The 68,710-nt window shown below is 31.9% G+C and overlaps 3 pseudogenes; all 3 read left to right on the top strand.

Moving 5' to 3' along the window:
• Window positions 1-12,004: 12,004 nt before the first annotated feature.
• LOC149060570 (uncharacterized) lies at window positions 12,005-50,160 on the top strand (annotated as a pseudogene).
• LOC149060571 (uncharacterized) lies at window positions 18,796-20,431 on the top strand (annotated as a pseudogene).
• Window positions 50,161-54,440: 4,280 nt separating the features above from the next.
• On the top strand, window positions 54,441-56,076 carry LOC149060569 (uncharacterized; annotated as a pseudogene).
• The last annotated feature ends 12,634 nt before the right edge of the window (window positions 56,077-68,710 follow it).

Here is a 68,710-nt window from a genome sequence, read left to right as displayed (position 1 = left end):
CCGTATGTAAATACAACGCCCAACGTGCTTAATTTGCTAAATGTAGAATCGGCTATGGCATATTTCAAAAATAATGTATAACATTCGATTTCCACTGGGTTAAATAAATATATAACAAATGATAACTGATAACAATTTATTTGATAACCGTGGGAGAACTGCGATGTGATAACGGCGGTAAAAGATAATCGTCATATATGATAACAATAATATGTGATAACAAATGATAAAATATTTGTTGATTATAAATCGCGCACGCGCACGATCGGGATTCGTTTGAGGCATCGGCGGCGGCTGACGTGGCGGGCGGTGGCATCAGCGGGTGAGGCGGGGATATACGTCACGTATGTACGCGACCGGCGGTGGTGGCGGCGGCGGAGGTGGCGGTGGGATCAGGTATCAGGAGGTCGGGCGGTAGGGCGGCGGAGTTGGTGGTGGGATCAGGTATCAGGAGGTCGGGCGGTAGGGCGGGGATATACGTCACGTACGTACGCGAGAGGCGGCGGCGGTGGCGGGTGGTGGCAGTGGGATCAGGTATCAGGAGGATCAGGAGGATCAGGGATCAGATATCAGAATCGGCTATTTACACCTACTGTGAAGAAATTTTTGTGTAACCATAATGTACACCCAACTTAACTATGTATAATTTAAACAATAATTATAACTGTTAAAAATGGATACAGATTGTCATACATTTGTCTTAAAGTTGATACAATTAAAGCTACGCTTATAACTTTATCATAGGTGTGTCTACAGTGGCAGTCTAGTGTACCTTTGTTGCTCCTGGAATTTCCAAAAAGCGTAGTCATCCAGGGCAAGACTTAGGCTTGTGAGGCTCGAGTCTAAGGTGACAAATTCTTTAAGGAACTTATTAAATTAAAATTTATTATTAATGCAATTGCATAAATAAATAATATGAAATTTTAAATAATATTAGTTTTAGCTCAATCAATTATTTAAATTATTTAAAATATTTATTTTATATCTCCATCAATCATTGTATTTATAAAATATCTGTGCTACTTCTCAGTTAAATTGTTCATGATCACTTAGGACTTATTTCGTCTTCCGAAATTGTCATTTATTCATATTCTTTTATATTTCTTTCTCTAACGAACACGGAACGTCTTATTCCAAATAAACGCTTATTTATTCGAAATCTAAAACAACAATAATTCAATTCATAAGAAATTATAGTTTTTGTTTGTATATAAAAATATTCACAATTGTTTTTCTATTATTTTCTTCAACATTTAAACTTTATTCGTAATTTAAAACTTTCATATTTTTTTAATTCTTAATAATTATTTAATTTTTTTTGCGTTTCGCTGTAGAATACGAATGCCTTTTAGATAGTGCATATCCTATGGATGCGGCTACAAGTACGGAAAACCTACCGATGTTGAAATACCTAAACAATGCCCGTGGTCCGTAAATACGTGTACTTCTCCGGCCATTAATGGCCAACCGGAATGTTTAAAATTTGCGCGGAACAACCAATGTCCGTGGGACGCATCAAAGGCGCGAGCGGCACTCTCGATGATCTTGAGGTATGCAGTCGATAACGGATGCCCTTTAAATTGAGATATATTAAAAATGGTAGCCTTGAGGGGCCCACTAACATTGTTCCAATATCTCCACGAACACGGTGCCCCATGGTCTGTTGAAACGTGTTCCAATGCGGATCAGAAAGGAAACCTGGATTGTTTAATGTATGACCGAGACCACGGATGTCCTTGGGACATAACGACTTGCACTGCAGCGGTCCGAAGCAGAGCATTTGAATGCCTCAGATATGTTGTAGAGAATGGGTGCCCCGTGACCAGAGCGGACCCTATCAATGAGGCTGTAAAGCTTGGCAACTTGAGGTATTTAAATCTTCATGAACATGGGTGTCCGTGGTCTGAAGGTATGTGTACCTCTTTAGCGATGCAAATGCAATTATATTTACTGATCAAAAACACGGGGTCGTCGATATTAATTTTTGATGAATCTTTTTTTATCCAATTAAGAAAATGTTTATCACATGTTCATGAAGATATTTTAAATACCTCAAGTTGCCAAGCTTTACAGCTTCATTGATAGGGTCCGCTATGGTCACGGAGCACCCATTCTCTACAACATATCTGAGGCATTCAAATGCGTTGCTTCGGACGGCTGCAGTGCAAGTCGTTATGTCCCAAGGACATCCGTGGTTTCGGGACTACATTAAACAATCCAGGTTTCCTTTCTGATCCGCATTGGAACACGTTTCAACAGACCATGGGGCACCGTGTTCGTGGAGATATTGGAACAATGTTAGTGGGCCCCTCAAGGCTACCATTTCTAATATATCTGAATTTAAAGGGCATCCGTTATCGACTGCATACCTCAAGATCATCGAGAGGGCCGCTCGGGCCGTTGATGCGTCCCACGGACATTGGTTGTCCCGCGCATACTTTAAACATTCCAGTTGGCCGTTAATGGCCGTAGAAGTACACGTATTTACGGACCACGGGCATTGTTTAGGTATTTCAACATCGGTAGATTTTCCGTACTTGTAGCCGCATCCATTGGATATGCACTATCTAAAAGGCATTCGTTTTCTACAGCGAAACGCAAAAATAATTAAATAATTATTAAGAATTAAAAAAATATGAAAGTTTTAAATTACGAATAAAGTTTAAAAGTTGAAGAAAATAATAGAAAAACAATTGTGAATATTGTTATATACAAACAAAAACTATAATTTCTTATGAATTGAATTATTGTTGTTTTAGATTTTGAATAAATAAGCGTTTATTTGGAATAAGTCGTTCCATGTTCGTAAAAGATAAAAAATATAAAATAATATGAATAAATGACAATTTCGGAAGACGAAATAAGTCCTAAGTCAGTTCGAGTTTAACCACCGTCCGTGAAACACGTGTGTTATATCGCTAACGTTTTTATAGCTGCCGATAGCACGTCTACCTTATCGTCGTCCAGCAGGTAATATGATTTGATTATTATATTATAACCCCCGCACGCCGTACTATTCGTGTAATGATTAAATCAAAGGGCACAATGCCCAACACCAACACTTATACTAATAAATTTTCAAATTCCAAAAGCTCAAACGCTTCATCTAAATCAAACCTATCATCACCACTCAAACAAACAACTAAAACACCTTCGATTCCTCGATCATCCGCAACCACGGCCGCGGCGGTTACAAATCGCTGTACTCCCCCCACGCGCAACACCACCAGCAACTCGCCGCAACGTACCAACAATAAGAACACCACACCCTCCTCCTCTCCCGCACCGCAAGCCGATATCACACACGCCACAGCCGTTATCGCGACTCACACTAATTACGATAACTCGACCCGTTCACAGACATCATTAGCACATACCTCCAGCACTACATTAATCAATAACACAGATAATAATATAAATTTCACATATGCGGCTGCCACGGATAAAATTCCGAGCAGGGATCACGCTATCGTTTTTAATTCTATAGATGGTGTACCTCAAATACAATACATTTTAGCGATCGGAAAAATAGTACAACCCAATAACATAAAATTCGTCTCAAGAATATCAAATAATCGTTTTTGTATTTTCTTGTCAAATAAGCAAATTTTGGACAACTTAATGCAAACAACAAATCATATTAATATTCACGACCACGTTATTCAAATACGCAGACTTATAAATCCAGCAAAAAGATTTATCATATCTAATGTATGTCCATCTATTCCAAACCAAGCAATTGTAGATGCCCTAAAAAATTCAAATATTGTTCCAATTTCACAAATTACACACCTTAAAGCCGGAATCAAGGTAGAAGGCTATGAACATAAAATGAGTTTTCGCCGCCAAATTTATATAAATTACGATGATGTCCCTAAGCTCCCTAGCTCATTATTAATCAATGTAAACGATAATCAATTCAGAATTTTTTTCACTGACGACAAAATAACTTGTTTTTTATGCAAATCGGTTGGCCACACTACAACAAACTGTAATAAAAATACTGAAGATAAATTTAAAAGTGATCATCCGTCTGTTTCCAATGCAACCAACACTCTTGATATTACCACTGTAGCACAAAGAGAAGACACTCTCCCACCCTCAACACCTGATTCAGAATCTCTTGAAAAAATCACTATGGACTGGTCCAACGAACCAGAGCCATCTCCACCATCAAACATCACTCCGGAGGTATCTCATGACTCATCTTTAAACGAGACCTATAAAAGACCTTTCTCCGAATCGTCATCCTCAAAACCCCCCTCCTCACCAAACAATTTAAACTCCCCCACGACCATTACGACCAAGGAAAACGCCAAAAAAAAACCCAAAATACGTTCGAGATCAAACTCGTCAAACAGACAAGAAAACACCTATGAAGAGGGCATAAAAACAGTGGAAGAATTTTTCACCGCCAACGATTCCTCACCAATTACTTTCCTCCAATTTAGATACATCCTAGATAATTTTACTCTCAAATCAATGAACATTCACACGCTGACCAAAAATGCAAATACCGATTTAATATCTCTAATGGACTTAATAGACTCGATTCGAGAGATAGTAAAGGATCGCAAACTCAAATTACGCCTTTCAAAACTAGCACAACTCCTGTTCCAAGCAATACCCCCTCAAGATTCCCCTGCATAAGCCATACTCAATCAATATAACACACATATAGCTGAACAACCATATCATCACTCATTTCATAACTTATAAAAATATATTATCTATGAATCATATTATTCAATGGAACATAAATGGTTTACAAAAGCACTACACTGACATCCACCGAGCAAAGTTCTCCATCCAACCCATTGCCTTCTGTTTCCAAGAAACAAATCTTAGACCCAACGCTTCCTTCACAATACGAGGATACAATGGATACTTCAAAAATCGTCAAACTAATCTCCGTGCAAGTGGCGGCGTCGCCGTCTTTGTCAGCACCCTCATTGAAAGCACGGAAATTCCCATACAATCAAATCTAGAAGTAATAGCCATCTCTTTACACACCAAAAATCCACTATGTATTTGCAATATTTACTTGCCAGACAGCTCCAATCTACTACTCAACGATCTAAACAACATAATCAGACAACTACCAAAACCATTTTTATTCTTAGGTGACTTCAACAGTCGCAACCCAATTTGGGGATCTAACTACACCGATGCTAGAGGAAAAATCGTAGAAAAATTTCTCGACAACGAACAAATCATTCTTCTCAACACCGGAGAACACACTCGACATAATGTAGCAAATAACTCCTTCTCATCTATCGACTTGTCAATAACCAGCTCCTCTTTGGCACCTAAAACAAAATGGAAAGTTCTCACCGAATATAATTGTAGCGATCACTGGCCGATATCCATAGAGTTACTTGACCAATCTCCCCAAATACCTTTTCCCCCCAAATGGAACACCAAAAAACCAAATTGGGAACTATTCAACGACCTCATAAGTCAATCAATCACGGAGAACCCAATAGAAATTGACTCTCCCATCAATCAAACCATGATCAATTCTTTAACTAATAAATTCACACATACTATCCAAATGGCAGCCACTAAGGCAATAGGTAAAACAAACCATAACACCAAAAAGAACCTAGTTCCTTGGTGGAACCACGAATGCAATGAATCAATAAAACGGTACAAAAGATGTCTCAATAAATTTAAAAAATCAAAATCCCCTCTCGATCATATTGAACTAAAAAAAGCCCGAGCTCAATCCAGATATATCACCAAAAAAAGCAAAACAGAAACATGGCAAAAATATACTAGCTCCATTAATACCAATACTCCCTCAATGGAAGTCTGGAATAAAATCAAAGCAATAAAAGGTATATCGTACCACCGTTTACCCTTGGTTCTACAACATAACAATACTTCACTCTCAACACCATCGGATATAACCAAAGCCTTCGCGGAAGTCTTCCAAAAAAATAGCAGCGACTCAAATTACGACCCAGAATTTGCCACCTTCAAAGAGACTTTTGAAATGTATACCACAAATGAACCAGAGTTAGACCCTCATCCCCACTTATTTTTTTTAAACATGCCTTTCAGCACTTCTGAAATGTTGGACGCTAGATCAAACTGCAACAGCAAAAGCCCAGGACCAGACGATATACCATATTCTTTCATCAAAAATCTCCCTAGCAATGGCCTAAATCAACTACTTCAAATATACAATTTATTCTGGGAAACAGGTCTTTACCCTGACCCATGGCGCAATGCAATAATCATACCGATTCCCAAACCCAACAAAAATAAATTCAACATATCCAATTACAGACCAATCTCCCTCATAAGCACACTAAGTAAACTCTTGGAAAAAATGGTCAACAAACGCCTAACATGGTTTCTTGAAACATCCAAACTTCTACCCATCAACCAATGTGGCTTTAGGCGAAATCATTCAACCTTAGACCACCTCTCATGTCTACACACTGATATCTGCAATGCAATAAATACTAAACAACATCTTATACTTATTTCACTAGATCTCGAGAAAGCCTATGACATGGTGTGGCGCAACAGAGTCCTTCATATCATTCACAAATGGGGCATAAACGGAAACATCCTAACTTTTCTTTAAAATTTCCTCACAAATCGCTCGATACAAGTCAAAGCTCACCACAATTTATCCAACTTGTACCCTACTGAAAATGGCCTCCCCCAAGGATCAGTCCTCAGCGTAACCTTGTTTCTTATAGCCATACATGACATATTTCTCCAAGTCCAAAAACCCACCAAACACCTAATCTTCGCTGATGATTGCTACATATACTGCAGTGGCACCAATATAAATACTACCCGAGAAATACTTCAAAACTCACTCCATACTCTACAAGAATGGGCAAATAAATCTGGATTCATTTTTTCTCCACAAAAAAGCAAAGGCATACAATTCAATCTCAATACAGACACCACCCTTTACCTTAAAAACACTCAAATCCCCTTTCATAAATCACTCCGTATACTTGGATTGATTTTTGATAATAAGTTAAACTGGATTACGCACCTTAAACAGCTAAAAGTTGCATGTAAAGCCAAATTGAATGTTATAAAAACTCTCGACAACCACACATGGGGAGCAGACAAAAAGTCTTTGTTAAACATATATAAAACATTAATTCTATCACAAATCAATTATGGATCTCCAATCTACAATACAGCCAAGCCAAGACATCCCAAAACACTAGACCCTATTCATCACGAAGGAATTCGTCTCTCGATCGGCGCTTTCAGAACAAGCCCCACAGAAAGCATATTATGTTACGCAGGAGAAATACCCCTTCAACTCATAAGAGACAAAACCACTCTTCTACACTGTATCAAAAGGAAAACCACATAGGCCATATACCTCTCCTCAAAAACCACAACCCAGACATCAATCACAAAGTCAAAAAAAAACTTACAACAATACAAGATATCTACTCCAACTTATGCAATAAAATGAATATACACACCTCCGTCGAAGAAAAAATTACCTTTCAAAAAAACCCTCCCTGGCTATGGAACATAAAATTATCAACAGACTTACTCACACTCTGTAAACATGAGATAAGCCACCAAATTATAACATCTCACTTTCACGAAATTATCCGATCTCGTTTCCCTAATCACTCTCTAATCTACACGGATGCCTCAAAGTCTGAAAACGGAGTCGGCTTCGCAGTTGTTCATAATCAAACGACCATTAAATACAAGCTTCCCACAATAACAAACATATTCACCGCCGAAAACTATGCAATACTCGAAGCAATCAAACTAGCGAATTCGCTTCAAACAAATAACTTTTTGATTATCAGCGATTCCCTCAGCGTCCTAACAGCACTAAAAAACCCACGGCCTAGAAGTGAAATAACTCAAATTATCCAATCTGAACTAATCAACACCCAGAAAACCTTCGAATTTATGTGGGTACCCTCCCATGTAGGAATAAAAGGTAATGAAATGGCCGATGAAGCAGCCTCCCTTGCCTCAAATATTCTACACAACAGCACCATCGACAAAATATCATCCTATGATATTTTTACATCCGTCAAAAATAAAATCCTTTTGTCATGGCAACACCACTGGGACTCCATTCCGCCTTCCGACAAACTTAAACACATAAAATGCTCTGTGAAACAGTGGTCTACACCTCCGGACCTCAACCGACGTCAAAATATTGCCATCACTCGTATTAGAATCGGCCACACCTTTCTCACACACTCCTTCCTCACCAGCAAAGATCAACCCCCTATATGCAACACATGCCAAACCCGTATCACCATAAGACACATTTTTGAAGAATGCCCAGTACACGAACCAACCCGAACTCTTCTCAACCTACCACTCAACATCAAAGAAGCTCTAAATGAAGAACACACTTTAAAAACTATCGAATTCATCACCAAAGACAACCTTATCAACAAAATATAGTTTTCAATATAAATCAAATTGTAAATCTATTTAAACAAATATTGTAATTTTCAATATTGTAATTTACTTTTCCTTTTTTTTTTCTTTTTTGTCTTGTTAAACTTAAACTTAAATGTTGGCTAATAACCTTTGTAGTTGAAGCCTGTAAACCTTAAATAAAAAAAAAAAAAAAAAAAAAAGTCCTAAGTGATCATGAACAATTTAACTGAGAAGTAGCACAGATATTTTATAAATACAATGATTGATGGAGATATAAAATAAATATTTTAAATAATTTAAATAATTGATTGAGCTAAAACTAATATTATTTAAAATTTCATATTATTTATTTATGCAATTGCATTAATAATATATTTTAATTTAATAAGTTCTTTAAAAAATTTGTCTAAGTCTTGCCCTGGTTGACTACGCCTTTTGGAAACGCCTATTGTTCTTATTGGTGCCTCAGGTTTTGCATATAATTTTGAGTTTTGTTCACGTCAAGAAAATTATAGTGAAGGTAGAATAGGTTGTGAGCCAGACCTAGGTGCTGTTGCAAATGTTGTTATACGCCTTAGTAGTGTTATACATAATAACCAAAATTTTAAATTATTATCCTTTTTTGCCACTGTTGGTTTATTTTATAAAAATATATACTATCTTTAGGCACTGTAAGAAGAAATAGGTTAAAAAATGTAATGTTTCCAGATGATTCTATTCTTATGAAACAACGTAGGGGCACTACTGCCCATTGTATATCCTAGGTGCAGGGCCGTATTTAGGGGGGAGCTACAGGCTACTGTTGCCCCGGGTGGCTAAATATGAGAGGTCGGCTAATTTTTTTATATTTTTTGAATGTAAATTAATGATCTAAAAATACTGAAGTGAAAAGTGAAACAATACAAAAAATGTATCTCAAAAAAGAAATATAACTCCAATCACGGTGGCACGACACACACACACACACACACACACACACACACACACACACACACACACATACTAGGTAATGGTCGAGCACTGTCGATAGTCTGTTGATGGTCATGTAACTGATTTGTCGATTGAGAATTCTGAACCACGGTACAGTCCAAGTGATTTCTTTTGTTATCACCGTTGCGGCGTTGCGTAACGCACTAACGCGTCTCCCGCGTGGTTTGCTTTGTTAACTTGTACAATATTATCAATATTATAAATCGATAGATCGATATTCGATCGTTATTCTGTGGTTATATATTTATTTTGTGACGGATACAGTGGGCATACGAATACTACAGAAAATTAATTATTTAACATTTTCGTAATTATTTATTTAAAGTAGGTAATAGTAAAAATGTCAAGTGATAATATGCAATTTATCAATAATATGGTGTAATTACTACTTTAATAAATTTGAATTTAGACTTTTGAAGTTTTGACTAGTGATTAGTGACTTTTTGTGAGCTGTGACAACATACATTCAAAAGAGGTTTGTATTCTATTTATACGCATAAGCAATAAGCATAGTATAATATAGTTTTGCACGAATGCTTGTAGGCTACAAAGTACAAGCGATATATTTTTTATACTGCTTTGAATGCGCTATTTAGCTTTTTAAACTGTAGAATGATGGGAAAAAATAAACTCAGTGGTGCTGCTTATCGAAAAAAATCTAAAGAAAAAAAAAAAAGCTTACAAATGTTATTATGAAATCTGCAAAAATTAATAATTATTTTAAGAAAACAGATTTACCAGGTATTATTTCCTATTTTTGTTTCTAAAATAGTTTAATTAATGTTATATATTTAATAACATTTTAGAAGACAGCTCTATAGACAACATTGCAAGTAGTTCAATATCAAACATTGTTCATTGCAGTGAAGATGCTATAGAACACTCCACTGAAAAAGGTTGTGGCTTTTTGATATATAAAAAATAGTGAACAAAATTTAACACAAATCTGCTTTTTTGTTTTAGAAGTTATTGAAAATGTGTTTGAAAAATATTCAGAAGACCAATAATAATAATAATAATAAAGTCTAAAAGCCCACCACAAGAAAATTCTATATTGTATGAACCAAAGACACAAACCAATAATGATCAAGTGTACAATACAACAATAAGGTATTATTCATTTAATAAATTTGATTATAGTAAAGTACAATTTTTGTAAAATTTTATCTTTTTAATACATTTTAGCAATGATCCGGCTTTATGGGAAATAAATGATAGGACAAAAGATTATATTTCTATACATGGTTTTACACAGAAATTTGAAAAATTAAACTTTTCAAAATCAAAAAGACGTTATCAGGGGATTGTAAGAGGCAAAATTCAGGATTATTTTAGATGCTGTACATCAAGTTTGTTTTATAGTGTTCTAAGAAATGGAGAAAAAGTAAAGAGACATTTTCTTCTTTACTCTGAAAGTACAGGAAAACTATATTGCGTTCCTTGTCGGTTATTTGATTGGAAAAAAGCTGGAGTTAAACTTTCTTCTCATGAAAATTCAAACCATCATAGATCTTGTGTTTTAATAATGAAAGATAGAAGTGACGTTTTATTAAGAATCGATTCAAAATTATTGCTCCAAATGGATACAGAAATTCAGTACTGGACATAAGTGTTAACTAGAGTAGTTGCCGTTGTCAAATCATTGTCTTCAAGAGGATTATCATTCAGAGGAGATAATGAAATATTTGGTTCAACACATAATGGTAATTTTATGATGGCCATTGAACTTATTGCAGAGTTTGATCCTTTTTTGGCTCAACATATAAAAACATATGGACATTTAGGAAAAGGTCATACATCATATCTGTCTTTCCACATTTATGAACAATTTATTATTGTTATGGCAATTCAAGTAACTGATCAAATCATAAAAGAAGTTCATAAAGCACGTTATTTTTCAATAAGTGTGGACTCAACTCCAGATATTTCTCACAAAGTTGTTGTAAAAATGCTTGTAATTTTTTTAATTTACTTCAAAGTATATATACTTTTTTTCAACTTCTACTAGTCGATGGGAAATACTATCAGCTTCAGTAAAAGAGTTATCTACAACACGTTGGTCTGCACGAGAAGATGCATGTAAAAGCTTAAATAATAATTGGGATAGAGTAATCAGTGCTCTTAAAGAAATTAAAAATAATGATAAACAAAAGGCACAAACGCGATGTGAAGCAAAAGGTATTTTAAAAAGTTTGTGGTATGGTATATTCGATGTGGCCGATTTCTATGTAGGCGGCTTTTTCAAAGATTTGTCGTTATATGGGTCATCCTTTGGCAGCAGATACCTTTTGTGACATTCCTTTACGAGATTTAAAAATATATTTGAAAACTGTCCTAATGAGCCTACACATTCGTAGATGGCCACTCCTTTACTACCACTTCCTATACCACTAGCGCATGCGTACTGTAAAAAGTCATTAATATTTAAAAACTGCCCTAAGGAGCCTACATCCCTTCAGTACGTATATCGTCTTAAACCGTTGAACACGTATATTTTTCTTTTTGCGAACTAAGCCATTAAAATATTGTCAGCAAGTTTTACTGTTCAACAATATTTACACGGAACTCATAGTGTTTATTTTTGTTAAAAATAAAATTTGAAAAAATGTTTAAATGCGAGCAGTGTCCATCCACGTTTACGCGTAAGGGTAATTTGACTGCTCATAAAAAAAATCACAATGGTGTTCGTTTTTCTTGCACTATTTGCGCATCGACATTCAGTTACAAGATACATTTCAATAGGCATATAAAAAATGTTCATGGTATGTATATTTTATGAGCTGTTAGGTTAAGTTAGCTCGATTTAATATTTAATTCAATATTTATTTTTTAAGCTGTAGAACGCGTCAGACCTCAACTAGGTGAAATCGCACCGAATAATGTCAATAATAATGAACTGGACAAATATTTTAATGATGGATATGATAATATGTTCGCTGAAGTGTCTGAAAATGATCAAGGTGTCGTACCGGTTCAACGTCAACCAGCACAGCAAAGTGTTACCCGGCCTACTCCACAAGGTTATATTCAGGTTGCTCCTCAAATATTTATCCCCGATGACCCGGCCGGTGGATCGAATGCGGTATCCGACAACGGCGATACTAATTGTATGAACGCAATGGACGAATTTGAGAATACAGGTTAGTTTTATTTATAAGAATTAATTAGATTTTAAAAGACCTGGTGATTTTTCATCCGTAGATTATTATTTTTTTTGGGGAAATATTATCGTAAGATTTAAAATAGATTTTTGAAATACGTGACATTAAATTATTTGTAAATGTCACAAGTTAAAAAAGATAAATAGCTGTTTCGTTAGATTTTATTTATCAGTCGTGAGGTTAATTGGATTTTTTAATAGATTAGCCAATTTATTATTTTCATTAGATATTAATATTAGGTTTTTTTTTTTTTTTAAAGATTCTTACACCGCCAACGTTAACGGTAAACGTGTTTCAACCGCCAACACCGTGTCGGCTGCTAGGGCAAAAAAAGCACGCATGAGTCTAGTTCAGTCCCCCGGTTTCGTAGAAATCAAATCTTCGGCAAATAGAAAAATAGTTTGGTATTATGCTAAAAATATTACTAATACATTAATTTATACCGAGTTTCTTCGATCGCTCGAGCCCGAGCTGAACAAATTATTAAAAACACGCATTCAGCAAGGGGCGATTAAATTTAATCTTAAGCTCGAGGCAAGAAAGCCTACTAAAAAGCCGCCCACATTTAAATCGGTCACATCCAATAAATTATCAATGACATAAAGAGATGGCCTAAGAACGCGTTATAACGGTAAAAGCGCTACATAAATGGAACTTATCTGCCGTCAAAGAACGAGCAATGCTCACGATGATCCTTAGCCACCTACATAGAAATCGGTCACACCAAATAATATACCAATGACAAAGGGAGTAACGGTAAAAGCGCCAAAGGATGACCCATATTACGACAAATCTTTGAAATAGATCGTATCGGCAGTGTATGAGCATCAGTCTTGACGAGCGCTTAATGTGAGATTCACCCTGTGCTTTACTTGTTATAGTTTTTGTTATTTAGTCTTATATTACACATATATACGATTTTTATTTATCAAATCTTTCGTCTGTAAAATGTAAGTTTTTTGTTTTTTACACTATTCATAAATTGTTTAAGATTTACATATAACTCGATTTTTAGATGATTCATCGTCAAGTATGCCGTGGTTTAGAGGAGATGATTATATCAGAGTTCTTGCAGCGAAACCACCGGTAAGTTTTAAATAAAATTATTACTTTAACTCAATATAATATAAAATAATAATTTTTAATTAGACTCAATCCGAAGATAGTGGGTACTTATCCTATCAAGATTCACAAATAAATCGTACGTTGTCGCCAGTTGAACATTTAAATTCTTCGCCGGACATGTTTTCACCTTCAACACCGGATTCTCCCCCTTATTTTTTTCCAGCAAATGAAACAGTAAGTTTGTATATATCAATAGACCTATAATTCATTATAAAATTGGCATAATCTGCTTTTAGCTAAATAATAGACCGTCATCAAGACCCGTAGATTTAAGCCAGTGCGGACAACGATTTGTGTTCTCACCACGGAGGCCTCCTGTGAGACGGGATCCTCCCGTCGGATATTCTGAGATGGTAAGTTTTAAATAAAATTATTACTTAAACTCTATATAATATAAAATAATAATTTTTAAATAGACTCAATCCGAAGATAGTAGTGGTTCCACCTATCAAGATTCACAGGTAAATCGTTCGTTGTCACCCGATATGTTTTCATCTACAATACCGGGATCATACGCAGTGAATTTGATAGAAGCCATGGAGTTTTCTCCGTCACCACCACGACAATCGCAGATAGACGAATGGCTTAGAACAACTCCGCTATCACAAAGTATGTCAAACATAGTACCTCCTGAATATGACTTGATCATTAACGGGAGGATATTAAACACGACACAACCGTCCCAAAATGAAACTGGTTGGGCGGAGGATGGCTACAACGATATCCTGGCTGAGCATATGTTAGCAAATGATGAATGGTACAATGACGGGGCTGACGAGGTATTGAACATCCATATGGGTGCCTTTGAATACCACGAAGGTGAAAAATAATTTTTTTTAGTTAAATATATTTTTTTTTTTATTATGATAATATTATACATAATATTTTAAATTAAATATATTTTTATTGTGATAAATATATTTAATTTATGATAAATAATATTTTGTATATTTTATATTTTTATTAAAATAAATATATTTTTTGTATATTTTTAAATCTCGTCTACTTAATTTAGTGAAAATAACGCTAAATGGCCTAGTGGGTTAATGTTATAAGAGGATGTCGATCAGTTATTTCATAGTTTCTTTCCCAGTCATATATGATAAGCGATAAATGATAACTGATAACATAATAAGTGATAAGTGATAATATATATCTCGCGCACGTGCGCGACCGGGCGGTGGTCAGGAGGGTCAGAAGGGTCAGCGGTCTGAACATACCAAATCATACTACTAATATATGAAAAACAAACCTAAGAAATGGGGTTATAAAATGTTTGTTAGGGCAGGCATAGATGGCATGGTTTATGATTTTTTAGTCTATTCTGGTGACTGTACTTTTCGTGGTATAACTTTTTCTCCTCGTGAAATGAGTTATTTTGGCTTAAGACCAAGAGTGGTCATAGCACTATCGATATCAATACCAGATAAACCAATTAGTGTAATATATTTTGACAATTGTTTTACTACTCCGGAGTTAATAAACTACTTGAGATCTGAGTTTGGTATATTAAGTTTAGGCGCTATTAGAAAACAGCATCTACGAGGGTGTCCTCTAATTGAAGATAAAATGTTAATGAAACAACCAAGAGGCACTTATGAATACCTTTGTGATAAATCCAAAAAAGTTGTAATTTTAAAATGGCTTGATAATAAGGTAGTTAGTTTAGCCAGTTCCTATACACAGGAAAGTAAATCGAACACTAACATTATACAGCGATATTCAAAAGGTGCAAAAAAAAGGGTGCCTGTTCCATACCCTAATATATTCAAAGAATAAAACACTCATATGGGAGGTGTCGATTTAGCAGATATGTTAGTTGCATTGTACAGAACTGGGTTAAAGTCTCATAAATGGTAAATGTCTTTTTTTCTCAAATGCTTGATATATCTGTAAACAATGCTTGGCTACTATACCATAGAGATTGTGAACTGCATAAAGAAAAAGAAAAAAGGCTCAAAGAATTTCGACATGAAATTGCAGTTGCCCTAACTAGTAAGGACAAACCACGGCTAGGGCGTAGGTCAACTTTGGATAATAGTAATTTTCCTATTAAAAAAATTCGACATGAAATAGCTCCAAGACCGTACACTGATATAAGATATGATAAAACAGATCACTGTCCTACCTTTACCAAAAAAGTTAGATGTCGCCATTCCTCAGCTGGTCAAACTTCAATAATATGTTTGAACTGCAATGTAAGATTGTGTTTAATTGAAGCACGAAACTGTTTTCAACAGTTTCATTACAAATAGTTTCTAAATGGTTCCTTTTTTATAAGTATTATAAATATAATACTTTTTATTGATATTTTAATACTTTTTTTTGTAGAAAATAATGAGATTATTCAAAAGACTGAAGTCATCTTTATTATACAATGTAATAGTTAATATTTTATTTATTAATTTTAAAACTTCTGAACCAAAAGACTGGTGAATAAAAAATTATTTAAAGACTGTTTGTTATTGTTATAATATATATACATATATATATATAAATTTATGTTTTATTTTATTTTTTGTTAATTTATAAATAATTAATTTTTTTTATAGTCAGTTTATTATTTATAATTTCTTATAGTTTTTAAAAATAAAACAAAGTTTATTAAAATAAAAATGTATCAGTGTTTTAATATTATGTTAGAACCTTTTTCATATTTAATCTTGATCTTGAAATTGTATCTTATCAGATACATGTATAAAATAAGGGTATTTTAATAATGTAACCCCAGAGATACAACTTATATTTCAAAATTGTTTTGACAAAAATTTTTTTTTTCAAATTTGGATTCTAGGACTCTTATATACTTAGAAAAATATGAGTTGAAAATTTTAACACAATTAATTCATATAGTGTCAATTTAAGGGTTAACAGATTTTTCTGGAGGATGAATTTACCGCCGTATCGAACATGGTGTATCCCCCTCGATAGGGGGAATGTGTTGAAATATGTTAGTCATAGTGTATAAGAAAAAGGAAGGATGTCGTGTATTGGTCGATAGAAAAAATTTGTTTAAATTACATTATCTAGAGGAGAGTATTAATTTTGAAACGGTCACACGATTTTTACGTGAATTACGGATTATGGTAGGTAAACGACTGCCGACTCTTTCACCCATAGGTCTCTAGATGTTGTATAAGTGGGAGCATTACTGTTTTGTGCGGTGCACACGAATTGCGTACCAAAACAGGTAGACGAACCCTTTTGAACGAATTGCGTCCGGGACGCAATTCGTGTTACCTTTTCATCACTTAACATTTTTTGAGGTTTCTAGTGGTTTTCAAATTTATTTTTAATTTTGATATTTTTAAATTTTTAACAAAATAATAATAATTAAATATTTATCATTGATATAATATTATTATATGAAAACTTATTTTTAGTGGTTTGTACTTTTAGGCCGGAGCTATATAGTATTAGCCGCTTTTCGAACGCAGCGTATTTCGCGGGGTTTTCTATCGAATTGAAAATAAACCAAAGCATTTTCAGTTCGATGGACATGCGACGGTATACGCATTGTAAAGCAATAGCTCCGACCAGATGAATATTTTCGATAAAAATATTAAGGACTATACGGACTTCCCAATCGATAAGTAACTATGGACTTCTGACTTATAATTTATATGTTTTATGTTTATGATAGTATTATATTTTTTACAGTTAAATTTAAATTTTTATAAATAGGTATGTGATTAATTATGACATTATTATATTTTTACAATTAAATTTCATTATTTTTATATAACCTGGCATATCTTTATTGTGACAATATCATTTTAGGAACCACTTACAATAATTAACTGAGATGAAAAACTAACACGAATTGCGTACGGGACGCAATTCGTTCAAAAAGGTTCGTCTACCTGTTTTGGTACGCAATTTGTGTGTACCCGTTCTGTGTACGTATGCGTGGATCAAACCGGGTGGGTGCAATCCCTAGCTATATGGTCACAATAATCCTTTAAAAAAAGCCGCCATAGAAATCGGTCACATCCAAGGACAAAGAGTAACGGCACATACTTATAACGGTAAAAGCAAAGATTGTTAATTTCTTAAATATGGGTATCTGCCGCCAAAGGACGACCCAGTCTCACGATGATTCTTTGAAAAAAGCCGCCTATAAGAAAGCGGTCACATCCAATAAAACAATAAATTATCAATGACAAAAAGAGAGGCTACGGCCTAAGAAAACGGTATAATGGTAAAAGTTCTAGTAACTGGCGGAAGCCCTCATTGGATCATCCCTTGTCTCTGGCGGCACACGAAAATAGGTCACACACACACACACACACACAGCACCATAATGTGACAACTACGTATGAGATTCTCCATGACCAAACAATGCTTGTCGATCCTTTCCCTGACCGTTATTTATTTACTAAACCCTAGTATAACTCTTATAATTTTATATCTTGTAATTATTAATACCTTATTTTAAAATAAATGAAAAAAACTTGTTTTTAAATATCATGTTTTTTTTTTTTATTGATTATAGTATAAAAATTACATTATAAATCATTTATCTTAACCTACGGTTCGCGGTTTTAAATATATTATTTTTCTAGTAACTTAATTTACGGGTTAATTTTGCCCATTAACGTGCTGCGTATGCCCTCGTCAGCGGTCTGTTGACTTGACGCTAAAGAAAAATTGTTTCCCATAGTATAAAATAATAAGTAAAAATATATTTAATATATTACCTCAATTTTGGATAAAGATAACCATCCTCTTGCCAATTGTTTATATGCTTTAATCTTTAATTGTGCAATTAAGCAAATACCTGCTACCGGAAGACATTCTTTCAATTTCTTGACCTCTATGCGCTCCAAATACTCTTCAACATCGCTTATGTTGATGTCTTTGGGTAACGGAATTTCCTTCCCAAGATATATTGCGATCCTGCAGGCCTGAGACAATGCAGTGGTCCGCGTGTACATGTTTTTCATCTCTATAACTTCTTCTATAGCATCACTTAATTGCAAGAGTCTTGTAACATTCTCTTTAGTCATCTTCACATCTTGGTCTTGTCACAAACACTTTATTGATAAAATATTGGCACAGTTGCAATCATCAATTTTAATTAATTTAAACTCCTTCAACAGTAAATGAGATGGAAGTAAAAATTTTATGTCGCTAAGAACAGTAAGAACTACATGTAGAGACTTATAAAATTCCACACTCATTTTAACACACTGCGAGTTACTTGATATACAAACAACGCAATTAGACAAAAAATCTGGATCCAAGCCTATATTTATAGAAATATCGTTATCGATAAAGAACTCAGTACAATCTATCAGATTATTTGCCATTTTTTTTCTTTTTCGAACGATTGTCTTTAAATATTACGCACGCGACTGGTTTGACGGAAGACTCACGACTGATGATGTACAATATTACGCTACTAAGCGCTCATGTAATACCTTCCACTCTATGTGGTAACACCCATTGGCACATACTTATAACGGTAAAAGCAAAGAATGTTACTTTCTTAAAATATGGTATCTGCCGCCAATGCACGAGCCATTGCCACGATAATCCTTAGCCGCCTATACTAAAAAGCGGTCACACCAAACAAAACAATAAATTATCAATGACAAAAAAAGAGGTTACGGCCTAAGAAAACGGTATAACGGTAAAAGAGTGTTATATAAAAGGAAGAGTATCTGCCGCCAAAGCACGAGCCATTGCCCCGATAATCCTTTGAAAAAGCCGCCTCCATTTTTCGAGAGATATAAAATATATTTTATATTATTATGATCGCGTATTGCACTAAACTTAATGTTATATTTGATACTATACATAATATTTTTTATTAAAATAACGTCGGAAGGTTAGTTTATTCACTATTAATCAATTGAGTGAAAATAACGCTAAGGGTATGTGGCCTAGTGTGCTAAAGCGTAAATGATATAAGATTCCCGATCAGTTGTTTTGTAGTCTTTTCCCGTAATATATCAATATATGCGCGAATGCATATAAGCATACCATACATTGCTAGAGACCACACAGGAAATCGAGCGCTCTCATTGGCTGTATTACATATTATGTTTCACCAACACCAACTTCAGAGCTCATCGACTGTAATAATTTCATACTAGACTTCCCCGATCGTAAGTTTTTAAATGATGGACTTGATTCAGAAGACAACTTCAATATTGTTATTCATATAATAACACCGTCGCGCTATGTAAGCTTATACGATGGTTTTTTAAGACGTACATTATCGATGATGGGGAATATACTGTCATTCATATTAGATGTCCCACAAAAATGTAGAAAGCAGATTTTTCTGGAGGATGAATTTACCGTCATATCGAACATGGTGTATCAAGGGGAAAATGTGTTAGTCATAGAGTCTAAGAAAAAGGAAGGATGTCGTGTATTGGTCGATAGAAAAAATTTGTTTAAATTACATTATCTACCATTATCATTTTTGAAACGGTCACACGAAAAACCAATATCATACGACCAGTTGTTTTAAATCAATTTGCGATGATCGGTAATTATATTGATCGAAAATTCGTTAAAGTTGAAAAGCCACCAAAAATAAACGAAGAAATAATGATTTTTATTAAAAACCTCCGGGATAATCTAATCACTACGAATCCCGACTTAAACTTTGTTAGCCAGCTGAAAATATTTGCACAAGTCAATTAGCTGAACAATGGGCACAACGATGGAGTGAGGAAATATCACCCGAGGTAATTGAACCTATCATTTATATCGCTTGTAAAAATATTTAATGTATAATTATTATTTTATAGTTATTCACAGAATCTGAAATGAGGCTCATATCACTCTTGTAGCCGCCTCAGTACTCGAGTATGTCTCCAATGTATGATAATAATGATTTCGACCCTTCGCAGGCACAAGTAATTTATAACTTATATATATTGAAATGATTTAAGTATTAATAATTTTAATTTTATAGGCAGCTAACGATGATAGTGGTATAGATGATTTTTAAAGACAAATCAACCCTACACAAGCGTCATGGACAAAAAAAAATAATAGTTTTAATAAAATATAAAATATTATGTATAGTATTAAATATAACATTAGGTATATTATTGGATGTGACCGATTTCTATGTAGGCGGCTAAGGATTATCGTGAGCATGGCACACGGAAGCTAACTTATGTGTTTATCCACGTAGTGCTGTTCCTGGCCGTCGAGTAAAAACCAATTACATCCTATCAGCAACCAATGATACGTCTCATAACAGATATCACATATGAGATATCACTTGGATATTTGTGATCGCGGAAGTATCGACAACCCTCATTGGTGTTTATTTTTTAAGTCATTACAATCTTTTGGTAGACGTGCGTTATCAATGTCTTTCAAACGGACTTACACAACTCACCGCTCGTGGTCTCGCTGCTAAATGCTCCACGCCATCAATAAAGGTTTTCGTGGGAGAAACAAATAACCACAATTTACTACGGGAATTTTCTGGGATTATCTGACTGTTTGGAGCACCTAAGACACTAAACACTTTATTATTCAGACACTAGAACCCCCAGTATCTTGTAAACCACAACGCTTAGCAGTGTTGTATATGTGTAAGTATGTATTGTATATGTATTATGTATGTATGTATGTATGTATGTATGTATGTATGTATGTATGTATGTATGTATGTATGTATGTATGTATGTATGTATGTATGTATGTATGTATGTATGTATGTATGTATGTATGTATTTATGTATGTATGGGTTGCATATCAAAGCTCAAAAATATAGACTCAGGGTAAAACGAGTGTGTGACCATTTCGGTTCTCACGATGGTCTACATGACCGAAATGGTTAGGTTAAGCCTCGGATGGACAGTTGTGACAGGCCCAGTTGATGTTCTTCAGTCAGTCAAGTGAAGTCTGGTGGAAAGAGTGAACGACACAAGCGTTACTCCGCAGAGTATCCTTTGAGTATTAAACAGGGCGTCATATAGTTTTAATCATATACTATAATAATATTATAGTATCAGTGTTCATATAGGTTTTTATACAATGATAATCAACTATGTGACGGAAAAAGGACCTGCAGCCGTATCCTACTTCGTTTGCGCCTTTTTACCACCATCTCACAGGAAGGCACACGCCACCCTTTGCAACGAGCCCTCATCCCTCTGGAAAGTCGTACTCGGGCGCCCGGGCGCCAAGTAGGTAGCGGCTCCCCGGCAACTCTCTATAATTGTATTCGGTATCCATAAACAATATTTTCCACCACCTAAATTTCCAACATACAAGATATTCCCGCTCAAAGTTGTTGATGATGAGAAGTGAGACCATTTTGATCTACTATTAGTTACCGGAAACGATAAATCACATTATACTTACATATCTGATTTTTCATGGCTTATAAGATCTCAAAAAACTAGGCACAACGGTCGTGTTCTATTTTGTAAAAGATGTTTTGATGATAGGCGTCGTAAATTTAAATTGAGCGAACAAGAGGCACATAACCAGAATATGATGATATGTGGAACTCACAATCCCATACTCCCTGTACCAACTCCATACAAATGGGTTGAACCCATATTGAACAGATTAGACGAATTGGACGATACGCTTTACCTTCTGTTGCTATGGCCCCCGATAGTTTATCAAAATAAGTGTTAAGTACAATTGTAACAGTTGTTTGTAATTTTCACGAAAAACTTGAACGCATTTGTGTCTGTAATAACTATTTTGTATGCAAGTGGATCAACATTTTATTAGCCTATTCTTGTCACTGTTTTGACATTAAACTTGTATCTAGTTGTCATTATGATTTTGATATATTATCTAAATCAGAAATTCCAATTGAAGAACAATTGGATAAAGTTAAAATTTATAAATTTGGTTAAAATTTTGATGATAATCAAATAAATGCATAGAAAACTTTAATGCCCAATAGTTTTCCAGCACTTGATTGTAAAATATCAACTGTTGCTCAAAAACCAACATGAGATAAGCCAGAACATAAATCAAATACAAATATCAAAACTATAACAAATAAAGAAGACAACTTTCCTCCACTTAGTGATTCAAAAAATGTTCAAAAGAATACTCCTACAGTATCTGTAATAAACAACTAAGAACACAGGTCATGGCAGAAGTATTACTAGCCTAGTTCGAAGTAATACCCATAACCAGTTAATTGAAAACTCAAAGAAACCATCCAAGGGAAGAAAACTTTCTATTGATAGAAATAAATATTGCAAACATAATAGCTATTACATAATTCATTACTAATGTCTTCATTAAAAAAAATAATATACATATAATCATTTAAAACTGGTTATGTTAATACTATAAATATTAAGGAACTCATACAAAAAAATGCATTGATATTGTACAACAATAAAAAAATGTATTATTATCAACAAACATTATTGTGAATCATTTTACTTATATAAAGGTATATTGTGTAAAAATATAATACTATTTCAGTAAATAAGAATTTAATAAAAATATATTATTTATAATCTGAGTTGTTGGTTGGAGGTGGCCTCTTTGTTATGAAGAGGCCTGACTTCAGGTAGGTAGTTCTAAAGACTAAAACTATATGAAGTAGATTGTGAAGATTCCCTTCCCACCGACTGGACCCACATTGCCGTGATGGAGGGCTCACCGGCCTTTAATTTGGTTGGTACTAAGAGGTCCTGCCAGCGAACTGGCTTTCTCCTTAACCCAGAAGTATTCAAACTGTGCGTCGCGGCTCCCAAGGGCGTCGCGAGAGTTTGCAAAGGGAGCCATGTCAAAGCACCGAAAACCAACATCATACCTAGGTCTTGTATAATTATTATAAATATTATTTGAAATCACTATGGAAATAAAAACGACACACCTTACGATTCGATCATTTGAAGTCTTATTTCTAGTCACTATTATTATCACCCGTATAGAATATTTCCCATATTGTATCCGTGTGTTGTTTCAATTTTTTCATAATAATTTGGGAGCCGTAAAAATATTGTGAAAACCCAAAGGAGCCGCGCGCTGTAAAAGTTTGAATACCTCTGCCTTAACCGATTAGTGTCAGGAAGGTTTGGTTCACCTGCTTCCACCAGCAAATGGACCCAGAAGGTAACTGTAAATCCCCTGGAAGTAGGTAAAATGCAAGGGAGAGACACCCTTAAAAAAAAGTACAAATGTAAGTAAAGAACGGAAATTTGGTTACCGCACCAGGGGATTCGGAACCCCCAGGTGCCGGCAGTAGAGAGTGGATCCGGATTATAAGCCAAGTCCAATGTAGCGGACCTATGACGGTCGTAGTAGGCCATCACTGGTGGAAAAATGTACATTTTTTTCAACCAAAACAAAAAACTTGCTTAGGAAGATGAAAAGTTGGTGTACCGATCTATACCACCAAACAGACCTTGTTTATAAAAGAAGTGTGACACTGAGGGTTTACGTAGACAAGTCGTCGGATAGTATCGACGAACTGTCTACTAGTCTTTTAGAGGTCAGCTGAACGTCAAACCAAGGGACAGTGCCAACTAGGCACTAGGGGTAGGTACAGAAACCGAGGCGGTGCTGAAAACCAGAGGAAGCGATGAACAGTATACCAATCAGGAGGTCAGCACTAAAAACAAGAACGACCCGGTGCACGATCAATGCAGTCACGTCAAGTTGACAGACACGAAAAGGAAGAAGACGTGTAATCCACGGGATAACACCACACAGTCCAAGAGGAGACACCAAAAAGAAGACCACAGAAAAGAGTCCAATGCTTGTCCTGCTTGTTTTAGTAGATTTATTAAAAATATTTTTGACAAATTTATCAGAAAACAAGAAGTAATCGTTTATTTTGACGACATTATGGTGGCCACTGAAACAATAGACGAGCATCTCGATATATTAGCTAGAATATTAACCACCATGAAAAACCAAAAATTGGAAATTCGCTTAGATAAAACTCAATTTTTAAAATCCGAAGTTATTTATTTAGGTTACCGCGTTAATGCTGACGGCATTCAGCCAAACCCAAAAAACGTTGCTATTATTGATAATTACCCTATACCGTCGAATCAAAAAGAACTCCATAGTTTTATCGGACTTGCATCTTACTTCCGGCGATTCATCCCAAACTTTGCGTTATTAACTCAACCATTATATAAGTTATTAAAAAAAAATGTTATTTATGAATTTGGGGAGGAACAACTAAAATCATTCGATATTATTAAATCAAAACTTAATGCTCAACCACTCTTATCTATTTATGACCCTAACGCTCAAACCGAATTACATTGTGACGCGAGTAGTCAAGGGTATGGTGCAATATTGCTGCAACAACAAAATGACAATAATTTCCACCCTGTTTTCTATTATAGCCATCGAACCACTGACGTAGAATCTAGATACCACAGTTACGAACTCGAAATGTTAGCGATAGTTAATGCTGTTAAACGATTCCATATTTATTTACAAGGTGTCCACTTTAAAGTTGTTACTGATTGCAACAGCGTTACATTAACTTTACGTAAAAAAGATATCAACCCGCGTATTGCATGGTGGGCGTTATTTCTACAAAATTATTCGTATGAGATAGAACACAGTCCTGGGTCAAAAATGCAACACGTAGATGCATTAAGTCGTTGTCGACACATATTGGTATTGGAAGGATGTACTTTTAACCAGACACTCGCTATTTGGCAAAGTACTGACCCCGAAATTAAAAATTTAATTAAAATACTCGAAAAATCGGAACACCCCTTATTTGAGATGCGTAATGGGTTAGTGTATAAGAAACACGGTAACAGACTTTTGTTCTATGTTCCAGCTGGTATGTATGAACAAATAATCCGAACATGTCACGATGATATTATGTGTCACATTGGTGTTAATCGTACAATAGAATATATAAAACAAGTTTATTTGTTTCCGAAGTTGGCTGAACATGTAAAAAAATACATAAATAATTGCTTGAAATGTATTATATTTTCTCCCAAGGAAGGGAAAGTAGAAGGATTGTTAAACATAATTGACAAAGACAATAAGCCATTCCAAACTATTCACATCGACCATTACGGGCCGCTCAATAAAACAAAAAATCGTTTTAGGTATATTCTAGTCGTTGCAGACGCTTTTAGTAAATTTCTGATTTTATATCCCGTTCGTTCTGTCACCACTAAAGAGACCTGTTTAAAACTAGCACAATATTTTTCATACTACAGCAAGCCAGTTAAAATTATATCCGATCGTGGATCGTGATTTCGATCTGACGCTTTCCGAGAATTTTGTGAGCAACACGAAATTAAACATATTATGACTGCAGTAGGATCGCCGCAGTCAAATGGTCAAGTAGAGCGATATAATCGTAGTCTCACGGTAATGCTATCTAAGTTGATGCATGAACATAGCCAAAGTTGGAACGAACATCTAAATAAGATACGATTTGCAATAAATAATACTCACAATAGATCTATCAACAATACACCAGGTAAACTTATTTTTGGTATGAATCAAGTAGGAAACACTAATGACTATATTAAAATTTATTTAGAAACATTAAACGAAAATGACGACGATAGAGTATATAAAACAACTAGACAAAACGCATTTGATACTACACGACAAAACCAATTAAAAAATAAAGCCTACTATGATGCTAAACATAAACAAGCCAATACTTATTCTATAGGTGACTATGTTATGGTAAAAAAACGTTGATACAACTCCAAATACATGTAAAAAACTTATACCAAAATTTAAGGGACCATATAAGATACTTAAAATATTACCCAACGATAGATATGTTGTGGCTGATATTGACAGATATCAAGTAACACAAATACCCTTAAATACCGTTATTGCTGCCTGAGACATAAACCCTGGGTTACATTTAAGAAAAAATGACTAATAATTATTTTAATTTGTAATTGTATACTTTATTAAACATTTTAATTATTATTTTGTTATTATATAAATTTTATAGAATAAGACCATGATCGAAGTCGATCAATATTGTCAGGAATGCCGAGTTGTAGCGGGATATTTCCCGAACGGCCACTACTATTATTATTATTATTATTTCTATCATTATTATTATTTTATCGGACGCCTAGCCGACAGCCGTTAATAGTAGTCCAACGACATTCGGCGATATTGTAGGGCGTGGCGCTCGTCGCTTTTTATTTGTATTTGAGTATTAATTATTATTTTTTATTTTACGCCAGGCGGTCCCGAATCCCGATAGTGGCGGGATACTGGCGAAGAGTTGTGTACTAATTATTTATTATATATATAAGAGTAATAACTTTTCGTAATAATATGCAATAAATGTCAACGCGTATAACTATATTTTTGTTGTTCCTGACTTAAGTGCCCTCTGACCTACAAATAATTGTATTTATAATTGAAAACATTTTTAAAAATGTTTTGCCTTTTTAAATTTTAATAATTCAAATTATCATCAGTTAATGTATTTTATTATTTAACTGTAAAAACTTAAAAGTTTAAAGTGTTAAGTAGTTATTTATTTTGTAACAACTAATAAGATAAATAACTAAAATTAAAAAAGTTGCAAAATGGAAGTATTGTTAATTTAAAGACAGAATCAATATTATAATATAATTTATATATATTTATAAAAAAAAAAAAAAAAAAACACTAAAAGTGTAGTTACATTCTAATAACAATACACCGGTCACTGGGCGGTGGTGGAGCTTTTCATTATATTTTTAGGCTTGTTTATAAAAAAAAAAATACCATCGTTATTTATTTTGTACTAGTAACCTATAAATAAATATATACATAGATCTCAGGGCCCCATATATTGATTGTGTCCGAAACCCCAAGAATCCTAGTTGTGGCACTGTCGCCAAGTATGTCCCATCCATAATTAATTCTATGGTGCCAGATAAAGTTTACAATACAGTGTTAATATATGGCAATCTCAACTAATATATGGTAAAGTGGAAGGATATAGACATAGTATTAACTCTCAAATCTGAGTTTGTAAGAAAACATGGACTACATTACACATCCAATATTTCAAAAGAGTACTTATCTAACTATATTTTTTATTTTATAAGAATTTACAATATAAAAGTCAGTATAAAAACATGTCTCATAACTTAAAAATGAAGTTAAATGCCCTTAAAAAATGGAAATTAAATGCAATACAGATGTTAACTGTAAAACTGGATGAAGATGACTTTCACCGAATATTCTCAAGAATAATATAAATCCAATTGCTGAGGTTTATGAGAATGCTGTTGGAATGTAAATTTGAATGTATCAATGCAAAATTGGAGAATCAAGAAATTTTTAATATATAAAAAGTACTGAAATCTATGTCCTGATAGTAGTAGCAAGTATTGTCCGAGTACTACAGTGATAAAGACAAATCAATAAATATAAATTATAGTAATAAGTTTAATACAAAAAAATGATTCTAAAAACGAAGAATCAAGAAAATATAATATGATTATATAAAACACACTGAAAATAATGATCCACAATCATTAACGTATATGGATTATTGCACATTGTGTGCGTCAGAAGCTTACAATATTTTTCAATTATAAAAGAAAATTATAGTATAGGGATTTAAAAGACTGAACTTACGTTCTGATATATCAGAATTGATGGTTGTCCCGTTACATCAGTGGTCAACGATGATAAAAAAATATCCAAAAAATAATAAACAATGTTATGAAACAATTAATATTATACTGAACAATAAAGAAATCATATAATTGTATAAAATAGACATATGAAGATAGGTACACTTGAATCAATATCAAAATGAAAAATTGTATATAAAATAAGAAAGGTAGTATATGATAATCGTTTATGCATTTAAAATACTTATAAAATATTATAAATATGGTTGCTCAACGCTCATAGTTAATTAACAAACTAAGGACGCCAACAGTATTTCAAATGATAAAAAGGAGATAATTAATGTGGAGGCTCGATGGATTGTTTTTGTGAAATGTTAAAGCATCTCATAGACAATAGAGTTAAAAGATGTATGTGAAGATAATGTACGATACTTTTAAAGAGTTGAATGTACCTAACATTATATAATCAATGACAAAAAACAGAGATCTTAGAATGTTTCATTATGAATTTTTTAATTGTTTAACCTTGTTTTTAAAATACCTAGCTCGTTTAAAAAAGTTTCTATAACATGCTATAAATTTAACTATTAATATATTGATTATTTTGTCAGCTAAAAACTGTATTACCTGCTATGAAAGTATAAATGTATATCAGAAACATATATAATTGGTTACATCAATATAATAACAGTTACCTATTGCTTTGGAAAAGGTAACTCTATGTAACATAGTTATATTATATTGTTGGATAAAATCAGACATAGATTTTTAAACGAAATTTAACAGAAACATAAATGTTATATGTATCTATACATATCAGTAGTATGATTCATATTACTAAATTACGATACTGTTACCAAAATGAAATAAAATTGTGTTGTTAGAGAGGTATTACTTTGATGGAGTAAAGTTATGAATATAAAAAAAAAAACACTGTCATCATGTTTTTGAATGAAAAATTAACCAATAACACTCAACATTCTTTTTCAGCAAAAATATTGATGATAACAATAATTTAAGTCAATACTATACAGGGTGATTTTTTTATCAAACAACGCTCATTATTTCAAAAACTATTGACTTTTTTCAATTTTTTTTTTTTCAAAATTTTACATCCATCTTGTTCTAGAACTATATATTTTTTAAATATTTTCACCCTTATATTTATCAGGTAATCCATTATCAACTTTTGATTTTCAAATGACAACCTATACTTAAAATGTCATAAACTAAAAAGGCTATTTTTTCAATGAATTTTCACGTTTTAATTTTCAATTTTCGTTAATCCGTTTACAAGATATAGCATCCCAAAGTTAGGTGGTTTTGGGTGGTGTTTGTGTGTTATAGGTGTATGTTAGGTGGTATTACACACGAACACCATATAAATGTTGTTTGATAAAAGAATCACCCTGTATACATTAAAATATTATATACTATATTAAGGGTCGAAACCACTAAAATTTACATAATTTTAGTATAGAAATTCAATTCATTACAGAATTAAAGGTAAACCAATAAGTTGTGAACCCATGGACTTATGTGAGATATATATATGTATAGACAGAAATAGTTAATTAAATTTGTTTTAAAAATATTATTGTACAATTAATATAATATAAATTAAAATTTATGATAGATATACATTAAACATTAAATTGATTTCGATTCTAAAAGTATTTAATTGATTTTCTCTTTTAATACATACTGAGTAACATAAAAATATCAATTATTATACTCAACAGATTGATGGTATTTTATAATATTATATGGTTTTATGCTATTTTTAGAGTTTACATTGAAATTAAGTTATAAGTCACATTAATATGATCTTGTACATTTATTAGTATATTAAAACGTTACATTTCTACTATTATTCGATTTTTGTTCTCGATTAGATACATGCAGTTATACAGAATTCATAGTACTTCACTATAATATATTTAGTAGTTAGTACTTACTACATAAAAGTTTCAGAGTGGTTAAAGGCTTCGTATATATATATATTTACGACTTTATTGTAAACATTATAAAACTGACATCAATCAAATCCCATTTCTAATGGTAAATTTTACATATAGGTACCACTAAAATAAAATAAGCTTACAAGCTTTTCGGCCATGCCAGAGGCTTATTCATATTATTTTAGTAGGTACACTTAATTCTTGTAACCACCATTCTTGCATGCAAACGCAACTTTATTGGGCACATGGATATGTAAACACAAATAGACAATAGTACATACCCAAGTCCCATATACAGAGTGAAAACAGAAACGTGGTCTCTTGCTTACAAATGGCAATAAGCATGATAATGTCAGGTAAATAGTGGCGAGATACAATGCATAAGTAAACTTTGATGTAGGTAGGCACTAACTACAAGTAAAAATATGAAACAGATAAAATGGAATTTCATCACTAATATGTTTAATTTTTTTATATGTATATTAAAATTTTATCTTTACTCCAAATACTTTCATTTTCATGTGTACTCAATTTTTTACACAAGTAGAAATGTAACACATCGTTTTTCAATATCATAAAAAATCTCAATTATGACGTAAATGTTTAAGATCATTCTTAACTCTTTGCAAGATTAATATTGTATGAAAATGAGAAAATTAATTAGTGTTGAATAAAACAGAAACTAAAATATTTAAATAATATCAAACAAAAATTAAATTAAATTAGAATCAATCTTAATTTTTTTTTTCAAAAATCATTTTTTTTTTTTTATTTGTATTAATACGTACAATATAATATATATTTCTTTTTATTATTAAAACAAAAATTTACAATCTTTATAAAATTATTACAATAAGCAGATTTGATATTTACAATCAAGATTAAAATAAACTGATTAACATGTAGGGGAAGAAACTTATTGGTAATACCTCTTTTACTAATTTTATAAGTCTCTACACAATTTACTCTTTAGTCTACGTGATGGATTACCTATATGGAAGGGCAACGGTAGATATATGGGGTACCTATGTGTTTTTAGATTTCGATAGAATCGTTAATACATTATTTTTAGAAATAGATTTGAAACATAACACGGGCTTGGGTAAGTAGCATCAGCGATATTGATGACAGAAAAGTATTACTGATAACTAACGAAGGAGTACTAACTCACCTACATAATATTGTTCGTCTTTAAAAATGTTCACATTTGCAAAGAATTATCGTGAGCCAGGGTTTCGCGCATATGCATACGAATACTATCCCATAATCAAATAAATATTCTAACAATATCCTTCTTATATTTTTTAGAAATATAGACATCCTCACACAATGACCCTGAAAGACACTTTACCCGTATTGACAATAATAGGTATCATTATTCAATTGAATATACTACACACTGCAAAAACCATTATTATTATTGAAAGACATTTCCTACCATTAGGCGCTAATAATCACAAATAAATATCTATTTTTGACGATCTTCTTAATGTGTCTTACCGGTCGTCAGGATGTCACCGGCTCTCACGTTTGCACCCGTCTTAACATTAGTCCACAATGGGCATTTATATTGAAAAACACTTTTGTTATTAAAATACCTATTAGTGAATAACTTAGTAATGACCGATTTAGTCGCCAGGATGTCGTTAAACCGTTGACACGTATTTATTCTCTCTAAGTCTTTAAAAAATTTAAAGTGTTTTTACAAGTGTTTAAACGTTTTATTATTTTTATTTAAATATGTTTAAATGCGAACAGTGTCCGTCGGTTTTCACACGTAAAGACAGTTTGCTCAGACATATGAAAACTCATGATGGATACCAAATAGTGTGCAGTATTTGCAGTAAGAAATGCTCTCGGAAAGATGTTTTAAGCAGACATTTGAAAAATTTTCATGGTAAGTTTTTTTTATATATTTTTAATATTTTATTCAATATTTATTTTATAAGGTTTTGCTCGACCACAACGAGGTGAAATTGAGATCGTATCGAATAGAACAGACCAGCCATCAGGATTACAGCCTAAAGATATGAATAATATACCGTCTGATAATTTTAACGATGGGTATGATGATATGTGCGTTAAGATTCTGGACAATGCTGAAGATGCAGGGCTATGCAATGTGACAAGTAAGATTTTTAATATTTTAACCATTTATTATATCCTACAATTTAATATTTTTTTATTTTTATTTTTTTTTTAGGCAATACTAGCGATATAGAAATATCTCCTGGAATATATGTCCCTGACATACCAGCTGAGTCATGTAATCAAAATACTATGCTGTCAACTGAACAAGTGATCGGACCCGATGGCGATGATTTATGTATGGATGCGATGGATCAATTCGAATATACACATAATGGGCAAGGTTAGTTTTTATACGAATACATTATTTTAACTAGAGAATAATCAGAGTTAATTTATACTTAATAATTTCGGTCTAGTCACCTTATGATAAATGAAATGTTTATTTTCTACTAGCGTTCAAAAAGTAACTTATACATATTTATAAATTTAGATTATTATACAACGATAGGTAGTAAACGTACGCACATATAAAATACTCAAACTGCAGTAAAAGCAAAAACAGTTAGACTTCAAGCAGTAACCAATTATTTGGACTATGAATTTACTTAAGTTGAAATACCACCGAAAAACATAGATGAAATGATGAGTTTAATCAAAAATTTAAATGACGACAAAATTATTGGATCCACTCCTAAAGAAGACGTGAATTTCATCAGTCAGCTCAAAATAAATGCTACTACTCAATTAGCTGAACATTGCTCGCAACGATGGAATGGTGAAACGTCACCCGAGGTAAACCTTTAAATTATAATGCTTGTAAAAATATTTAATGTATAATTATTATTTTTTAGTTATTCACCGAATCCGAAATGAGGCTCATTTTACCCCCGAGATATTCGAGCATGTCTCCAATGCTATCACAAGCTAGAGTAATTTTAATTTTTTTTTATATATAAATAAAATACAAGTATTAATTGATATACTTTTCGGTAGCTGACGAGGAACGTGCTATCGATGAATTCTTAACGCAAATCAACCATACCTACACAGGCGACATAGGCACCAAAATCATCAGTAATATTTACATTTAATAGACGACACAGCTTATGGATTGATTCAGACAATTGTGCGCAGCGGCCTCCAGTGTATACAACACCAACGAACCTAGTAGCTTATGTAAACAATGGATCCATTAACATGGTATTATACATACATTTAATTTTCTTATGTTTATATTGACAAATTATAATTATTTAGTTTATCAATGAGAACAATGGTCTACAGTCATCCTCACCAGCGATATCAGGACATGGCTTTGAAAATTTTACGGAATTTATGTATTTGAAATACTTATAAAATATTATAAATATGGTTGCTCAACGCTCATAGTTAAAGAACAAACTAAGGACGACAACAGTATTTCAAATGATAAAAAGGAGATAAATTATGTGGAGGCTCGATGGATTGTTTTTGTGAAATGTTAAAGCATCTCATAGACAATAGAGTTAAAAGATGTATGTGAAGATAATGTACGATACTTTTAAAGAGTTGAATGTACCTAACATTATATAATCAATGACAAAAAACAGAGATCTTAGAATTTTTCATTATGAATTTTTTAATTGTTTAACCTTGTTTTTAAAATACCTAGCTCGTTTAAAAAAGTTTCTATAACATGCTATAAATTTAACTATTAATATATTGATTATTTTGTCAGCTAAAAACTGTATTACCTGCTATGAAGCAAGCTGCAAGCCACAGCTAACGTAGAAAAAGCAGAACATATTCTAATAATAATTGTATTTATAATTGAAAACATTTTTAAAAATGTTTTGCCTTTTTAAATTTTAATAATTCAAATTATCATCAGTTAATGTATTTTATTATTTAACTGTAAAAACTTAAAAATTTAAAGTGTTAAGTAGTTATTTCTTTTGTAACAACTAATAAGATAAATAACTAAAATTAAAAAAGTTGCAAAATGGAAGTATTGTTAATTTAAAGACAGAATCAATATTATAATATAATTTATATATATTTATAAAAAAAAAAAAAAAAAAAAACACTATAAGTGGAGTTATATTCTAATAACAATACACCGGTCACTGGGCGGTGGTGGAGCTTTTCATTATATTTTTAGGCTTGTTTAAAAAAAAAAATACCATCATTATTTATTTTGTACTAGTAACCTATAAAAAAATATATAAATAGAACTCAGGGCCCCATATATTGATTGTGTCCGGAACCCCAAGAATCCTAGTTGTGGCACTGTCGCCAACTATGTCTCATCCATAATTAAATCTATGGTGCCCGATAAAGTTTACAATACAGTGTTAATATATGGCAACCTCAACTAATATATGGTAAAGTGGAAGGATATAGACATAGTATTAACTCTCAAATCTGAGTTTGTAAGAAAACATGGACTAAATTACACATCCAATATTTCAAAAGAGTACTTACCTAACTATATTTTTTATTTTATAAGAATTTACAATATAAAAGTCAGTATAAAAACATGTCTCATAACTTAAAAATGAAGTTAAATGCCCTTAAATAATGGAAATTAAATGCAATACAGATGTTAACTGTAAAACTGGATGAAGATGACTTTCACCGAATATTCTCAAGAATAATATAAATCCAATTGCTGAGGTTTATGAGAATGCTGTTGGAATGTAAATTTGAATGTATCAATGCAAAATTGGAGAATCAAGAAATTTTTAATATATAAAAAGTACTGAAATCTATGTCCTGATAGTAGTAGCAAGTATTGTCCGGGTACTACAGTGATAAAGACAAATCAATAAATATAAATTATAGTAATAAGTTTAATACAAAAAAATGATTGTAAAAACGAAGAATCAAGAAAATATAATATGATTATATAAAACACACTGAAAATAATGATCCACAATCATTAACGTATATGGATTATTGCACATTGTGTGCGTCAGAAGCTTACAATATTTTTCAATTATAAAAAAAAATTATAGTATAGGGATTTAAAAGACTGAACTTACGTTCTGATATATCAGAATTGATGGTTGTCCCGTTACATCAGTGGTCAACGATGATAAAAAAATATCCAAAAAATAATAAACAATGTTATGAAACAATTAATATTATACTGAACAATAAAGAAATCATATAATTGTATAAAATAGACATATGAAGATAGGTACACTTGAATCAATATCAAAATGAAAAATTGTATATAAAATAAGAAAGGTAGTATATGATAATCGTTTATGCATTTAAAATACTTATAAAATATTATAAATATGGTTGCTCAACGCTCATAGTTAATTAACAAACTAAGGACGCCAACAGTATTTCAAATGATAAAAAGGAGATAATTAATGTGGAGGCTCGATGGATTGTTTTTGTGAAATGTTAAAGCATCTCATAGACAATAGAGTTAAAAGATGTATGTGAAGATAATGTACGATACTTTTAAAGAGTTGAATGTACCTAACATTATATAATCAATGACAAAAAACAGAGATCTTAGAATGTTTCATTATGAATTTTTTAATTGTTTAACCTTGTTTTTAAAATACCTAGCTCGTTTAAAAAAGTTTCTATAACATGCTATAAATTTAACTATTAATATATTGATTATTTTGTCAGCTAAAAACTGTATTACCTGCTATGAAAGTATAAATGTATATCAGAAACATATATAATTGGTTACATCAATATAATAACAGTTACCTATTGCTTTGGAAAAGGTAACTCTATGTAACATAGTTATATTATATTGTTGGATAAAATCAGACATAGATTTTTAAACGAAATTTAACAGAAACATAAATGTTATATGTATCTATACATATCAGTAGTATGATTCATATTACTAAATTACGATACTGTTACCAAAATGAAATAAAATTGTGTTGTTAGAGAGGTATTTTTTTGATGGAGTAAAGTTATGAATATAAAAAAAAAAACACTGTCATCATGTTTTTGAATGAAAAATTAACCAATAACACTCAACATTCTTTTTCAGCAAAAATATTGATGATAACAATAATTTAAGTCAATACTATACAGGGTGATTCTTTTATCAAACAACGCTCATTATTTCAAAAACTATTGACTTTTTTCAATTTTTTTTTTTTTCAAAATTTTACATCCATCTTGTTCTAGAACTATATATTTTTTTAAATATTTTCACCCTTATATTTATCAGGTAATCCATTATCAACTTTTGATTTTCAAATGACAACCTATACTTAAAATGTCATAAACTAAAAAGGCTATTTTTTCAATGAATTTTCACGTTTTAATTTTCAATTTTCGTTAATCCGTTTACAAGATATAGCATCCCAAAGTTAGGTGGTTTTGGGTGGTGTTTGTGTGTTATAGGTGTATGTTATAGGTGTACACTAAAAGTGTAGTTATATTCTAATAACAATACACCGGTCACTGGGCGGTGGTGGAGCTTTTCATTATATTTTTAGGCTTGTTTAAAAAAAAAAATACCATCGTTATTTATTTTGTACTAGTAACCTATAAATAAATATATACATAGATCTCAGGGCCCCATATATTGATTGTGTCCGGAACCCCAAGAATCCTAGTTGTGGCGCTGTCGCCAAGTATGTCCCATCCATAATTAATTCTATGGTGCCAGATAAAGTTTACAATACAGTGTTAATATATGGCAATCTCAACTAATATATGGTAAAGTGGAAGGATATAGACATAGTATTAACTCTCAAATCTGAGTTTGTAAGAAAACATGGACTAAATTACACATCCAATATTTCAAAAGAGTACTTACCTAACTATATTTTTTATTTTATAAGAATTTACAATGTAAAAGTCAGTATAAAAACATGTCTCATAACTTAAAAATGAAGTTAAATGCCCTTAAAAAATGGAAATTAAATGCAATACAGATGTTAACTGTAAAACTGGATGAAGATGACTTTCACCAAATATTCTCGAGAATAATATAAATCCAATTGCTGAGGTTTATGAGAATGCTGTTGGAATGTAAATTTGAATGTATCAATGCAAAATTGGAGAATCAAGAAATTTTTAATATATAAAAAGTACCTACTGAAATCTATGTCTTGATAGTAGTAGCAAGTATTGTCCGGGTACTACAGTGATAAAGACAAATCAATAAATATAAATTATAGTAATAAGTTTAATACAAAAAAATGATTGTAAAAACGAAGAATCAAGAAAATATAATATGATTATATAAAACACACTGAAAATAATGATCCACAATCATTAACGTATATGGATTATTGCACATTGTGTGCGTCAGAAGCTTACAATATTTTTCAATTATAAAAAAAAATTATAGTATAGGGATTTAAAAGACTGAACTTACGTTCTGATATATCAGAATTGATGGTTGTCCCGTTACATCAGTGGTCAACGATGATAAAAAAATATCCAAAAAATAATAAACAATGTTATGAAACAATTAATATTATACTGAACAATAAAGAAATCATATAATTGTATAAAATAGACATATGAAGATAGGTACACTTGAATCAATATCAAAATGAAAAATTGTATATAAAATAAGAAAGGTAGTATATGATAATCGTTTATGCATTTAAAATACTTATAAAATATTATAAATATGGTTGCTCAACGCTCATAGTTAATTAACAAACTAAGGACGACAACAGTATTTCAAATGATAAAAAGGAGATAAATTATGTGGAGGCTCGATGGATTGTTTTTGTGAAATGTTAAAGCATCTCATAGACAATAGAGTTAAATGATGTATGTGAAGATAATGTACGATACTTTTAAAGAGTTGAATGTACCTAACATTATATAATCAATGACAAAAAACAGAGATCTTAGAATGTTTCATTATGAATTTTTTAATTGTTTAACCTTGTTTTTAAAATACCTAGCTCGTTTAAAAAAGTTTCTATAACATGCTATAAATTTAACTATTAATATATTGATTATTTTGTCAGCTAAAAACTGTATTACCTGCTATGAAAGTATAAATGTATATCAGAAACATATATAATTGGTTACATCAATATAATAACAGTTACCTATTGCTTTGGAAAAGGTAACTCTATGTAACATAGTTATATTATATTGTTGGATAAAATCAGACATAGACTTTTAAACGAAATTTAACAGAAACATAAATGTTATATGTATCTATACATATCAGTAGTATGATTCATATTACTAAATTACGATACTGTTACCAAAATGAAATAAAATTGTGTTGTTAGAGAGGTATTTTATTGATGGAGTAAAGTTATGAATATAAAAAAAAAAACACTGTCATCGTGTTTTTGAATGAAAAATTAACCAATAACACTCAACATTCTTTTTCAGCAAAAATATTGATGATAACAATAATTTAAGTCAATACTATACAGGGTGATTCTTTTATCAAACAACGCTCATTATTTCAAAAACTATTGACTTTTTTCAATTTTTTTTTTTTTCAAAATTTTACATCCATCTTGTTCTAGAACTATATATTTTTTTAAATATTTTCACCCTTATATTTATCAGGTAATCCATTATCAACTTTTGATTTTCAAATGACAACCTATACTTAAAATGTCATAAACTAAAAAGGCTATTTTTTCAATGAATTTTCACGTTTTAATTTTCAATTTTCGTTAATCCGTTTACAAGATATAGCATCCCAAAGTTAGGTGGTTTTGGGTGGTGTTTGTGTGTTATAGGTGAATGTTATAGGTGTACACTAAAAGTGTAGTTATATTCTAATAACAATACACCGGTCACTGGGCGGTGGTGGAGCTTTTCATTATATTTTTAGGCTTGTTTAAAAAAAAAAATACCATCGTTATTTATTTTGTACTAGTAACCTATAAATAAATATATACATAGATCTCAGGGCCCCATATATTGATTGTGTCCGGAACCCCAAGAATCCTAGTTGTGGCGCTGTCGCCAAGTATGTCCCATCCATAATTAATTCTATGGTGCCAGATAAAGTTTACAATACAGTGTTAATATATGGCAATCTCAACTAATATATGGTAAAGTGGAAGGATATAGACATAGTATTAACTCTCAAATCTGAGTTTGTAAGAAAACATGGACTAAATTACACATCCAATATTTCAAAAGAGTACTTACCTAACTATATTTTTTATTTTATAAGAATTTACAATGTAAAAGTCAGTATAAAAACATGTCTCATAACTTAAAAATGAAGTTAAATGCCCTTAAAAAATGGAAATTAAATGCAATACAGATGTTAACTGTAAAACTGGATGAAGATGACTTTCACCAAATATTCTCGAGAATAATATAAATCCAATTGCTGAGGTTTATGAGAATGCTGTTGGAATGTAAATTTGAATGTATCAATGCAAAATTGGAGAATCAAGAAATTTTTAATATATAAAAAGTACCTACTGAAATCTATGTCTTGATAGTAGTAGCAAGTATTGTCCGGGTACTACAGTGATAAAGACAAATCAATAAATATAAATTATAGTAATAAGTTTAATACAAAAAAATGATTGTAAAAACGAAGAATCAAGAAAATATAATATGATTATATAAAACACACTGAAAATAATGATCCACAATCATTAACGTATATGGATTATTGCACATTGTGTGCGTCAGAAGCTTACAATATTTTTCAATTATAAAAAAAAATTATAGTATAGGGATTTAAAAGACTGAACTTACGTTCTGATATATCAGAATTGATGGTTGTCCCGTTACATCAGTGGTCAACGATGATAAAAAAATATCCAAAAAATAATAAACAATGTTATGAAACAATTAATATTATACTGAACAATAAAGAAATCATATAATTGTATAAAATAGACATATGAAGATAGGTACACTTGAATCAATATCAAAATGAAAAATTGTATATAAAATAAGAAAGGTAGTATATGATAATCGTTTATGCATTTAAAATACTTATAAAATATTATAAATATGGTTGCTCAACGCTCATAGTTAATTAACAAACTAAGGACGACAACAGTATTTCAAATGATAAAAAGGAGATAAATTATGTGGAGGCTCGATGGATTGTTTTTGTGAAATGTTAAAGCATCTCATAGACAATAGAGTTAAATGATGTATGTGAAGATAATGTACGATACTTTTAAAGAGTTGAATGTACCTAACATTATATAATCAATGACAAAAAACAGAGATCTTAGAATGTTTCATTATGAATTTTTTAATTGTTTAACCTTGTTTTTAAAATACCTAGCTCGTTTAAAAAAGTTTCTATAACATGCTATAAATTTAACTATTAATATATTGATTATTTTGTCAGCTAAAAACTGTATTACCTGCTATGAAAGTATAAATGTATATCAGAAACATATATAATTGGTTACATCAATATAATAACAGTTACCTATTGCTTTGGAAAAGGTAACTCTATGTAACAAAGTTATATTATATTGTTGGATAAAATCAGACATAGACTTTTAAACGAAATTTAACAGAAACATAAATGTTATATGTATCTATACATATCAGTAGTATGATTCATATTACTAAATTACGATACTGTTACCAAAATGAAATAAAATTGTGTTGTTAGAGAGGTATTTTTTTGATGGAGTAAAGTTATGAATATAAAAAAAAAAACACTGTCATCATGTTTTTGAATGAAAAATGAAACAAAAAAGCTTTTGACTACCCAAATTGCCATTATAAACCCAAATAAATTTACATTTAACCATCACCAGGAAAGTGTATATACCCATAACACCGGAACCTAAAAAAAATTCCTGCGCAAAGCATAATGGCTTAAAAACTATTCACAATTTAAATAAAAATAAATATATGTTCCATTAATTGTACGTATATAAATATTATTAATGATTTTAAAGTTACCAACAGTAGAATGAAGAAATCAATATAACTGGATGGGTTACGTCTAGTTGTCCTCGAACACCACTTTGTCTGCAGCTTGCCACCGCACCTGGAATGAAGATTGTACTACGATCTTCATTGGTATTTTCGTGTCCCAACGAAGTGTTTCACTGATTACTATCATTAAAACGATTAAAGAATTGATCAAGTTGTTGTGAAGAATTAATCAAAGTATTTTTCTAGACGATTAACTAATAATTATTTGTGTTAAAACAGTGGAAAAAATATCACATACTATTCAATAAAAAAAAAATTCTTTATAACATATTTTTAATCGATTAATGAAATATCTTATTATTGCGGATCGGATCATGAACGGAAAAGACAGTAAATTAGTAAATTAAATAAATCACTACACTGTACACATTACACAACTGGCTAACTGACGCAGATACCTACTTCCACTCCTGCTATCCCACCGTTATTTAACCACTTTTGGGCCACAGATTTTTAAGACATATTTTTAAGAATACAAATTGTTTGGACCACCAGCTACGGGGACAAAAATAACGTCATAATATGTGAAATATATATTTGAATCATGAATGATAAAATGTATGGCATAGTTATTTGAAAATTGAAATAAACATCCATATAAAGACAAATATTTAACCATCTTACAAAAAATATTCATAATATTGTTATAGGTACTAGCTATTGTGATTGCTAAATAAGCGCGTTGTATTGTTCTTTTTTTATAAAAGATTTAATTTGTTTATTAAGAAACCAGGTTAGGGTTATCCAAAACGTCTAATAAATCTATGACGGTAATTAAATATACTTTAATTTATAAGTTTAGATTTCTATAATATAAATATTTTAATAAACAATAATTTTAAATTATGTTGAAACATCAGCGAAGAAAAATTACAATATTAATCTATGTAGAATTTTAGTAAAACAAATATGTGAATTATTAACCACTATTTTGACGATTATATTATTGTTTGGTAATTTACTGCAGTTTATCGAATTATTAAGATGTTGAAAAATACGGTAGCGTATTAGTCCCTGAATATAATCATTAATAACATTAACAATGAAGATATTACCGACAGAATAATGATGAAATAAATAAAACCTGTTCGAGTGTAACGAGTGTGCCGAATGAACGAAAAACGACCAGCAGTAACCTCTCCACCGGTAGATTTCAACTGAACCCAACGGGACGATGATTGCCCGATTTTTGATGATCTGGACCGGACATTTCGATGGACAGCAATAATATAACGTCGTGCCATTTTTTAAAATGATGAGGATAAATAAAATTGCAAATTATTGCGGAAGGCCCGACGGGAAGTTGGTTAAACGCGTGAAGATGCCGAAATCAAAAGAAAAATCATGTAAAACATGCGTTAAAGGATCGTATTTTATGAGGTGAGTAACGGTGATCAAACAGAGAACGAGACGCGGCTAGAGCAAACGTTTGCAGAATGAATGCAGTACGCGGTGCAACCGCATCCTGGTTGACGCCACACACCCCTACCCAAACACGCCATACCCCAAAACTATGTTAATATTAACGATACTACCGCCATGACGTGGCGGCGGTACCATACAGTAAACTGTTCCAATAAACCAGTGTTGGATGACTAATCACGATAAATATATTAATTATCAATTACCTAATCTATATAAAAATCTAAATCTTTAGCTGAAAACTCCGGTTATGTGCTGTAATTCATCTAGATGTCTTTTTTTTTACGTAGTAGAAATTATTTTAATTAATTTTAATATTAATTTATTTTATACCCTGTTTGTGGTAATATACTTTACTATTTGTATTCTTTATTTTCTATTACTATTTTTCGATCGGACAATAACAATTTCTATTATAATATAATATTAAATAATTTATTATAATATTATTAGTAATTAGTCATTAAAGTCAATAGTCTGTACTTTATAGCCGCAATCGTACGCTGAAATTCTAAATGCTGGCAGATATGTGGGTAATTAAAATAAATTGAATAATATCAGGTCGAAATGTGGAAAGAATCTACACAAATTATAAATAACTAAATTAATTATTTCGTTTTAAAATTTATTCCTTGATTGCACGTACAACCAATGGATTCAAAATACTCTGATAAACGTGGATATATGCATATTTTTCTGTGACTTTTCCTATATTTTATTCACTTTAAATGGAATATATTTTAGTTTAATTTTTAAATTAAAAGATTTTTGTAATGCAAAAATAAATACATCTGTATTTTTTATTCTAAAAAGACAATAATTCTGTCACCGCTATACCACTGCAGTGTTAGGGGACCTAAAAACGGAATCTTTGTAAAGTACAATTATAGTCAATATAATTATGTTCGTTACTAAGTTGTATTACTATTACACAAAACACTGCGGGAATTTAACGTCCATTAAGTGTAAAAAACCAACATGATAAACGAGAAATTATTGTCTTTATTGTAATATACGTTAACTACTGTTACAAGTCGTGTACAATAAAATAAATTGCGGAATTTAACTTTAATTAAATGTCAATAATCCTAAATGATAAACTAGATATCTGTATAACGTTTTAATTTAATATAATAGAAATTTTTTTCTAATTTAAACCCAGCTTTAATCACAATAAATTAAGGTTATTCTGTGCATTCAAGTCTCCCCTCTACAACAATCACGGACGTCTAATGTGGTAACATTCCTATAATAATTGTATTACAATTCCCTATGATCGCAATAATAAGATATATATTATGATGATAAACCATTAAATTTATCGAAAACGAGAGATATTTAACCATGCTTATGAGCCATATAATATTTGTGTAGTAAATAAATGTAATTAATGATGTATCTAAAATATAAAACATTTTAACATTCAATATTATAAAAGACTTCACACTTCAACAGTAAGTACCTTTAAAAAAAATAATAACGTTTTATTGATTGCTAGCACCTATGTTCATGCTCTGATTAGTTGCTGTCGTTCAAATGATAACTATAAAAAGAAGTTTTACTCGCCTATTTGACATTGGGTAGTTGTAGTTATTTTTATACGATAAAGACGCGTAGTGGCTAATCAATTTAGGTAAATTACCTATAATTAATCACAAAAAATAAAATAATTGATAAATACATCCAAATATTTGTAATACCCTGTGGCGGTCATATATTATGATGTACAAGAAAGCTAATCTTCCTCCTCAGTGCATTTTTAAATATAGTATACAGCCACATAGGGTGAGGTACAATAAAGACCTGACAAAAAAATTATGCTAATTAAACGTATGGCAAAAATCCTTAACATTATATGATAAATGAATAATTCAAGTAATATAATCATGTTAGCTAATTTTCAAAAATCATATTTTTAAAAAGTTATTACGTTCCAAATTAATTTAACTAAAAAAATATTGAATTTTAGAAAAATTCTAAAAAATAAACTACTATTATAGACTTAGATAAATCTTTTTACCATCAAAAATGTTCTTATAATCAGATTCATAAATAATGGTTTGAAGTGATCAAAAAAAATTATAATGAAATTTAATTTTTTTTTATTTTCATTACTAAAAAATGAATTATACATGTAGCGCTATTGGGTCTCTTAATGAAAGAAAAAATATTTATTTGAACAAAAGTTATTCAAAAAGTCAATTCTATCTTTTAAATCGTGTAGGTATGCTTTTAATATAAAATATACATAATATGAATTATAGGTTTAGTAATGTTTATATATTTATTACATTAATTTATTAAAACATATATATAAACAGTGTATCAACCATAAATGTATTGACTTAATAGTTAATTCATTGTCTTATAATAAAAGCATATACGTTTTATTTTACTTGGCAAAGCGTATGATATGTTTTCAGTAATTACAACACTTCTATGAAGATAGCTGAGACCACTCCATCAAACCACCGTGTGTATCATAGACATAATATAATAGGTACATGATTTATTGCTTTATATGTCTATAGTGTGTATCCACTGATTTTTCTACCCAGTTAATCTGTGTGTTTATCGCATATTCTAAGCACAGTTCATACTTTCATAGACAACAGAAAAAACCACAGACTAAATTCATATAGTTACTATCCGTGTTTAAAATGTAAAATACGAATATGCTCAAGGAAGATCCCAAGGTGGGCGATCCACCTATCGCCCTCCGCTTCTAACCGCTCTGGTAATACCTTATAGAATATAACGCATATTACCTATAAAATTATAATTTATAATTTATATTAAATATTAGTTAATTCTAAATGCTTATTATACGGTAAAGAAAATGCAATAGAAGGTAGGTACCTACAGTTTTCATTTAAACTTTTTTATATTATTCTATTATTAATTCTATTGTTTTATATTGTTATGTCAAATCATCATTATTAGGTAGCTTCAATGGCGCTCACAGGTTTTCCATGTACCAGTGCAGTTATAATTATAAATGACCTAAATGTATTTAACTTATTTGGTTATTTTAGTTGTTATAAATTTGTTTAGATATTTGACATTGCCAACACCTAACGTTCCATTCAATGATCTAAAGCTCCAAATGAGTAGTTATGCATTTACGAGTATAGTGTTTACTCCAGATTGGGCCTCGGGACCAGAGACACGCATCGAACTAAAGCAATTTCACTACTTGGTACCCAACTTGGATGCAACTGATTAATACGAATAGTTAATAAACTTCAGCGATTTGCTGCAATACTTTGGAACTTTTTTTCGAGTATCATGACGACTACGTTACAGAGTTCGGATTTATATAGATATTAAACATAAAATTATGTGTTGTGGAAAGATTTTTGAAATACGTGACATTAAATTATTTGTAAATGTCACAAGTTAAAAAAGATAAATAGCTGTTTCGTTAGATTTTATTTATCAGTCGTGAGGTTAATTGGATTTTTTAATAGATTAGCCAATTTATTATTTTCATTAGATATTAATATTAGGTTTTTTTTTTTTTTTAAAGATTCTTACACCGCCAACGTTAACGGTAAACGTGTTTCAACCGCCAACACCGTGTCGGCTGCTAGGGCAAAAAAAGCACGCATGAGTCTAGTTCAGTCCCCCGGTTTCGTAGAAATCAAATCTTCGGCAAATAGAAAAATAGTTTGGTATTATGCTAAAAATATTACTAATACATTAATTTATACCGAGTTTCTTCGATCGCTCGAGCCCGAGCTGAACAAATTATTAAAAACACGCGTTCAGCAAGGGGTGATTAAATTTAATCTTAAGCTCGAGGCAACGTATAACCGGCCCAACGTACCAAACTCGTCGGAGAACCGGGCATTCAAGACTTCGGCGGTAGAACTTTTTGCGGATAGTGACATTAGTACAATCACTGAGAGGGCTTTTATAAAGTTGTTGAAGGAGGAGGAAGAATATAAATCACGAGGAAGTGGATTTATATTAGAGAGCATAGATGGGTTATTGTTAGCGGTCTACAAATATACTCCGATGGGCGGATCATCGTATATCGAGTTGCCGGCCTACATAGAAAGGAAACGGAGCACCATCAACCCGCGAGGCATGTGACTGAAAATGTATCGGATAAATATAAATATTACGTCGGAGAAAATTATAAAAAGCACGAGAAAAAATATAATTTTGAATGTATATCGTTCCCTACACCTCTATCAGACATCGCTAAATTTGAGAAAAATAACTCGACTGTCTCTGTGAATGTGTATGTTTTGGATAAAAAGTTCCAGCCACCGCGTAAATATCCGACGTACGAGTCGTACCCGCTACGTGTCGTCGATGATGAGAAAGCCAACCACTTTGATCTGTTGTTGGTGACGGACGGCGCCAACTCTCACTACGTGTATATTTCGAATTTTTCCAGGCTGGTCCGCGCTCAGAAAACCAGACACACTGAGAGTGTCGTGTTCTGTAAGAGATGTTTTATGAGTTTCGACGACAGACGTCATAAATTCAAGTTGAGTGGGCAGGAGGCCCTGGACCAACACAAATTGATTTGTGGGGCGCACAAATCAATTTTACCAGAGATGCCTAAAGAGGGTGATTGTGTTGAGTTCAAGGCGTGGAAAAACACGGTTAGGCATCCGTTTGTCATTTACGCGGATTTTGAGGCGATCTTGGCGAAGACGGAGGAGGCAAGAGGGGATAGTACCACGATTACCCAGAAACACGAAGCTATGAGTTATGGGTATTTGGTGAAAGCGAGCGAAGACGTACCGGCAAAGTTATTGCTTCAACACGAGATACCGACGGGGCCGGTAATCTACAGAGGCAGCGAAGACAGGACGGACGTAGCGAGACATTTTGTGGAGACGATAGTTGAGGTGGCCCTGAAAATTGAAAATCTCATGAAGACGAATATCCCGATAAAAATGACTAAGGGTGAAGAAAAAACACATCAAGAGTGTATGAAGTGTAATTTATGCAAATGTATATTAGTCGGGGACGATAAGGTTAGGGATCATGATCATTTGACAGGCAAATTTAGGCAGACCTTGTGCTCTAGGTGTAACTTAGAGTTGCAACAGCCTAAATTTGTACCTGTCTTTTTTCATAATCTCACAAACTACGACTCTCACTTTATAATCACCGAACTTGGGTATGATACTAAGACGATCAACGTTACACCTAACAGTGAAGAGAAATATATATCTTTCTCGAAATATATAAGTAGTACCTTCACTGTTCGGTTTATCGACACGTTCCGAGTTTGGTACATTGGTCTACAGCTTAAAAAATAAATATTGAATTAAATATTAAATCAAGCTAACTTAACCTAACAGCTCATAAAATATACATACCATGAACATTTTTTATATGCCTATTGAGATGTGTCTTGTAACTGAATGTCGATGCGCAAATAGTGCAAGAAAAACGAACACCATTGTGATTTTTTTGATGAGCAGTCAAATTACCTTACGCGTAAACGTGAATGGGCACTGCTCGCATTTAAACATTTTTTCAAATTTTATTTTTAACAAAAATAAACACTATGAGTTCCGTGTAAATAATGTTGAACAGTAAAACTTGCTGACAATATTTTAATGGCTTAGTTCGCAAAAAGAAAAATATACGTGTTCAACGGTTTAAGACGATATACGTACTGAAGGGATGTAGGCTCCTTAGGGCAGTTTTTAAATATTAAAGACTTTTTACAGTACGCATGCGCTAGTGGTATAGGAAGTGGTAGTAAAGGAGTGGCAATCTACGAATGTAGGCACATTAGGACAGTTTTCAAATATATTTTTAAATCTCGTAAAGGAATGTCACAAAAGGTATCTGCCGCCAAAGGATGACCCATATAACGACAAATCTTTGAAAAAGCCGCCTACAGAGAAATCGGCCACATCGAATATACCATAGCGGCACACTTATAACGGTAAAAGAGTGTTATATAAAAGGGAGGGTCAGCCGCCTAAATATAAATCGGTCACATCTAATAAATTATCAATGACATAAAGATATGGCCTAAGAAAGCGGCATAACGGTAAAAGCGCTACATAAAAGGAAGGGTATCTGCCGCCAAAGGATGACCATATGAAAAAGCCGCCTACATAGAAATCGGTCATATCGAATATACCATAGCGGCACACTTATAACGGTAAAACTGGTAAAAGCGCTAACAGTCGTCTTGCCCGTCTATGGCTGATGGCTAAAAAGCCGCCCACATTTAAATCGGTCACATCCAATAAATTATCAATGACATAAAGAGATGGCCTAAGAACGCGTTATAACGGTAAAAGCGCTACATAAATGGAACTTATCTGCCGTCAAAGGACAAGCAATGCTCACGATGATCCTTAGCCACCTACATAGAAATCGGTCACACCAAATAATATACCAATGACAAAGGGAGTAACGGTAAAAGCGCCAAAGGATGACCCATATTACGACAAATCTTTGAAATAGATCGTATCGGCAGTGTATGAGCATCAGTCTTGACGAGCGCTTAATGTGAGATTCACCCTGTGCTTTACTTGTTATAGTTTTTGTTATTTAGTCTTATATTACACATATATACGATTTTTATTTATCAAATCTTTCGTCTGTAAAATGTAAGTTTTTTGTTTTTTACACTATTCATAAATTGTTTAAGATTTACATATAACTCGATTTTTAGATGATTCATCGTCAAGTATGCCGTGGTTTAGAGGAGATGATTATATCAGAGTTCTTGCAGCGAAACCACCGGTAAGTTTTAAATAAAATTATTACTTTAACTCAATATAATATAAAATAATAATTTTTAATTAGACTCAATCCGAAGATAGTGGGTACTTATCCTATCAAGATTCACAAATAAATCGTACGTTGTCGCCAGTTGAACATTTAAATTCTTCGCCGGACATGTTTTCACCTTCAACACCGGATTCTCCCCCTTATTTTTTTCCAGCAAATGAAACAGTAAGTTTGTATATATCAATAGACCTATAATTCATTATAAAATTGGCATAATCTGCTTTTAGCTAAATAATAGACCGTCATCAAGACCCGTAGATTTAAGCCAGTGCGGACAACGATTTGTGTTCTCACCACGGAGGCCTCCTGTGAGACGGGATCCTCCCGTCGGATATTCTGAGATGGTAAGTTTTAAATAAAATTATTACTTAAACTCTATATAATATAAAATAATAATTTTTAAATAGACTCAATCCGAAGATAGTAGTGGTTCCACCTATCAAGATTCACAGGTAAATCGTTCGTTGTCACCCGATATGTTTTCATCTACAATACCGGGATCATACGCAGTGAATTTGATAGAAGCCATGGAGTTTTCTCCGTCACCACCACGACAATCGCAGATAGACGAATGGCTTAGAACAACTCCGCTATCACAAAGTATGTCAAACATAGTACCTCCTGAATATGACTTGATCATTAACGGGAGGATATTAAACACGACACAACCGTCCCAAAATGAAACTGGTTGGGCGGAGGATGGCTACAACGATATCCTGGCTGAGCATATGTTAGCAAATGATGAATGGTACAATGACGGGGCTGACGAGGTATTGAACATCCATATGGGTGCCTTTGAATACCACGAAGGTGAAAAATAATTTTTTTTAGTTAAATATATTTTTTTTTTTATTATGATAATATTATACATAATATTTTAAATTAAATATATTTTTATTGTGATAAATATATTTAATTTATGATAAATAATATTTTGTATATTTTATATTTTTATTAAAATAAATATATTTTTTGTATATTTTTAAATCTCGTCTACTTAATTTAGTGAAAATAACGCTAAATGGCCTAGTGGGTTAATGTTATAAGAGGATGTCGATCAGTTATTTCGTAGTTTCTTTCCCAGTCATATATGATAAGCGATAAATGATAACTGATAACATAATAAGTGATAAGTGATAATATATATCTCGCGCACGTGCGCGACCGGGCGGTGGTCAGGAGGGTCAGAAGGGTCAGCGGTCTGAACATACCAAATCATACTACTAATATATGAAAAACAAACCTAAGAAATGGGGTTATAAAATGTTTGTTAGGGCAGGCATAGATGGCATGGTTTATGATTTTTTAGTCTATTCTGGTGACTGTACTTTTCGTGGTATAACTTTTTCTCCTCGTGAAATGAGTTATTTTGGCTTAAGACCAAGAGTGGTCATAGCACTATCGATATCAATACCAGATAAACCAATTAGTGTAATATATTTTGACAATTGTTTTACTACTCCGGAGTTAATAAACTACTTGAGATCTGAGTTTGGTATATTAAGTTTAGGCGCTATTAGAAAACAGCATCTACGAGGGTGTCCTCTAATTGAAGATAAAATGTTAATGAAACAACCAAGAGGCACTTATGAATACCTTTGTGATAAATCCAAAAAAGTTGTAATTTTAAAATGGCTTGATAATAAGGTAGTTAGTTTAGCCAGTTCCTATACACAGGAAAGTAAATCGAACACTAACATTATACAGCGATATTCAAAAGGTGCAAAAAAAAGGGTGCCTGTTCCATACCCTAATATATTCAAAGAATAAAACACTCATATGGGAGGTGTCGATTTAGCAGATATGTTAGTTGCATTGTACAGAACTGGGTTAAAGTCTCATAAATGGTAAATGTCTTTTTTTCTCAAATGCTTGATATATCTGTAAACAATGCTTGGCTACTATACCATAGAGATTGTGAACTGCATAAAGAAAAAGAAAAAAGGCTCAAAGAATTTCGACATGAAATTGCAGTTGCCCTAACTAGTAAGGACAAACCACGGCTAGGGCGTAGGTCAACTTTGGATAATAGTAATTTTCCTATTAAAAAAATTCGACATGAAATAGCTCCAAGACCGTACACTGATATAAGATATGATAAAACAGATCACTGTCCTACCTTTACCAAAAAAGTTAGATGTCGCCATTCCTCAGCTGGTCAAACTTCAATAATATGTTTGAACTGCAATGTAAGATTGTGTTTAATTGAAGCACGAAACTGTTTTCAACAGTTTCATTACAAATAGTTTCTAAATGGTTCCTTTTTTATAAGTATTATAAATATAATACTTTTTATTGATATTTTAATACTTTTTTTTGTAGAAAATAATGAGATTATTCAAAAGACTGAAGTCATCTTTATTATACAATGTAATAGTTAATATTTTATTTATTAATTTTAAAACTTCTGAACCAAAAGACTGGTGAATAAAAAATTATTTAAAGACTGTTTGTTATTGTTATAATATATATACATATATATATATAAATTTATGTTTTATTTTATTTTTTGTTAATTTATAAATAATTAATTTTTTTTATAGTCAGTTTATTATTTATAATTTCTTATAGTTTTTAAAAATAAAACAAAGTTTATTAAAATAAAAATGTATCAGTGTTTTAATATTATGTTAGAACCTTTTTCATATTTAATCTTGATCTTGAAATTGTATCTTATCAGATACATGTATAAAATAAGGGTATTTTAATAATGTAACCCCAGAGATACAACTTATATTTCAAAATTGTTTTGACAAAAATTTTTTTTTTCAAATTTGGATTCTAGGACTCTTATATACTTAGAAAAATATGAGTTGAAAATTTTAACACAATTAATTCATATAGTGTCAATTTAAGGGTTAACAGATTTTTCTGGAGGATGAATTTACCGCCGTATCGAACATGGTGTATCCCCCTCGATAGGGGGAATGTGTTGAAATATGTTAGTCATAGTGTATAAGAAAAAGGAAGGATGTCGTGTATTGGTCGATAGAAAAAATTTGTTTAAATTACATTATCTAGAGGAGAGTATTAATTTTGAAACGGTCACACGATTTTTACGTGAATTACGGATTATGGTAGGTAAACGACTGCCGACTCTTTCACCCATAGGTCTCTAGATGTTGTATAAGTGGGAGCATTACTGTTTTGTGCGGTGCACACGAATTGCGTACCAAAACAGGTAGACGAACCCTTTTGAACGAATTGCGTCCGGGACGCAATTCGTGTTACCTTTTCATCACTTAACATTTTTTGAGGTTTCTAGTGGTTTTCAAATTTATTTTTAATTTTGATATTTTTAAATTTTTAACAAAATAATAATAATTAAATATTTATCATTGATATAATATTATTATATGAAAACTTATTTTTAGTGGTTTGTACTTTTAGGCCGGAGCTATATAGTATTAGCCGCTTTTCGAACGCAGCGTATTTCGCGGGGTTTTCTATCGAATTGAAAATAAACCAAAGCATTTTCAGTTCGATGGACATGCGACGGTATACGCATTGTAAAGCAATAGCTCCGACCAGATGAATATTTTCGATAAAAATATTAAGGACTATACGGACTTCCCAATCGATAAGTAACTATGGACTTCTGACTTATAATTTATATGTTTTATGTTTATGATAGTATTATATTTTTTACAGTTAAATTTAAATTTTTATAAATAGGTATGTGATTAATTATGACATTATTATATTTTTACAATTAAATTTCATTATTTTTATATAACCTGGCATATCTTTATTGTGACAATATCATTTTAGGAACCACTTACAATAATTAACTGAGATGAAAAACTAACACGAATTGCGTACGGGACGCAATTCGTTCAAAAAGGTTCGTCTACCTGTTTTGGTACGCAATTTGTGTGTACCCGTTCTGTGTACGTATGCGTGGATCAAACCGGGTGGGTGCAATCCCTAGCTATATGGTCACAATAATCCTTTAAAAAAAGCCGCCATAGAAATCGGTCACATCCAAGGACAAAGAGTAACGGCACATACTTATAACGGTAAAAGCAAAGATTGTTAATTTCTTAAATATGGGTATCTGCCGCCAAAGGACGACCCAGTCTCACGATGATTCTTTGAAAAAAGCCGCCTATAAGAAAGCGGTCACATCCAATAAAACAATAAATTATCAATGACAAAAAGAGAGGCTACGGCCTAAGAAAACGGTATAATGGTAAAAGTTCTAGTAACTGGCGGAAGCCCTCATTGGATCATCCCTTGTCTCTGGCGGCACACGAAAATAGGTCACACACACACACACACACACAGCACCATAATGTGACAACTACGTATGAGATTCTCCATGACCAAACAATGCTTGTCGATCCTTTCCCTGACCGTTATTTATTTACTAAACCCTAGTATAACTCTTATAATTTTATATCTTGTAATTATTAATACCTTATTTTAAAATAAATGAAAAAAACTTGTTTTTAAATATCATGTTTTTTTTTTTTATTGATTATAGTATAAAAATTACATTATAAATCATTTATCTTAACCTACGGTTCGCGGTTTTAAATATATTATTTTTCTAGTAACTTAATTTACGGGTTAATTTTGCCCATTAACGTGCTGCGTATGCCCTCGTCAGCGGTCTGTTGACTTGACGCTAAAGAAAAATTGTTTCCCATAGTATAAAATAATAAGTAAAAATATATTTAATATATTACCTCAATTTTGGATAAAGATAACCATCCTCTTGCCAATTGTTTATATGCTTTAATCTTTAATTGTGCAATTAAGCAAATACCTGCTACCGGAAGACATTCTTTCAATTTCTTGACCTCTATGCGCTCCAAATACTCTTCAACATCGCTTATGTTGATGTCTTTGGGTAACGGAATTTCCTTCCCAAGATATATTGCGATCCTGCAGGCCTGAGACAATGCAGTGGTCCGCGTGTACATGTTTTTCATCTCTATAACTTCTTCTATAGCATCACTTAATTGCAAGAGTCTTGTAACATTCTCTTTAGTCATCTTCACATCTTGGTCTTGTCACAAACACTTTATTGATAAAATATTGGCACAGTTGCAATCATCAATTTTAATTAATTTAAACTCCTTCAACAGTAAATGAGATGGAAGTAAAAATTTTATGTCGCTAAGAACAGTAAGAACTACATGTAGAGACTTATAAAATTCCACACTCATTTTAACACACTGCGAGTTACTTGATATACAAACAACGCAATTAGACAAAAAATCTGGATCCAAGCCTATATTTATAGAAATATCGTTATCGATAAAGAACTCAGTACAATCTATCAGATTATTTGCCATTTTTTTTCTTTTTCGAACGATTGTCTTTAAATATTACGCACGCGACTGGTTTGACGGAAGACTCACGACTGATGATGTACAATATTACGCTACTAAGCGCTCATGTAATACCTTCCACTCTATGTGGTAACACCCATTGGCACATACTTATAACGGTAAAAGCAAAGAATGTTACTTTCTTAAAATATGGTATCTGCCGCCAATGCACGAGCCATTGCCACGATAATCCTTAGCCGCCTATACTAAAAAGCGGTCACACCAAACAAAACAATAAATTATCAATGACAAAAAAAGAGGTTACGGCCTAAGAAAACGGTATAACGGTAAAAGAGTGTTATATAAAAGGAAGAGTATCTGCCGCCAAAGCACGAGCCATTGCCCCGATAATCCTTTGAAAAAGCCGCCTCCATTTTTCGAGAGATATAAAATATATTTTATATTATTATGATCGCGTATTGCACTAAACTTAATGTTATATTTGATACTATACATAATATTTTTTATTAAAATAACGTCGGAAGGTTAGTTTATTCACTATTAATCAATTGAGTGAAAATAACGCTAAGGGTATGTGGCCTAGTGTGCTAAAGCGTAAATGATATAAGATTCCCGATCAGTTGTTTTGTAGTCTTTTCCCGTAATATATCAATATATGCGCGAATGCATATAAGCATACCATACATTGCTAGAGACCACACAGGAAATCGAGCGCTCTCATTGGCTGTATTACATATTATGTTTCACCAACACCAACTTCAGAGCTCATCGACTGTAATAATTTCATACTAGACTTCCCCGATCGTAAGTTTTTAAATGATGGACTTGATTCAGAAGACAACTTCAATATTGTTATTCATATAATAACACCGTCGCGCTATGTAAGCTTATACGATGGTTTTTTAAGACGTACATTATCGATGATGGGGAATATACTGTCATTCATATTAGATGTCCCACAAAAATGTAGAAAGCAGATTTTTCTGGAGGATGAATTTACCGTCATATCGAACATGGTGTATCAAGGGGAAAATGTGTTAGTCATAGAGTCTAAGAAAAAGGAAGGATGTCGTGTATTGGTCGATAGAAAAAATTTGTTTAAATTACATTATCTACCATTATCATTTTTGAAACGGTCACACGAAAAACCAATATCATACGACCAGTTGTTTTAAATCAATTTGCGATGATCGGTAATTATATTGATCGAAAATTCGTTAAAGTTGAAAAGCCACCAAAAATAAACGAAGAAATAATGATTTTTATTAAAAACCTCCGGGATAATCTAATCACTACGAATCCCGACTTAAACTTTGTTAGCCAGCTGAAAATATTTGCACAAGTCAATTAGCTGAACAATGGGCACAACGATGGAGTGAGGAAATATCACCCGAGGTAATTGAACCTATCATTTATATCGCTTGTAAAAATATTTAATGTATAATTATTATTTTATAGTTATTCACAGAATCTGAAATGAGGCTCATATCACTCTTGTAGCCGCCTCAGTACTCGAGTATGTCTCCAATGTATGATAATAATGATTTCGACCCTTCGCAGGCACAAGTAATTTATAACTTATATATATTGAAATGATTTAAGTATTAATAATTTTAATTTTATAGGCAGCTAACGATGATAGTGGTATAGATGATTTTTAAAGACAAATCAACCCTACACAAGCGTCATGGACAAAAAAAAATAATAGTTTTAATAAAATATAAAATATTATGTATAGTATTAAATATAACATTAGGTATATTATTGGATGTGACCGATTTCTATGTAGGCGGCTAAGGATTATCGTGAGCATGGCACACGGAAGCTAACTTATGTGTTTATCCACGTAGTGCTGTTCCTGGCCGTCGAGTAAAAACCAATTACATCCTATCAGCAACCAATGATACGTCTCATAACAGATATCACATATGAGATATCACTTGGATATTTGTGATCGCGGAAGTATCGACAACCCTCATTGGTGTTTATTTTTTAAGTCATTACAATCTTTTGGTAGACGTGCGTTATCAATGTCTTTCAAACGGACTTACACAACTCACCGCTCGTGGTCTCGCTGCTAAATGCTCCACGCCATCAATAAAGGTTTTCGTGGGAGAAACAAATAACCACAATTTACTACGGGAATTTTCTGGGATTATCTGACTGTTTGGAGCACCTAAGACACTAAACACTTTATTATTCAGACACTAGAACCCCCAGTATCTTGTAAACCACAACGCTTAGCAGTGTTGTATATGTGTAAGTATGTATTGTATATGTATTATGTATGTATGTATGTATGTATGTATGTATGTATGTATGTATGTATGTATGTATGTATGTATGTATGTATGTATGTATGTATGTATGTATGTATGTATGTATGTATGTATGTATTTATGTATGTATGGGTTGCATATCAAAGCTCAAAAATATAGACTCAGGGTAAAACGAGTGTGTGACCATTTCGGTTCTCACGATGGTCTACATGACCGAAATGGTTAGGTTAAGCCTCGGATGGACAGTTGTGACAGGCCCAGTTGATGTTCTTCAGTCAGTCAAGTGAAGTCTGGTGGAAAGAGTGAACGACACAAGCGTTACTCCGCAGAGTATCCTTTGAGTATTAAACAGGGCGTCATATAGTTTTAATCATATACTATAATAATATTATAGTATCAGTGTTCATATAGGTTTTTATACAATGATAATCAGCTATGTGACGGAAAAAGGACCTGCAGCCGTATCCTACTTCGTTTGCGCCTTTTTACCACCATCTCACAGGAAGGCACACGCCACCCTTTGCAACGAGCCCTCATCCCTCTGGAAAGTCGTACTCGGGCGCCCGGGCGCCAAGTAGGTAGCGGCTCCCCGGCAACTCTCTATAATTGTATTCGGTATCCATAAACAATATTTTCCACCACCTAAATTTCCAACATACAAGATATTCCCGCTCAAAGTTGTTGATGATGAGAAGTGAGACCATTTTGATCTACTATTAGTTACCGGAAACGATAAATCACATTATACTTACATATCTGATTTTTCATGGCTTATAAGATCTCAAAAAACTAGGCACAACGGTCGTGTTCTATTTTGTAAAAGATGTTTTGATGATAGGCGTCGTAAATTTAAATTGAGCGAACAAGAGGCACATAACCAGAATATGATGATATGTGGAACTCACAATCCCATACTCCCTGTACCAACTCCATACAAATGGGTTGAACCCATATTGAACAGATTAGACGAATTGGACGATACGCTTTACCTTCTGTTGCTATGGCCCCCGATAGTTTATCAAAATAAGTGTTAAGTACAATTGTAACAGTTGTTTGTAATTTTCACGAAAAACTTGAACGCATTTGTGTCTGTAATAACTATTTTGTATGCAAGTGGATCAACATTTTATTAGCCTATTCTTGTCACTGTTTTGACATTAAACTTGTATCTAGTTGTCATTATGATTTTGATATATTATCTAAATCAGAAATTCCAATTGAAGAACAATTGGATAAAGTTAAAATTTATAAATTTGGTTAAAATTTTGATGATAATCAAATAAATGCATAGAAAACTTTAATGCCCAATAGTTTTCCAGCACTTGATTGTAAAATATCAACTGTTGCTCAAAAACCAACATGAGATAAGCCAGAACATAAATCAAATACAAATATCAAAACTATAACAAATAAAGAAGACAACTTTCCTCCACTTAGTGATTCAAAAAATGTTCAAAAGAATACTCCTACAGTATCTGTAATAAACAACTAAGAACACAGGTCATGGCAGAAGTATTACTAGCCTAGTTCGAAGTAATACCCATAACCAGTTAATTGAAAACTCAAAGAAACCATCCAAGGGAAGAAAACTTTCTATTGATAGAAATAAATATTGCAAACATAATAGCTATTACATAATTCATTACTAATGTCTTCATTAAAAAAAATAATATACATATAATCATTTAAAACTGGTTATGTTAATACTATAAATATTAAGGAACTCATACAAAAAAATGCATTGATATTGTACAACAATAAAAAAATGTATTATTATCAACAAACATTATTGTGAATCATTTTACTTATATAAAGGTATATTGTGTAAAAATATAATACTATTTCAGTAAATAAGAATTTAATAAAAATATATTATTTATAATCTGAGTTGTTGGTTGGAGGTGGCCTCTTTGTTATGAAGAGGCCTGACTTCAGGTAGGTAGTTCTAAAGACTAAAACTATATGAAGTAGATTGTGAAGATTCCCTTCCCACCGACTGGACCCACATTGCCGTGATGGAGGGCTCACCGGCCTTTAATTTGGTTGGTACTAAGAGGTCCTGCCAGCGAACTGGCTTTCTCCTTAACCCAGAAGTATTCAAACTGTGCGTCGCGGCTCCCAAGGGCGTCGCGAGAGTTTGCAAAGGGAGCCATGTCAAAGCACCGAAAACCAACATCATACCTAGGTCTTGTATAATTATTATAAATATTATTTGAAATCACTATGGAAATAAAAACGACACACCTTACGATTCGATCATTTGAAGTCTTATTTCTAGTCACTATTATTATCACCCGTATAGAATATTTCCCATATTGTATCCGTGTGTTGTTTCAATTTTTTCATAATAATTTGGGAGCCGTAAAAATATTGTGAAAACCCAAAGGAGCCGCGCGCTGTAAAAGTTTGAATACCTCTGCCTTAACCGATTAGTGTCAGGAAGGTTTGGTTCACCTGCTTCCACCAGCAAATGGACCCAGAAGGTAACTGTAAATCCCCTGGAAGTAGGTAAAATGCAAGGGAGAGACACCCTTAAAAAAAAGTACAAATGTAAGTAAAGAACGGAAATTTGGTTACCACACCAGGGGATTCGGACCCCCCAGGTGCCGGCAGTAGAGAGTGGATCCGGATTATAAGCCAAGTCCAATGTAGCGGACCTATGACGGTCGTAGTAGGCCATCACTGGTGGAAAAATGTACATTTTTTTCAACCAAAACAAAAAACTTGCTTAGGAAGATGAAAAGTTGGTGTACCGATCTATACCACCAAACAGACCTTGTTTATAAAAGAAGTGTGACACTGAGGGTTTACGTAGACAAGTCGTCGGATAGTATCGACGAACTGTCTACTAGTCTTTTAGAGGTCAGCTGAACGTCAAACCAAGGGACAGTGCCAACTAGGCACTAGGGGTAGGTACAGAAACCGAGGCGGTGCTGAAAACCAGAGGAAGCGATGAACAGTATACCAATCAGGAGGTCAGCACTAAAAACAAGAACGACCCGGTGCACGATCAATGCAGTCACGTCAAGTTGACAGACACGAAAAGGAAGAAGACGTGTAATCCACGGGATAACACCACACAGTCCAAGAGGAGACACCAAAAAGAAGACCACAGAAAAGAGTCCAATGCTTGTCCTGCTTGTTTTAGTAGATTTATTAAAAATATTTTTGACAAATTTATCAGAAAACAAGAAGTAATCGTTTATTTTGACGACATTATGGTGGCCACTGAAACAATAGACGAGCATCTCGATATATTAGCTAGAATATTAACCACCATGAAAAACCAAAAATTGGAAATTCGCTTAGATAAAACTCAATTTTTAAAATCCGAAGTTATTTATTTAGGTTACCGCGTTAATGCTGACGGCATTCAGCCAAACCCAAAAAACGTTGCTATTATTGATAATTACCCTATACCGTCGAATCAAAAAGAACTCCATAGTTTTATCGGACTTGCATCTTACTTCCGGCGATTCATCCCAAACTTTGCGTTATTAACTCAACCATTATATAAGTTATTAAAAAAAAATATTATTTATGAATTTGGGGAGGAACAACTAAAATCATTCGATATTATTAAATCAAAACTTAATGCTCAACCACTCTTATCTATTTATGACCCTAACGCTCAAACCGAATTACATTGTGACGCGAGTAGTCAAGGGTATGGTGCAATATTGCTGCAACAACAAAATGACAATAATTTCCACCCTGTTTTCTATTATAGCCATCGAACCACTGACGTAGAATCTAGATACCACAGTTACGAACTCGAAATGTTAGCGATAGTTAATGCTGTTAAACGATTCCATATTTATTTACAAGGTGTCCACTTTAAAGTTGTTACTGATTGCAACAGCGTTACATTAACTTTACGTAAAAAAGATATCAACCCGCGTATTGCACGGTGGGCGTTATTTCTACAAAATTATTCGTATGAGATAGAACACAGTCCTGGGTCAAAAATGCAACACGTAGATGCATTAAGTCGTTGTCGACACATATTGGTATTGGAAGGATGTACTTTTAACCAGACACTCGCTATTTGGCAAAGTACTGACCCCGAAATTAAAAATTTAATTAAAATACTCGAAAAATCGGAACACCCCTTATTTGAGATGCGTAATGGGTTAGTGTATAAGAAACACGGTAACAGACTTTTGTTCTATGTTCCAGCTGGTATGTATGAACAAATAATCCGAACATGTCACGATGATATTATGTGTCACATTGGTGTTAATCGTACAATAGAATATATAAAACAAGTTTATTTGTTTCCGAAGTTGGCTGAACATGTAAAAAAATACATAAATAATTGCTTGAAATGTATTATATTTTCTCCCAAGGAAGGGAAAGTAGAAGGATTGTTAAACATAATTGACAAAGACAATAAGCCATTCCAAACTATTCACATCGACCATTACGGGCCGCTCAATAAAACAAAAAATCGTTTTAGGTATATTCTAGTCGTTGCAGACGCTTTTAGTAAATTTCTGATTTTATATCCCGTTCGTTCTGTCACCACTAAAGAGACCTGTTTAAAACTAGCACAATATTTTTCATACTACAGCAAGCCAGTTAAAATTATATCCGATCGTGGATCGTGATTTCGATCTGACGCTTTCCGAGAATTTTGTGAGCAACACGAAATTAAACATATTATGACTGCAGTAGGATCGCCGCAGTCAAATGGTCAAGTAGAGCGATATAATCGTAGTCTCACGGTAATGCTATCTAAGTTGATGCATGAACATAGCCAAAGTTGGAACGAACATCTAAATAAGATACGATTTGCAATAAATAATACTCACAATAGATCTATCAACAATACACCAGGTAAACTTATTTTTGGTATGAATCAAGTAGGAAACACTAATGACTATATTAAAATTTATTTAGAAACATTAAACGAAAATGACGACGATAGAGTATATAAAACAACTAGACAAAACGCATTTGATACTACACGACAAAACCAATTAAAAAATAAAGCCTACTATGATGCTAAACATAAACAAGCCAATACTTATTCTATAGGTGACTATGTTATGGTAAAAAAACGTTGATACAACTCCAAATACATGTAAAAAACTTATACCAAAATTTAAGGGACCATATAAGATACTTAAAATATTACCCAACGATAGATATGTTGTGGCTGATATTGACAGATATCAAGTAACACAAATACCCTTAAATACCGTTATTGCTGCCTGAGACATAAACCCTGGGTTACATTTAAGAAAAAATGACTAATAATTATTTTAATTTGTAATTGTATACTTTATTAAACATTTTAATTATTATTTTGTTATTATATAAATTTTATAGAATAAGACCATGATCGAAGTCGATCAATATTGTCAGGAATGCCGAGTTGTAGCGGGATATTTCCCGAACGGCCACTACTATTATTATTATTATTATTTCTATCATTATTATTATTTTATCGGACGCCTAGCCGACAGCCGTTAATAGTAGTCCAACGACATTCGGCGATATTGTAGGGCGTGGCGCTCGTCGCTTTTTATTTGTATTTGAGTATTAATTATTATTTTTTATTTTACGCCAGGCGGTCCCGAATCCCGATAGTGGCGGGATACTGGCGAAGAGTTGTGTACTAATTATTTATTATATATATAAGAGTAATAACTTTTCGTAATAATATGCAATAAATGTCAACGCGTATAACTATATTTTTGTTGTTCCTGACTTAAGTGCCCTCTGACCTACAAATAATTGTATTTATAATTGAAAACATTTTTAAAAATGTTTTGCCTTTTTAAATTTTAATAATTCAAATTATCATCAGTTAATGTATTTTATTATTTAACTGTAAAAACTTAAAAGTTTAAAGTGTTAAGTAGTTATTTATTTTGTAACAACTAATAAGATAAATAACTAAAATTAAAAAAGTTGCAAAATGGAAGTATTGTTAATTTAAAGACAGAATCAATATTATAATATAATTTATATATATTTATAAAAAAAAAAAAAAAAAAACACTAAAAGTGTAGTTACATTCTAATAACAATACACCGGTCACTGGGCGGTGGTGGAGCTTTTCATTATATTTTTAGGCTTGTTTATAAAAAAAAAAATACCATCATTATTTATTTTGTACTAGTAACCTATAAATAAATATATACATAGATCTCAGGGCCCCATATATTGATTGTGTCCGGAACCCCAAGAATCCTAGTTGTGGCACTGTCGCCAAGTATGTCCCATCCATAATTAATTCTATGGTGCCAGATAAAGTTTACAATACAGTGTTAATATATGGCAATCTCAACTAATATATGGTAAAGTGGAAGGATATAGACATAGTATTAACTCTCAAATCTGAGTTTGTAAGAAAACATGGACTACATTACACATCCAATATTTCAAAAGAGTACTTATCTAACTATATTTTTTATTTTATAAGAATTTACAATATAAAAGTCAGTATAAAAACATGTCTCATAACTTAAAAATGAAGTTAAATGCTCTTAAAAAATGGAAATTAAATGCAATACAGATGTTAACTGTAAAACTGGATGAAGATGACTTTCACCGAATATTCTCAAGAATAATATAAATCCAATTGCTGAGGTTTATGAGAATGCTGTTGGAATGTAAATTTGAATGTATCAATGCAAAATTGGAGAATCAAGAAATTTTTAATATATAAAAAGTACTGAAATCTATGTCCTGATAGTATTAGCAAGTATTGTCCGGGTACTACAGTGATAAAGACAAATCAATAAATATAAATTATAGTAATAAGTTTAATACAAAAAAATGATTGTAAAAACGAAGAATCAAGAAAATATAATATGATTATATAAAACACACTGAAAATAATGATCCACAATCATTAACGTATATGGATTATTGCACATTGTGTGCGTCAGAAGCTTACAATATTTTTCAATTATAAAAGAAAATTATAGTATAGGGATTTAAAAGACTGAACTTACGTTCTGATATATCAGAATTGATGGTTGTCCCGTTACATCAGTGGTCAACGATGATAAAAAAATATCCAAAAAATAATAAACAATGTTATGAAACAATTAATATTATACTGAACAATAAAGAAATCATATAATTGTATAAAATAGACATATGAAGATAGGTACACTTGAATCAATATCAAAATGAAAAATTGTATATAAAATAAGAAAGGTAGTATATGATAATCGTTTATGCATTTAAAATACTTATAAAATATTATAAATATGGTTGCTCAACGCTCATAGTTAATTAACAAACTAAGGACGCCAACAGTATTTCAAATGATAAAAAGGAGATAATTAATGTGGAGGCTCGATGGATTGTTTTTGTGAAATGTTAAAGCATCTCATAGACAATAGAGTTAAAAGATGTATGTGAAGATAATGTACGATACTTTTAAAGAGTTGAATGTACCTAACATTATATAATCAATGACAAAAAACAGAGATCATAGAATGTTTCATTATGAATTTTTTAATTGTTTAACCTTGTTTTTAAAATACCTAGCTCGTTTAAAAAAGTTTCTATAACATGCTATAAATTTTCCTATTAATATATTGATTATTTTGTCAGCTAAAAACTGTATTACCTGCTATGAAAGTATAAATGTATATCAGAAACATATATAATTGGTTACATCAATATAATAACAGTTACCTATTGCTTTGGAAAAGGTAACTCTATGTAACATAGTTATATTATATTGTTGGATAAAATCAGACATAGATTTTTAAACGAAATTTAACAGAAACATAAATGTTATATGTATCTATACATATCAGTAGTATGATTCATATTACTAAATTACGATACTGTTACCAAAATGAAATAAAATTGTGTTGTTAGAGAGGTATTACTTTGATGGAGTAAAGTTATGAATATAAAAAAAAAAACTCTGTCATCATGTTTTTGAATGAAAAATTAACCAATAACACTCAACATTCTTTTTCAGCAAAAATATTGATGATAACAATAATTTAAGTCAATACTATACAGGGTGATTCTTTTATCAAACAACGCTCATTATTTCAAAAACTATTGACTTTTTTCAATTTTTTTTTTTTCAAAATTTTACATCCATCTTGTTCTAGAACTATATATTTTTTAAATATTTTCACCCTTATATTTATCAGGTAATCCATTATCAACTTTTGATTTTCAAATGACAACCTATACTTAAAATGTCATAAACTAAAAAGGCTATTTTTTCAATGAATTTTCACGTTTTAATTTTCAATTTTCGTTAATCCGTTTACAAGATATAGCATCCCAAAGTTAGGTGGTTTTGGGTGGTGTTTGTGTGTTATAGGTGTATGTTAGGTGGTATTACACACGAACACCATATAAATGTTGTTTGATAAAAGAATCAACCTGTATACATTAAAATATTATTTACTATATTAAGGGTCGAAACCACTAAAATTTACATAATTTTAGTATAGAAATTCAATTCATTACAGAATTAAAGGTAAACCAATAAGTTGTGAACCCATGGACTTATGTGAGATATATATATGTATAGACAAAAATAGTTAATTAAATTTGTTTTAAAAATATTATTGTACAATTAATATAATATAAAATAAAATTTATGATAGATATACATTAAACATTAAATTGATTTCGATTCTAAAAGTATTTAATTGATTTTCTCTTTTAATACATACTGAGTAACATAAAAATATCAATTATTATACTCAACAGATTGATGGTATTTTATAATATTATATGGTTTTATGCAATTTTTAGAGTTTACATTGAAATTAAGTTATAAGTCACATTAATATGATCTTGTACATTTATTAGTATATTAAAACGTTACATTTCTACTATTATTCGATTTTTGTTCTCGATTAGATACATGCAGTTATACAGAATTCATAGTACTTCACTATAATATATTTAGTAGTTAGTACTTACTACATAAAAGTTTCAGAGTGGTTAAAGGCTTCGTATATATATATATTTACGACTTTATTGTAAACATTATAAAACTGACATCAATCAAATCCCATTTCTAATGGTAAATTTTACATATAGGTACCACTAAAATAAAATAAGCTTACAAGCTTTTCGGCCATGCCAGAGGCTTATTCATATTATTTTAGTAGGTACACTTAATTCTTGTAACCACCATTCTTGCATGCAAACGCAACTTTATTGGGCACATGGATATGTAAACACAAATAGACAATAGTACATACCCAAGTCCCATATACAGAGTGAAAACAGAAACGTGGTCTCTTGCTTACAAATGGCAAATAAGCATGATAATGTCAGGTAAATAGTGGCGAGATACAATGCATAAGTAAACTTTGATGTAGGTAGGCACTAACTACAAGTAAAAATATGAAACAGATAAAATGGAATTTCATCACTAATATGTTTAATTTTTTTATATGTATATTAAAATTTTATCTTTACTCCAAATACTTTCATTTTCATGTGTACTCAATTTTTTACACAAGTAGAAATGTAACACATCGTTTTTCAATATCATAAAAAATCTCAATTATGACGTAAATGTTTAAGATCATTCTTAACTCTTTGCAAGATTAATATTGTATGAAAATGAGAAAATTAATTAGTGTTGAATAAAACAGAAACTAAAATATTTAAATAATATCAAACAAAAATTAAATTAAATTAGAATCAATCTTAATTTTTTTTTTCAAAAATCATTTTTTTTTTTTTATTTGTATTAATACGTACAATATAATATATATTTCTTTTTATTATTAAAACAAAAATTTACAATCTTTATAAAATTATTACAATAAGCAGATTTGATATTTACAATCAAGATTAAAATAAACTGATTAACATGTAGGGGAAGAAACTTATTGGTAATACCTCTTTTACTAATTTTATAAGTCTCTACACAATTTACTCTTTAGTCTACGTGATGGATTACCTATATGGAAGGGCAACGGTAGATATATGGGGTACCTATGTGTTTTTAGATTTCGATAGAATCGTTAATACATTATTTTTAGAAATAGATTTGAAACATAACACGGGCTTGGGTAAGTAGCATCAGCGATATTGATTACAGAGAAGTATTACTGATAACTAACGAAGGAGTACTAACTCACCTACATAATATTGTTCGTCTTTAAAAATGTTCACATTTGCAAAGAATTATCGTGAGCCAGGGTTTCGCGCATATGCATACGAATACTATCCCATAATCAAATAAATATTCTAACAATATCCTTCTTATATTTTTTAGAAATATAGACATCCTCACACAATGACCCTGAAAGACACTTTACCCGTATTGACAATAATAGGTATCATTATTCAATTGAATATACTACACACTGCAAAAACCATTATTATTATTGAAAGACATTTCCTACCATTAGGCGCTAATAATCACAAATAAATATCTATTTTTGACGATCTTCTTAATGTGTCTTACCGGTCGTCAGGATGTCACCGGCTCTCACGTTTGCACCCGTCTTAACATTAGTCCACAATGGGCATTTATATTGAAAAACACTTTTGTTATTAAAATACCTATTAGTGAATAACTTAGTAATGACCGATTTAGTCGCCAGGATGTCGTTAAACCGTTGACACGTATTTATTCTCTCTAAGTCTTTAAAAAATTTAAAGTGTTTTTACAAGTGTTTAAACGTTTTATTATTTTTATTTAAATATGTTTAAATGCGAACAGTGTCCGTCGGTTTTCACACGTAAAGACAGTTTGCTCAGACATATGAAAACTCATGATGGATACCAAATAGTGTGCAGTATTTGCAGTAAGAAATGCTCTCGGAAAGATGTTTTAAGCAGACATTTGAAAAATTTTCATGGTAAGTTTTTTTTATATATTTTTAATATTTTATTCAATATTTATTTTATAAGGTTTTGCTCGACCACAACGAGGTGAAATTGAGATCGTATCGAATAGAACAGACCAGCCATCAGGATTACAGCCTAAAGATATGAATAATATACCGTCTGATAATTTTAACGATGGGTATGATGATATGTGCGTTAAGATTCTGGACAATGCTGAAGATGCAGGGCTATGCAATGTGACAAGTAAGATTTTTAATATTTTAACCATTTATTATATCCTACAATTTAATATTTTTTTATTTTTATTTTTTTTTTAGGCAATACTAGCGATATAGAAATATCTCCTGGAATATATGTCCCTGACATACCAGCTGAGTCATGTAATCAAAATACTATGCTGTCAACTGAACAAGTGATCGGACCCGATGGCGATGATTTATGTATGGATGCGATGGATCAATTCGAATATACACATAATGGGCAAGGTTAGTTTTTATACGAATACATTATTTTAACTAGAGAATAATCAGAGTTAATTTATACTTAATAATTTCGGTCTAGTCACCTTATGATAAATGAAATGTTTATTTTCTACTAGCGTTCAAAAAGTAACTTATACATATTTATAAATTTAGATTATTATACAACGATAGGTAGTAAACGTACGCACATATAAAATACTCAAACTGCAGTAAAAGCAAAAACAGTTAGACTTCAAGCAGTAACCAATTATTTGGACTATGAATTTACTTAAGTTGAAATACCACCGAAAAACATAGATGAAATGATGATTTTAATCGAAAATTTAAATGACGACAAAATTATTGGATCCACTCCTAAAGAAGACGTGAATTTCATCAGTCAGCTCAAAATAAATGCTACTACTCAATTAGCTGAACATTGCTCGCAACGATGGAATGGTGAAACGTCACCCGAGGTAAACCTTTAAATTATAATGCTTGTAAAAATATTTAATG

Source organism: Diuraphis noxia, unplaced genomic scaffold (assembly GCF_037042655.1).
Source record: "Diuraphis noxia isolate RWA-SAM2 unplaced genomic scaffold, SU_Dnox_SAM2 contig0001, whole genome shotgun sequence".
In the NCBI taxonomy this organism is placed as follows: domain Eukaryota; kingdom Metazoa; phylum Arthropoda; class Insecta; order Hemiptera; family Aphididae; genus Diuraphis; species Diuraphis noxia.
The sequence above is the reverse complement of the archived record's forward strand: the minus strand, read 5'-3'. Positions and strand labels throughout refer to the sequence as shown.